This window comes from Arachis stenosperma, chromosome 7 (assembly GCF_014773155.1).
Source record: "Arachis stenosperma cultivar V10309 chromosome 7, arast.V10309.gnm1.PFL2, whole genome shotgun sequence".
Taxonomy (NCBI): domain Eukaryota; kingdom Viridiplantae; phylum Streptophyta; class Magnoliopsida; order Fabales; family Fabaceae; genus Arachis; species Arachis stenosperma.
This window is the reverse complement of record NC_080383.1, coordinates 75,690,434-75,762,522: the sequence shown is the minus strand read 5'-3', so window position 1 is coordinate 75,762,522 and position 72,089 is coordinate 75,690,434. Positions and strand designations below refer to the sequence as shown.

Below are 72,089 nucleotides of genomic sequence, written 5' to 3'. Positions count from 1 at the left end.
TGATGGATGGGGACCACTTGCTTCACTGGATCCACGCCTAACTTGGCAAAGAGCTGCGCCTTACTTGAGTGCCAAAATGGAGCCCAGAAATCACCCCCAGCATTTTCTGCATTTTCTACACGTGGCGCATGTCACGCGTACGCGTCAGTCACGCGTACGCATCGATGGTCTTCTTCGCGTGTCACGTGTACGCGTCTGGTACGCGCACGCGTCGCTGCACAAATCTCCAAATCACGCACATGCATCAGATACGCGCACGCGTCGCTTCTCGCTGATCATCTCCTTTAATTCTTGTGCTCCTTCCATTTGTGCAAGCTTCCTCTCCATCAAATCCAGTCAAATGCTACCTAAAACAAACAAAATTGCACGAGACTCAAAGTAGCATCTATAGTGGCTAAAAGATAATTAATTCTTGATTAAACTCAACAATGTAAATGCGAATTCACTAAAAAAAGATAAGAAAGATGCTCACGCATCAATGGTGTGGAGAAAAATGAAAAAATTAAGAGAGAAAAGAGGCAAGAGAGAAACATTGAAAAGCCAAAAAAAATTTCTGTGTAATTGATTTTTGTTGAATTAGGATTAGTTCTCCTTGCTAAGTTGAGATAGCACTTAATGGTGGCTACGCTTGGGTAGAAATTTAGTGGTTGCTACTAGATGAATTAGATTGTAATTCATTAGTATTGGTGTATATAATCAGTTTGATTATAGTGAAAATTCTATTATAATTGTAGTAGAGACTAAATATAAATTTTATGACACAAAAAAATCGAACCAAAATATATACTTACCTGGTTCTCTTCTTCCCTTTTTTGTTTAGTTATGATTTTAGAGATAGAAAAAAAAATCTCTAGTATAATCTGTGTCTGCAAAAATTGACTAAATATATTTTTTTTAATTAACCTTGATTCAACCTTCTTCTCAATAAATTCATTCTATCATCAACTATTTTAATATAATCATGTTAGTTCTCAAATTTCAATTTTTTTTTCGAACAATATATTATAGGCTTCCATAGTTTACTTTTTTGGGAAAAATTGGATTACTGCAATTTTAATTCCGAGGCTCATGCTAAATCTTTATCATTTTTAATTCATTTCTAATATGTATAATTAATTAAAAAAACCTTTTCTATTATTTCAAAAATTGAGCAAACGGCTAGAAATGATTTAATGCAAATTTTAAATTTTATTTATTAATTTTTATCATCAAAACTAAATCTAAATTATGAAACTAACACCAACAACCTCTTCGGTTTACATTTGAGTTATTTTCATAACATATTTATAATAATTAATTTCTAAAATAATATTAAATTAAATAATTTTACGATTCAAAATATGTTATGATTTCATATGGTAGATATTTAATTTATTTTTTTAATTTTACACAAAATCTTGATTTTTACTATTTTATTAGTGTATGTTTCCGTATCTTATACGGAATAATACATAAAATTATATAAAATTTTTTATTAAAATTTAAATAAAAAATATACATAATAATTATTATTATAAATATTTTATAACTTAAAAATATTAAAAATAATTAATATTTATTTTAGTCAATTTAAATTTATTGAATGGTCATCTTATTTGTCCGCTTAAGCAAGTATTTGGAGTTTGAATCTCGCCTTGTGTGTATCACAATCCATTAATTAGCGACAAACCCTTAATAAATAGAGCATCAATATGTGGTGGATTAATTCTCGACTTGCCAAGTTAGGAAATCCATAAAAAAAAATGTATTTGTCTTTAAAATAGATTAATTTTTCATTAATAGAAATACTTATGAATTTTTGTCTTTGTTGAAATTTACTTGGGACAATTTTATTTATTGCTATCGTATTCATTATTGAAATCAAAACAATATGATCAACATTATTACTTGTTAAAACTTCACATTTTATGAAATAATTTTTAAATTTTTAAATTCATAAACTTATGTCATTACAAAAGTTATTAGATCGATTAATATTTTTTGGTAATATGGTATATCGAAACACCATCGTTGAGTATTAGTTAGTGTGAAAAGAAACCGATAATAACTTTTGTTATTCAATATATAATTTATTCTATTGAAAAATAAATTAATATGGTAATGAAGATTTAGGGGAGCATGAGAAACCCACTTTCCATCCCTCATTCCTATTAAAAAAAAATGTCCCCGTTCTTTTTCCGTCATTGTAAGTTCCTGTTTAATTACCCCTTAGAGAACAAAGATCTCTTCGGGTATCTATGAATATTCTTTGAAAACTTTTAAAAAAAATTAACACAAAAGACATAATATAATAAATCATAAAATAATCAATTCAATATAATTCAACACAATTTATAACATATTCGTTATGAAAAATAACATTTCAAAAGCAGAAAACATAAAAAAATAATCCAACATAATAACATAACATAATTTTTTAGGACGATACTGAGCGACATAGTGACGGACTTGATGAGAGGTAGAGAAAGTGAGTTAGAGAGAGAGGGGATGAGTCTGGAAGAAAAAGAAAAATTTCGAATTGGAGGCAGAAATTAGGATTACTAAATTCAAGAAATGGATTTACGTATGTATAAATTAGGATAAATTAATAATTTTATATTCGCGTATATTTAATAAGTTTCATGGGGCGAGTACTTATGTCCGTTCCCCTATTAGGAGTGACAAACGGGAAAGTCCGCCTTGTCTCGCCAAAAACCCGCCCCGCCTAGTAAGACGGTCCTAAATTTTTTCCCGCTCGCCTAATGGTAGGCTGGCGGGATCTCCTTTTTTTTATAAGCCATTAAATACTAAACATATATATAATTTCACAACAATTTTAATAAATTTATAATTTCTAAATTAAATACTAAACAATTTTTTTCCATAAATCTTGCTAAATTAAATAAAGTACTATATATCTTCTTTTTATTCTTCTTTTATATACACATAAAATTTATTAAGTTATTTCTCTTCTATCTAATAATTTTGTTTCTCTTCTATTTATATTTCTTTCTTTCAATATTTTATTGGTTCTTATTTTTCTAAATTTTATTTTAATTTATGTATTTGTTGTTATTATACCTAATTTTTTTATTTATGTGTAATATAAATTCTTATATATGTTATAGAAATATGATTTGATTCCATTAACTTGCCAAATTTTTTTTGAAAAATCTAAAGCTAAAGCACAAAAATATATTTATAGATATTTTACTTTAATTTTTTAACTAAAAAATATAATATTTTTTGACATATTTGTTGAAATTCAAAGTTAAATATGAATATTAATTTTTGAAATAGAATAAATATATTTTAAATTTTTTACATTTAAAAATAATATTTTATCAATGTTAGAATTATTTAGATGGATAAGTAATAGTGAATATAGAATTATTTAGGATGGATAGAACTAAGTACATCTTTTTATTGAAAATACGAATTTAAAAATATTATATTCAATTCTCAAGTTAACCTCTCATTGAACCATTGTATTTTCAAAAGATTTAAAAAAAATAAAATAGTTTTAGGTGTATAAATTTTGTAAAAATTTAATTAATTTAAGATATTTATTATCGTTGATTAAAAAAGTAAATTGAAATGACAATATAATATTTCTATACTCTTAAAATATTATTTATTTATTTTTCTAGCATTCTTTATCATCCAATGATCACATTAATATAATTTAATTCAATAAAATTATTTATTATCATTTGATTGAATAAAATTTTTATTTTAGCTAAAAATTTTAGGATTTCTCAGCCTCAAAATCATCCATGTTAAATCATTAAAAAATATAACTAAGAGCGCGGAAGCGTCTCTTCATTCGAGAGTATGATTGAGATCAGAGAGCTTGACTCTTGTGGTTCTTTGATCTTCGTCAACCAAAACCTTCTGTATTTTTTATAGGCTTGAGTCACAATTTTACTGTGGGAAAAGAGCTACGAAGGCGAGTTTGATGTGTTGGAGACCAAAATTCTAAAGTCATTATTTATATTTGAATGTGACACTCATTAAACCCTAAAACTCAAATAAAATAGTATCTATGATTTTAATCTCATTTATCCAAATCAAAAGTAATAATGGTTTATTTAATTTAACATTTATGACAATAAATGAGATAACCGTTATATAAGTCATTTAATGTGAAATTACTTAATTTACGATTATAATTAATATATATTATCTATAAATATATTAAGAAATAATAATTTCCTAACAATCTTCTACTTGGGTTATAAATATATATTTTTCTGAGATAACCTCTTATAAATTTTACGCGTAAATTTGAATCTTATTTCTCTTATTACTTTAATAATCTGGTCTATCACATATATTAGTTATGAAATTACCGAAACTTTTATCACATTAGTGTCACAACAAAACTACGATGATTCCATACTAAAATACTCAATCACATAGATCAAATTTGGATGAGAAAATTCAGAAATTACATGCAAAAATAATCTCATGCATGTCTATTTTTAACTTGAATAAAAATTCTATTTTATTCGGTGACAAACTCAGATGAAACTACAACGGCAACATCCGGGCTCATAGCGAAGGCGACTAAGTGATGAGTCTATAGAAGAAGAAGAGAAGAACTTAACAGACTCACAATAAGAGAGAGAGAGAGAGGGAGAGAGAGAGAGAGGAAAATTTATTTAGAGAAAAGAAACTCGGCAGGAGAATGGTGGCGACGGGCTCAACAACGACAGTAACGGGATGAGCAGCGATGATGACATAAGCTGTGAACAGTGATGGACCCAGAAAAATTTAGTAATGGGGACAAAAATATAATAAAATTTAGGTATAGATATTTTTTTTTGCTTTCCACGATATTCAACAAGTTAAGGACTAATCCGTCATGAATTTGAATTCCATTTAATAATCTATAATTGGCCGGCAACGAGTTGCTATACATACGAGACAGAATTCGAACCCTCAATACTTATTTAAGCAGACGACTAAGTTGATCACTTGATCAATCTAAATTGGTTTAAATATATTCAAAATTTAAAATTAGAACTATCTAATACATATTGATAAGAACTAGAAATATACACACAACTATTATTATAATATTTAAAATAATAAAAATATAATTTCATACACAGTATTATATTTAAAATAACAAAAAAATATTTATAAGGATCTTTTTTTATTTTTAACATGATTAAATATTATTTTATATATATATTTAAACAATTATTTTACTTAATTGTCAAATCTACTTATTATAATTTTTATAGTATAAATAACTTTTTTAACCAAAATAATTACAGTATATTAATACATAGATAATATATTTTTTTATCTTAAATAATTTTTAAAAAATTACTAATAATTTAAGTTGTATTTAATTAGAAAACTAAATTTTAATTTAATTATTAATTAATTAACTAATATAATATAATTAATTATCACTAATTTTTTAGTGTATTTATTTATTTTTCATACTAAATCAAATTTAACAATATAATTGTTATTATGTGTTAAGTTTAACAAAATATTTTTTAATATAAAATACAAAAAAATTATTTATATTTTATTTTGAGACAAATATAATATAACAAGTGGTATATATGTATATAAGAAAATTTATGGGGGCAAATACCCCTTCTATATTAAACGTGGGTCCGTCTCTGGCTGTGAAGGAAGATGGGAGTTATGAATAGGTAAGCGGCGATGGACTCAGCAACAACATGATAGGAGCTATGCGGTTTTTTTGTGAAGAAGTCGAGAAGAAGAAGATTCTAGGTGAGGATGATTGAGTTTATCTTGCATGGCTATAGAGTATAGACTGAAGTTATGAATCATGTGTGATGTGAGGCAAATCCTAATTCCTAAAAAGTGTTTATATCTATATATTCGGGACGGGTACACCCTAAATCCGACCATACCCTGTCTTGAGCAAAATCTGCCCCGACTCGGGTCAAGTTATTACCCTTTTCATCTAGGTATGGACGGGTCGGGTACATGCGTATTCGAAAACTTCTACCAAGTCTAACCACGTATTGATACTCCATTTATTAAGGGTTTATCACTAGCCAATGGATTGCTATATACTCAAAGCGAGATTCTAACTCCTAATAGTTGTTTAAATGGACGAGTGAGATGATCACTTAACAAACTCAAATTGATTAAGACAAATACTAATTATTTTTAATATTTTAATATTAAAAATTTTGAGAATTTAATTTTATTTATAACTTTTGATAAAATATTTATAATAATAATTACTATATATATTATTTAATTTTTTAATATAATTTTATGTATTATCCCGTACAAGGTACGGGAACATACACTAGTTACTTGTTAAAACTTCACATTTTATGAAATAATTTTTAAATTTTTAAATTCATAAACTTATGTCATTACAAAAGTTATTAGATCGATTAATATTTTTTGGTAATATGGTATATCGAAACACCATCGTTGAGTATTAGTTAGTGTGAAAAAAAACCGATAATAACTTTTGTTATTCAATATATAATTTATTCTATTGAAAAATAAATTAATATGGTAATGAAGACTAAGGGGAGCATGAGAAACCCACTTTCCATCCCTCATTCCTATTAAAAAAAATGTCCCCATTCTTTTTCCGTCATTGTAAGTTCCTGTTTAATTACCCCTTAGAGAACGAAGATCTCTTCAGGTATCTACGAATATTCTTTGAAAACTTTTAAAAAAATTAACACAAAAAATATAATATAATAAATCATAAAATAATCAATTCAATATAATTCAACACAATTTATAACATATTCGTTATGAAAAATAACATTTCAAAAGCAGAAAACATAAAAAAATAATCCAACATAATAACATAACATAATTTTTTAGGACGATACTGAGCGACATAGTGACGGACTTGATGAGAGGTAGAGAAAGTGAGTTAGAGAGAGAGGGGATGAGTCTGGAAGAAAAAGAAAAAATTCGAATTGAAGGCAGAAATTAGGATTACTAAATTCAAGAAATGGATTTACGTATGTATAAATTAGGATAAATTAATAATTTTATATTCGCGTATATTTAATAAGTTTCATGGGGCGAGTACTTATGTCCGTTCCCCTATTAGGAGTGGCAAACGGGAAAGTCTGCCTTGTCTCGCCAAAAACCCGCCCCACCTAGTAAGACAGTCCTAAATTTTTCCCCGCTCGCCTAATGGTAGGCTGGTGGGATCTCCTTTTTTTTTATAAGCCATTAAATACTAAACATATATATAATTTCACAACAATTTTAATAAATTTATAATTTCTAAAAATATAAAAAAATTATAATTTTTAAATTCACGCACATTAACGTCTTTATAATTATAAATATGTAATAATATAATTATAAATCAATTTTTTTGAAACAAAATAATAAAACCAGCATTGTTCGATCCAAAGCAAAACAAATATTATCCAAAATATAACTTAAAACTTCTTCAATTATCATCTTCATCATTTTGTAGATCAATAACATCAAAGAAATTTGTAAAATAATAGCTCTACCAAAATAAAAGCTTGGCCCAGTGGAAAAGTCTGCCCCGCCCCACCGAAGGCTGCCAAATCCCGTGGATTAGGCGGTGCAGGGTAGGCGGGATTTTTAATTTTGGTGGCCATAAATTTCCAGCCCAACCCGCATTTTTTTGGTGGATTATGCGATCAGCTCGACAGGTTTCGACCCGTTTGCCACCCCTAGTTTCCATCCATTTTCGCATGGCAGGTCGTGAGGATTTTAGGAGTCCCCATCTAGCTCCAAAACGTGAGTAATCCCTGCAAATACCCGTTTCGACTGTTTTTGTGATCATCCTTATTGCTAGCATTCATTGGTTCGTGACGTGGAGCTATTCTAGCCACTCAATAAATTCATAGATAATCAAAGTTTAGGTTATATCATTTTTATAAAGTTACATGTATCCTTGTTATAACAATATTAATAAAAGATAAATGGATAAACACTAAACTATTGTTTGGATATAAGATAAAAAATAAGAGGAAAGAAAATGGAAAGAAAAGTATTTTTTTGTGTTCTGTTTAGATTAAAAAAAATGAATGAAAAGAAAATAGAGGAAAAAATTTCTTTTGCTTGAATGGAAGGAAAAGTAAGAAGAGAAAAAATTATAATAGAGAAAAATTATATTAATGATTTTATATATTATATATAAATTATATTTCAAATGGTAACTCTGTATTTTTATCCATGTTTGCACTTTTGAATTAGTTTTCTTCGCAATTTTGAAGAGAAAAAATTTACGTGAGCTTCATATACACTTTTATGTTTTTTATTCAATTTCTTTGTTGAACCAAATAATGAAAAATTGATTTTTCCATCCATTTTCTTCCCCATCATGTTATTTCTCTACAAATTATTCTAATATAAACAACGCATAAATATGTCACATTTTTTATATATATATATAACAAAAATTAATATCACATATTAGGTTAATTTACGTTGATAAACCAAAGTCACCCTAAAATTACCTGAACCCCCTAAACTCAATAACGTTACCTAGTTGTCTCCATTTAAATCGAATTTAATGAATTCGAAGTAGGGTAATAAGTAATAAATCTAATTTATATTTAATAATTTACCTCTAACTTATGGTAAAAATGTAAAATATGATACAAAAAAAAAACTAAAGCGTCATAAATTTTTTACTAACAAAAAAAATATTTTCTTTCATTTTTTAGACACGTATCTATCTTTTTAAGTTATATATTTTGATTTATATAAATTAATGATAATTAAATGTACAAAAAATACTAATTAATAAAGGAATAAAATTTAAGATAAACATGTCCTGAACAAATTGAAATAAAATAAAGACTTTTAATTATGATCATTAATTATAATTACATATATTTATTTCAAGATTTATACTTCAAAAACACAGTATATTAATATTTTGTATTTTTATTTTTTAATTTTATACTATCGCAAACATTAGTTACTCTCCAATAATGACAATACTTTTAAAAAAATAAACATAACTAAATTATCTTAAAATTATATAATAATTTTCAACATAACAAAAAAATATACAATTACCTAAAATATAATATTTGTGTAGTAACTGAAATTTAATTGTTAATATAAAGAAATATATAATATCATTTCATAATCAAATAAGTGTTTAATCAAAAAATTTAATATTTATATAATAATATGACAAAATAAATTAAGGTTTGAGTTTAATCATAGCAAGCGTTCAAATTTAAATTTTTATAAATTAATTTATTTGTGTTAAGGTGAATTGCGCAATAAAAAATTCATAAAAATTACATATATTGAATTAGACAATAATTTATTTATAAATACAAAAAGTGTATTGAATAAGTAAGAAATTATTTTATTTTAATTTGGTCCATAATTCACATAAGTTGAATTTAGCTCAATATATATGATTTGATTTGATTTGATTTAATTATTAGTTGAAAGTATCTCAATTACCTATTTTATTCATAGATTTATTATTTTAATGACTAATAAATTAATCAAATTAATTAATTAGTACGCACAATAAATTTGGATTAATAAATTAAAAAAATTAAAAATACTAACAGAATATTAAAATAAATAAATTAGAAAATACTACCAAATCAAATTGATATAAATTACAATAAATTATATAATATTTAAATATTTAATCAAATTAATTAGTTGATATAGTTAATTTATCGTAATAACTTATAGTTAATGAGTTAAAAGAAATAAATCGAAAAATATTCTCAGAAGCATGCTACGTCAGGTTCATCGATCCTTAAGTACAAAAATTTGGTTTTTATATAATAGAATAGATAAATTTAAATGCGTAATATTATTCTTATTAAAATTATCTAATTATATTTATGCAACTTAAACTTTTAGAGAAGATTATTAATGACATCTTATTGGTCAAAAAACTTATTAATGACTCTAGAGTCTAGATAACTTGATGTGAATTTTTTTTTTTTTACATTAACTTTAGATAAAAAAATTAGTTCTGACATATAATTGAAAACTTAAAATGCAATTAATAAATTTTTTTTATCTATAATTATTAATGAGATATAATCTAGATATAATGAGAAATAAATCATATAAATAGAAATTTTTCATAATAGATAGAGTTAAATTTAAGGATAACGATGTTTTTTAATTAATTTTTTTGATTTATTCAATTACAATAATAATAATAATAATAATAATAATAATAATAATAATAATAATAATAATATATATTTGTCTAACTTAATTTAATTTTCTCGTAGACAATTTCTAATATATTTTATATTCATCTACATTTAAAAAAAAAAAAGAAATGAAGGATATATAATCTTTAACACGGTGCTCTCTTAGGTATTTAGAAATCTGAAAAAAAAAAGTCTTGAAAAATCAAATAGCCACCCAACTTTTCTTGCCCTCAATTCTATGACCTCACTCCCAAAAATCCAGGAGAGTAGAATATTGCTTGACTTGCTTTCGAATGCAATAAAGAAGAACATGCAACTTCCATCTCGTCACCGTTATTCTACCTACCCAGTTACTACTGTTGTCGTGTCAGTTCTGCCACCGTGTGCATTGCTATGTGTCATCTAATTTAATGAATTTAATTAAAATAAATAATAAATTATTTATTTTATTTTAGATTTCATAAATGAAAAAACTAATTCACTGATATAATGAATTATAATTAACGTAGTCTAATTAATTAAGTAATATAAATTTTAATAAATTATATTAATATTTAAATATTCAATCAAATCAATTAGTTAATATAATTAAGTTATTGTAATAAATTGTATTTAATGAGTTAAAATAATTAAATCAAAAAACACTCTCTGGAGCATGCTACGTTAGCTCCATCATTAAGAGCAGAAACTCAATTTTTATATAATAGAATAAATAAATAGAAAAAATAAGTAAGTTATATAACAAAAAAATATATAATGATTTATAAACATAATTAAATAATTTACCCGAAAAAGAATAAACATAATTAAATAATTTTAAAATATATAATGATTTATAAAATAACAAAAAAATGTACAATTGCCTAAAATATATTATTTTTGTATAGCAATTGAAATTTAATTGTCAATATAAAAATATATATAATATCCTATCATAAACAAATAAGTATTTAATCAAAGAATTTAATATTTATATAATATAAAAAATAAATTAAAATTTGAGTTTAATCATAGTAAACGCTCAAGTTTAAATTTTTATAAATCAAATTTTATCATTTTTTTCTCGAAGTAACTTATACGATGAAAAATTACTAACGCATTATTGATACTCAAATAATAGAAATAATATATTAATAAATAAAAAATATTATTAAAAGTTAAATATACAGATAAAAAATTATAACTTGCAAAAATATCTCTAAAATTTTTTATATAAATATTAAAAGTCATGTATTTATATAAATTAAATTATATTAAATTGTAAGATATTTAGATATTTAATTAAATTTAAAAATAAATAGTATGCCAATTCAAATAATTTAGATTGAAGATAAAAAAAATATATAATCAAATTATATCATATAACATAACATTTCTATAAGTTTTTTTATAAGAGATTTAATACAAAAATATTTATCATCATCTGTTTAACGTAACAAATTATATTTAGGTGAATTGTTCCAAAAAATACCTTTTTTGAATTATTTATTATTAATATCAGGTCAATTTCATAACATTCAATAATAACATAAATGATTATATTTGAACCATAGAGTTAACCTAAAATAAAATATAGAAATTTATGAGAACAAAATATTAAGACAAAAAATGATTAGAAGCGTAAAAATAGAAAAAATATCAAATTTAAATAATGTCAAAAAGAATCTAATATATAAAGATGTGAATTGTAAAAATAGAGGGATACATATATAAAGAAGAATAGCATGCATGCATAAACATTTTTTCACTATATCATAATTTGCTCCAGTTATACGATGAATTCAGCGACAGACAGCAGCTCCAAAAGTTTGCATCGGTGCATCTCAAACACATGACCTGATTTCTTAAGCTGCAAGTATGCCGAGCACATTGCCGTCCAATTCCATCAGCAACGGTAATGCCTAAATTGAGACATTTTTAAGTTATAAACAAATAATCAACGAAACACTATTCATCCATACCTTTTCATTTATCCATAAAAGAAATTTTATATAAAAAAGAAGAGTTAAAATAGCAAGAGTAATACAAATGATGATTCTTATCATTTTGTTTGGCCGTCTATATATAGAAGACCAAAAAATTATCATTATCTAACAAAATTAATTTGTATTTATTGCATTTAATTTGAATAAGTAAGAAATTATCATATTTTAGTTTAGTATTTAATTCACATGATTTGAATTTGACTTAATACATATAATTTAATTTGATTTAATTATTAGTTAAAAATATCTCAATTACTTATTTTATTTATAGATTTATTATTTTAATTATTAATAATTTAATCAAATCAATTAATTAATATACATAATTTATACCTAATTTGATTTAATAAATTAAAAAATACTACCAGAATATTAAAAGAAATAAATTAGGAAATATTATTAAAACAAATTGATATAAATTATAATTATTATGTAATATTTAAATATCTAATCAAATCAATTAGTTGATATAATTAATCTTATAATAAATTGTATTTAATGAGTTAAAAGAAATAAATCGAGAAACATTCGCATAAGCATGCCACGTTAGCTCCATCATTAAGTGTAGACATCCGATTTTTATATAATAAAATAGAATAGACGTTAATTCATATATAGTATATAAATAAATTTAATTAGAATAAATAACAATCTATTTATTTTATTTTAGTCTTTATGAATGAAAAGGCTAATTCACTAATATAACGAATTATAATTAATGTAGTATAATTAATTAAGTAATATAAATTATAACAAATTATATTTAGAAAAGAAATATTTAAATAATCAAATCAATTAGTTGATATAATTAATTCAGTACAATAAATTGTATTAAATGAGTTAAAACAATTAAATCGGGTAACACTCTCCGAAGCATGCCACGTCAGCTTATCTGATTTTTATATAATAAAATAGATAGATTACACTTTAATTGGTCATTATCTTAACTATAGTTGGGTTATTTTAGAATTTATTATTTGAGATGGGTAATGGTACAATTTCTTAAAATATTAAAACTTCAATAACATGTAAGTTATTCTTTATTATGTGTTACACTTTAATTGGTCATTATCTTAACCATAGTTGGGTTATTTTATAATTTATTATTTGAGATAAGTAATGGTATAATTTCTTAAAATATTAAAATTTTACTCCCGTTGATTGAAGCACATTTTTACTCCTCCATTTTTTCTTTATCATATAACTTCGGTCCTTCCAAACATCGCCATCGTGGTGGTGACAAAAAACAGCGCCGACGTCGTTGCGATCTACTGTCCTCTCACGCAATCTCTTTTTTCAATGCATCGTCCCGACGTCGTTAAATTTCATGGACTGTAACTTCTCCGTTCTTCTCCATATAGCTAACACCAACGTCATCGCTATCTCCTGTCCTCTCACTCGAACTCTCTTTCTGCCATGAATCACTTCTTACCAACATAATTAATAGTTAGTTTACTTATTAAATTTTTTTTCATTAAAAAATATATTTTTATTTAATTACATGATGAAATATATATTCATATATAAAATATAATATAATAAAATAAATCTATTTAGAATACTTAAAAATATAATTAAAATCATAAACATATAAATATAATAATAAATTTGTACTCTACATAAGTAAATATATTTTTTATTATACATAAATTATTTAAAAAATAAAAATATTATTAAAATTAATAATACAAATTTAAAATTATCAAATTCAACTTTTTTATCGTATTTTTATAGTATTTTTATTCTTTTAATTTTTAATTTATTAGTACTTTATTTATTATTTAATTAATTAAATTATTTTTATAAAAAATTATTTTTTGTATTATCTTAAAGAAGAGACCAATATAACAGTTTAAAAAAAATCTAAAAATGATATTTTAAATAAAAATATTTAATTAAAATTTTTAAATACAAAAATAAATAATATAAATATTTAAGAAATAAATATGAAATACATGCTTAAAATAAATAAAACAGATAAAATGAGAGTACTCATGAAAAATAAAGAATTATTTTTGTCTGTTTTATTTATTTTAGACATGTATTTCATATTTATATCTTAAATATCTATACAATTTACTTTTGTATTTAAAAATTTTAATATTAACTTTTTTTTATTTAAAATATTATTTTTACATTATTTTTTAAACTGTTATATTAATCTCTTTTTTAAGATAATACAAAAAATAATTTCTCATACAAATAATTTGTTTAATAATTAATTAAATAATAAAATACTAATAAATTAAAAATTAAAAGAATAAAAATATTATAAAAAATACTTGTAAGAAAGTTGAATTTTATCATTTTAAATTTGTGTTATTAATTTTAATATTTTAAATAATTTATGTATGATAAAAGATATGTTTACTTATTTAGAGTACAAATTTTATTATTATATTTGTATATTTCTAATTTTAATTATACTTTTAAGTACTCTGAGTAAAATTATTTTATTATATTATATTTTACATATGAATATATGTTCTATCATGTAATTAAATAAAGATATATTTTTTAATAAAAAATTTAATAACCAAATTAATCATTAATTATGTGGATAAGGATCGAGTGAGAGGACGGCAAAGTTACGACGGAAGTTTAACGACATCGTCAAGGCAATAATGCACCGAAGAAAGAGAAATTGCGTGAGAGGGGCATTAGATGACGATCGACGATGGTTGGAAGGACCAAAACTACGTGATGAAGAAAAAATGGAAGAGTGAAAATGTGCTTCAATCAATGGGAATGGAATTTTGATATTTTAAAAAATTATATCATTACCCATCTTAAATAATAAATTATAAAATAATCCAATTATAGTTAAGATAATGACCAATTAAAATATGACACCTCATAAAAAATAACTTACATATTATTTTAAAAAGAGTTAAATAGAATTCACCTATATATATATATATAATTTTACTCTCTAAAATAAATTTCAAACTTTAAAAATCTAAATCCATATACATACATATAATTATATATATATATATAATTTTACTCTCTAAAATAAATTTCAAACTTTAAAAATCTAAATCCATATACATACATATAATTGTTACACATGCCACTTTTAACTATTAATCAATGACACCTAATGAAGCATTAGCCACCACAAATTATCCAGTCATTCCTATCAGCCTTATCACTTTCATTTCTTTGCTTTTATCACCGAATTGAACTTGGAAAAAAGAAGAAAGAAAGGTTGAGAGAGAGAATGTGAGCTTCCATGAAAATCAAGAGTTTCCAATGAATTACAATCTTTTGAGATTCGTAACTCCAATAAAAAATTTAATCCAATAAAAATGTTTGTATTTTTCTTTTTTACGTGTTAGTGTTACTTTTGTTCAGTAGAAGTTGACGATGACGTAAATCTCCTTTTCGAATTCGGCCAATTGGAGTTCTAGGAGGCACACACGATTTCTGACACTTTTCTCTTCAACAGCTCGATCAAAAATTTTTTTTGAAACTTTCGTTGATTTTGATTTCTTACAGAGGTAGAGAGTTTGTTTTTAAAGTTAAATGTTTTAATTTAAGAATGCGTAATGTAACACCCTAACTACCAAAGCTCACGCTTCCGGCTGCGCAACTCTGATAGCTCGGACATTACGATGACACTTATACTATTTAATACTAGAATATGAGCCTGTTTAAAACTTTAAACCGCAAATACCGTTCCCAAAAAAAAATACTTTCGTTCGATAACGTACATCCAAGGAAACCATACAACTTACATAAACTCATAAAGAGTACATCCATATATATACATACATATACAAATAATCTTACAGACATTAACCAATACAATTCCTATCCCTCTTATAAAATATATCAAGATAAAGGCGAGGGTACAAAAATAATAATCTAAAACAATACAGAGCATCTCAATAACAAATGATTAAACTCTTCATAACTTCTGCACCCAAATCCTGAAAGGGGAAAAATGTAAGAGGTGAGAACATCATCCTCGAAAGGGTTCTCAGTAGAGGGTTTTTGGGAAATTACTGTAATAGGATACATGAAGATAAACCGTACCAGTGATTAATAACCGTCTTATGCCTCTTTTCAAAAACAACGGTTTACAATAAAAGTAAAGTCAGAAATCTTTTCTGAAAGAAGAACCGCTCAATTCTCATAAACTCAAAAGCCTTTCAAAACGGTTTATCTATGCGAAACCAAAATAGCCTTTCATATTTTATTCCAAACCAGAAACACAAAATCGAAATCAACCATCAGTTCATCTCATTCCAACCACGGCCTCAGGCCCAAACAATCCAACCACGGCCCTAGGCCCAAACAATCCAACAGAGTTCCAGTAGCAAACACAGATAGGAAGATGCAAGCACAAACAAACAGTTATTGCAAGTAGAACAATTAGCAATTAATCACATAGGCAAAACAAGTACAATATGCACACCCAAACAATGTCACATAGATGCATATGATGCATGCCTGTCCCTAGTGGCTGATGATATCATCTGTCGGTTATAGAGCCAACCCACAAGTCCTGGTAGCTAACCATTGGACTGTCCCTCTGTCGCGCATCCCCAACTCGAGTTATACTCATCATAAATTTGATCATAAACATGATCCATATCCATCACCCTCACTGGTGAATATTTCGGGGGCGAGCTCATCCGGGGCTTTCACAGTGCCCGGCCACACTTACGACATAGGGTCAACAGAGTATCAAGTCTCAACCTGGAGCACATGGTGGCTAGCCACTGCTACTACCCAGGGAAACCCGTATCTCAGATAGTGGAAGTGCAACATTCACATTTATCAATGATTCAGCATAAACATGCATTCAATCTCATCCATGGATCACCATCCATCTCAGCCATCCGGCTCACGGTTCATTCCAGAACCAGCCAATATTCATATCATACACAGCCATTCCGGCTCACGGTTCAATCCAGAACCAATCAATATATAAACATACACAGCCAATCCGGCTCTCAACAAGACAGCACTTCCACATTCAAAATCATCAAATTCATGAAATCGGCATTTAAGCCATAAATCATTTTCTCAATTCATTTCACTTTGAAATCAAGTTTCGACTCTTTTTAGCCTTGGCTTTTAGAAATCTCGCTTCTCAAATCATCTCAGGCTCATAAGCCAAATTTACTCAAAGTGAGTTCCCTTTTTAAAACAGAGCCACTCTCGGCATTCTCTTTCCAAAACTTCCAAAACCATGACAAGTTAAGGATTTATTTCAAAGCATTCAAAATCACCCATCCGACAATGGGATTTTATAACAAAAGTTTCTCGGCAGAGTCCCAAGTCTTTAGGGGAGAATAACATAACTCATTTCGCCAAGTTCATTTTAAATTCATTAAAAACCTTGGCTTCCTGATTTGAGTAGTAAAATAGGATCTAAGCCAACCCGAGTCATGTAATCAATTGCTCTTTTCAAAGCCGTTTTCTTTACTTAAACAAAATCGGCTTCAATTCCATAATTAAATCTGAAGCGTTTTAAATTGCTAAGAGAATCATTTTCGTTGTGTTAATTTAGAGTTCAAAGGGTACTTCGAAGCTTATTTAAAACGTCAAAATAATAAGGTTCATCAATCAAAATCCAAATCCTTTTCAAAATCACGAAAACTCTTCCAAAAGGGCAATCTTTATGTTTAATAGAGAAAGCATAAAACCGTTTTACCTTTTTAAAACAGCCTCAAGGCAAAATTCTCTTTCGAATGACTTGTACCCAAAAACATACTATGCTTCTTAGGAAAATAAGAAGAAACTACGATTCCCTTTTCAATAATTCTTTCAAAGCGTAGCTTCATCGCTTTCATAATTGTTTTAAGTAAAGATAATAAGAGAAGCCCTAAATTCACAATCCTCCAAATAATTAGGAAAGGCACTGAACTCAAAATTTCCCGAATAACGTTTCAATTGAAAACTCGGATTTTATAAAAATTTCGGCAGCATCTCCCCTAAAACTTGGACTTTGCCACCCGGTTCGGGTCCCAACTAAACCGTTCCACAATCCTTTTCAACAGCTCAAAACCAGAAATCAATTCAAAAGCAAGCTAAATCCAACAGTTGCCTCAGTGGCATATCTCAAGGAAACCATTTCAAAATCTACACAATATCAACCGATTTAACTCATTTCCAAAGCTTAAAAGAATCGGTTCAGAAATAAAGCATTTGTCCAAAACCAAGTCAATTAAAATAAACCAGGCTGAATTCAAAAGTGCATTCAACTTCTCAAATCATCAAAATAATTAACTCAAAACAAATCAATCCTCAACGGATTAAACTTAGATTTCAAATCTTTAAAGAATCGACTTCAAACATTACAATTCACAAAGCCGCACAATAATTCAGCCAAACCAACATCCATAATCATTCGAGTCAATCAAATAATACATAAGGCAGATACAATCACCAAATACATAATATCTCACATCAGTATCCATATGTAATAATTCCAATACATAAAACATAGTTTTTGGAAAGCGCCCCTACCTCAAAACGCAAATTCCATAACCCAAATGCTTCATCAAGTCCTTTCCGTCTCAAACCAAACTGACGGCCACCAAAACCTCAGCTCCAAACCACTTTCGCAACAGTCTCAACAACTCTAATCGCAACATACAACAACCGAACTCAATCTCAGCAATTAACGCCACAACCTCAGCGTATGATAACAGAACGGTAACTAAAGGGCTTTCAAATCGAAACGCTTACCGAACCGAAGAAGGAGCGACTGAACCGAAACCGCGGCGGTCTCTGAACCGGTTCGGTGGCAACCTGGCAGTCAGCCCCAAGCAGCAGCGGCAATCTGAACCACACGCAGTGACGATGAAGTTCCAGGAAACTCAACAGAAGGGAAACTTAACTTAAAAGTCTTACCGGCAGTGGAGCTCGGTGGCGACAGCGGCGTTCCCGACGGTTGAGGCTCGACCAGAAGCTCCGGCGGTGATCCCGGAAGTCACAGAACCACTCCCGGAGGCCAGAATTACAGAGGTGCAGCTCCCTCCTCCGGCAGCGACACTTGCGGCGGTGGTTGGTGCAGTAGCTCGACAGCAAACGCCCACTGGCCCCTCTACCTCGGGGTTCTGCCTCCCTTCTCCAAACCTCCAAGAGAAGCACCAGCACCAAACAAAGCTCGACGGTGGTAGTGGAGTGGCTGACCTCAATACGGCGACGCTGGCGGTGAGCAGACCGGCGACTGAACAAGCAGGATTGGCGACGGCACGGCTGGAGGTTACGGCGACGCTGGCGACATGGAGGGGTCCCGACGCGGTGGTTGGGCCTCCGCTCGGCCTCAGATCCTGCTCCTCCTCCTCTGCGCGTTTGACTCCTTCCCTCTCCTCCATTGTTGACGGTGACTGGTCGGCGAGGACGAGCTCCTCTAACTCGCGCGACAACTGCCCCCTCTCAAACCCTCTCCTGCGCGAACAGTGGCGACGCAGGGAGCTTCGACGATGGCAAATTGGTGGCGACATAGTGGTGCAACGGTGAGGGAGCTTGGCGACGGTGACCCTGGCAGCATGGACTGCTGCGGCGGCGCGGCGCAGTGAGGCGCGATGACGGCGATGAGCTCCCTCCTCCCCTCATCGCTGTAGCTCAGTCTCCCTTCCCTTCCTTGATTCTGTTCTCTTCGTCCGTGGAAGAAGGGAAATCATAGGTGTTGCTCCGTGGGTGAAAGGGAAGATAGGTGGGGTTTCAGCTGCTGGGATGGAGGCCTCAGGGTTTCGTTCATTTTTTGAAAACTAGGGTTAAGGGCATTTTTGTAATTTTACTTAAAAATAGGTATAATATAGTAATTGAAACTCAAATTAAATCCAACACTATTTGTACATAGAAAATACTATTTGCTCATCAAGTTTACAAATTATTTTCAATAAAATGCCCAAATCTAAAAATTAGAAATGGTATACTTAATTTCTTCATTTTCCAAAATAGCAGTAATAATATTTAAAATATTATTTATCTAATCATATAAGATCCTTATTATTTCATAACTATCAACTTTATACTTTAAATATAGAAAATAATCCAATAATTATAAAATTGGATAATAATCATAACTTATATCAAATCCAATAAATCAAAACTCGCCTTAATTATCCTTAATAAAATAATCTTTGAAATTAAGGCTATAAATAACTATATGATTTGAGACTTGATCATAATAAGATTTTTCAAATATTCTGGGTCTTACATTCTACCCACCTTATAAAATTTTCGTCCTCGAAAATTGATACAAAATGAAAGAAATTCCATAACAGTTCACCCTTGAACACATTTAAGGAAGAAGCAAAAATATCTCAAAATATAATCATATATAGGATTTTCAAATACTTTGATTGTCATAAGCTTAAGGATGTAAAGGTAGGAGTCTGATTGCAAAGCAAACGTTACAGGGTAGGCTCAATGCAAAAGTTAACATGGGTCAATCATGTGATAGAAGGGCAAGGCATCAAAGGCTATTAAACAGGATGGAGTTAAAACGACGTGCTCGACTTCCGCACACTAATCTCATATCAACCTCAAAGTTTCAACTTCCCAACTCCATCAAGCACTTTACAAACCCCAATTTCGATCATTAGCCTGACAACCACAAATCCGTTCGCAAGGAACAAAACGCCCACAATTCATACGTTGCACACCTACCGCTTCAACTTCCGTATACACATCACGTCTTAAAGAACTAACGTATCGCGTTACTACGTCTACAAGTCGCACGTGATATCAAAACAATTCTCGAGTCTACTCAGAAGGATACAAGATTTAAAAGGAGAGTCAAATGTCAAGGATAGTACTCAAAGATTTGAGAGAATGTATCCAATTCCAAACAAACAAGGACACTCAAGCAATGAAGTTTGCTAGACTCAATTCAATTGACAGCTTCAAGATAACCCTTGGATCAAGGAAATCCAATAGGATCAATAAGAAGGAGAATCAGCGCATTGGTTTGAAACAATTTCAAGCTGAGTCGAAGAAGTATGGGGTTTACAGAAGAGAATATCTCAAACCCAAGGCAAAGCTCACGGAATTTAAGAGCATGATTAAAAATACTTCCAATACATTGTTCATAAAAGAATCGAAAACTTGCAGAAAAATCACTTCGCAGTTTAGAAGAAAATTAAGTAATAAACATTCTTCAAGGGAGTAACAAAAGCATAAATGTGGCCTTGCTCTAAATCACTTTCGCGTTGAAGTAGATTATGTAGAGTTTTAAAACAAAATGCACACAAGTTTGGCTAAGAGCCAAAATATTTCCTCAAGTATCTTAGAAAGATAGTCAGTGCACATACTCAGCCAAAAGTAGTTCAGAAGGCTTGGAAGAAAAATCAAATGCTTGTTCAAAATTTTCCAAAGTCCATATTCAAACAAGCGTGTATGACATTTATAGCAAGGACAAAAGATGAGTTAAACTCTTTTTAGAAAGGAAATTCCGAAGTAAAAATTTGCTTACAATTTGGTAAAGGAAATAAGTGGTGCGTTACAAACGAACCGGTTTCCACTAAACAAGGAAACTTTTCAAAACCTCATTTAAAATAGCGCATGCCAACTTTAAGAACAATTTCATCAAAATCGAATAATGGTTTCACTCTCAATCAAGTAACAGGGAATAGATTCAGTTTAGAATTTCTTTAAAGAGAATTCAAAACTTCTTTAAAAGTTCAAAACAAGACTCCAAAAGTATAGTTCAAATCACCATTTCAAAAGGATATTCAAGGATATTAGGATGTACTTGAAAAGGAGTCAAGCCATACAAGAAAGGATCTTAAACCAAAGTAGTTCAAACAAGATTCACTAGGCATGAGTCATCAAACAAGCTTTCAATTGATCCAAAAGAATATAAAAGTCATAAGGAAAAGACAACTCAATTATTAGTAATTTCTCAAGGATAAATCTTTAACTAAAAACTTTTGTAAAGATAATGAGAGGATATATAAATGATGCACTATTTGGACACGAATCAAACTAACTCACATGAGAATGAGATTCACAAGATTGGATAAACCAAGATCAATGGTAATGCTCACAAGATGTAAGAAATTAGTTAAAAACAAAATCAAGTATGACATTCATAGAGATGATAGGTTTAACAAAGAATTTAGTCCGTTCATAAGAAGAAAGCTATGAGTCCAACATTTTCAAAAGAACAACAGTGGCATAAACCATGTAGTATGCTAAATCAAACTCAATTCAAAATGAATTAAGTAAAGCTTATCAAACGAAAATCAATCGGGATAAAAGTGAAAAATCTTTCCCTTCCAGAATTTTGAAAAATATCCAAATTCATAATCGAATGAAGATGTGCATTAGAACTATGGTAAATTTACTAGAAAGTCAAATTGTAATTTAAAGTAGATGCAGTTCTGTAAACCAGTAAAAGTACAGGCGAAGTATTAGAAACAAATAGTTGTTAAACTGTATAAGAAATATTCAAAGTTTCATATATAGATAAGTATGTATCTATTCAACAGCAATTTCCATAAAATCTCAAAATTGGCTGTGATCACTGTCAAATAAGAGAAAAACTGAATCAACAAGTTCTCTAAGAATGAAATCAGAACCCGGAGTTAAAGTCACAGCACATCAAGATAAGTTCAAAGCTATATCAAGGAATATTGGAATCAGGAAGGACTCAAACAGAGAAAGAAAGATGCAACAAGGATTCCAAACAAGCACGTGCAATTGAGATCAAACAAGAATGCATATGAATAAAAAAAATAGAGTGGAAACATCAAATTACTTTTCGAAAGGAGTAGCAAACAAGAACTTCAAATTAGGATATGAACGAACAGGTCGACTCGAATAGAATTTCAAGACACACAACTGAGCAGCCTCGAGAAATAGTTTCTAGCGTTCCCAAAACCCGCGATTCGCTTTACTCAACACTCGTATACCATCTATGATAACCCATTAGTGCTCTCATATACATAACTCACTAGTATTAAGCCGGCCAAACTTAATACCAAGAATTATGCGATGCAAGACTAACAGTGTTAATCGATAGACCGTCATGTGCATAAAGCCCTATTTCTCGTCATTCGACAAGACCTATTACATGACAAACGCTCAGAGTATGCAACTGAAGCATAGTCGGTCCATTCCTCAGGCTCTACAGGAAGGACTGCTCTGATACCATAATGTAACACCCTAACTACCAAAGCACACGCTTCCGGCTGCGCAACTCTGATAGCTCGGACATTACGATGACACTTATACTATTTAATACTAGAATATGAGCCTGTTTAAAACTTTAAACCGCAAATACCGTTCCCAAAAAAAAATACTTTCGTTCGATAACGTACATCCAAGGAAACCATACAACTTACATAAACTCATAAAGAGTACATCCATATATATACATACATATACAAATAATCTTACAGACATTAACCAATACAATTCCTATCCCTCTTATAAAATATATCAAGATAAAGGCGAGGGTACAAAAATAATAATCTAAAACAATACAGAGCATCTCAATAACAAATGATTAAACTCTTCATAACTTCTGCACCCAAATCCTGAAAGGGGAAAAATGTAAGAGGTGAGAACATCATCCTCGAAAGGGTTCTCAGTAGAGGGTTTTTGGGAAATTACTGTAATAGGATACATGAAGATAAACCGTACCAGTGATTAATAACCGTCTTATGCCTCTTTTCAAAAACAACGGTTTACAATAAAAGTAAAGTCAGAAATCTTTTCTGAAAGAAGAACCGCTCAATTCTCATAAACTCAAAAGCCTTTCAAAACGGTTTATCTATGCGAAACCAAAATAGCCTTTCATATTTTATTCCAAACCAGAAACACAAAATCGAAATCAACCATCAGTTCATCTCATTCCAACCACGGCCTCAGGCCCAAACAATCCAACCACGGCCCTAGGCCCAAACAATCCAACAGAGTTCCAGTAGCAAACACAGATAGGAAGATGCAAGCACAAACAAACAGTTATTGCAAGTAGAACAATTAGCAATTAATCACATAGGCAAAACAAGTACAATATGCACACCCAAACAATGTCACATAGATGCATATGATGCATGCCTGTCCCTAGTGGCTGATGATATCATCTGTCGGTTATAGAGCCAACCCACAAGTCCTGGTAGCTAACCATTGGACTGTCCCTCTGTCGCGCATCCCCAACTCGAGTTATACTCATCATAAATTTGATCATAAACATGATCCATATCCATCACCCTCACTGGTGAATATTTCGGGGGCGAGCTCATCCGGGGCTTTCACAGTGCCCGGCCACACTTACGACATAGGGTCAACAGAGTATCAAGTCTCAACCTGGAGCACATGGTGGCTAGCCACTGCTACTACCCAGGGAAACCCGTATCTCAGATAGTGGAAGTGCAACATTCACATTTATCAATGATTCAGCATAAACATGCATTCAATCTCATCCATGGATCACCATCCATCTCAGCCATCCGGCTCACGGTTCATTCCAGAACCAGCCAATATTCATATCATACACAGCCATTCCGGCTCACGGTTCAATCCAGAACCAATCAATATGTATAAACATACACAGCCAATCCGGCTCTCAACAAGACAGCACTTCCACATTCAAAATCATCAAATTCATGAAATCGGCATTTAAGCCATAAATCATTTTCTCAATTCATTTCACTTTGAAATCAAGTTTCGACTCTTTTTAGCCTTGGCTTTTAGAAATCTCGCTTCTCAAATCATCTCAGGCTCATAAGCCAAATTTACTCAAAGTGAGTTCCCTTTTTAAAACAGAGCCACTCTCGGCATTCTCTTTCCAAAACTTCCAAAACCATGACAAGTTAAGGATTTATTTCAAAGCATTCAAAATCACCCATCCGACAATGGGATTTTATAACAAAAGTTTCTCGGCAGAGTCCCAAGTCTTTAGGGGAGAATAACATAACTCATTTCGCCAAGTTCATTTTAAATTCATTAAAAACCTTGGCTTCCTGATTTGAGTAGTAAAATAGGATCTAAGCCAATCCGAGTCATGTAATCAATTGCTCTTTTCAAAGCCGTTTTCTTTACTTAAACAAAATCGGCTTCAATTCCATAATTAAATCTGAAGCGTTTTAAATTGCTAAGAGAATCATTTTCGTTGTGTTAATTTAGAGTTCAAAGGGTACTTCGAAGCTTATTTAAAACGTCAAAATAATAAGGTTCATCAATCAAAATCCAAATCCTTTTCAAAATCACGAAAACTCTTCCAAAAGGGCAATCTTTATGTTTAATAGAGAAAGCAAAAACCGTTTTACCTTTTTAAAACAGCCTCAAGGCAAAATTCTCTTTCGAATGACTTGTACCCAAAAACATACTATGCTTCTTAGGAAAATAAGAAGAAACTACGATTCCCTTTTCAATAATTCTTTCAAAGCGTAGCTTCATCGCTTTCATAATTGTTTTAAGTAAAGATAATAAGAGAAGCCCTAAATTCACAATCCTCCAAATAATTAGGAAAGGCACTGAACTCAAAATTTCCCGAATAACGTTTCAATTGAAAACTCGGATTTTATAAAAATTTCGGCAGCATCTCCCCTAAAACTTGGACTTTGCCACCCGGTTCGGGTCCCAACTAAACCGTTCCACAATCCTTTTCAACAGCTCAAAACCAGAAATCAATTCAAAAGCAAGCTAAATCCAACAGTTGCCTCAGTGGCATATCTCAAGGAAACCATTTCAAAATCTACACAATATCAACCGATTTAACTCATTTCCAAAGCTTAAAAGAATCGGTTCAGAAATAAAGCATTTGTCCAAAACCAAGTCAATTAAAATAAACCAGGCTGAATTCAAAAGTGCATTCAACTTCTCAAATCATCAAAATAATTAACTCAAAACAAATCAATCCTCAACGGATTAAACTTAGATTTCAAATCTTTAAAGAATCGACTTCAAACATTACAATTCACAAAGCCGCACAATAATTCAGCCAAACCAACATCCATAATCATTCGAGTCAATCAAATAATACATAAGGCAGATACAATCACCAAATACATAATATCTCACATCAGTATCCATATGTAATAATTCCAATACATAAAACATAGTTTTTGGAAAGCGCCCCTACCTCAAAACGCAAATTCCATAACCCAAATGCTTCATCAAGTCCTTTCCGTCTCAAACCAAACTGACGGCCACCAAAACCTCAGCTCCAAACCACTTTCGCAACAGTCTCAACAACTCTAATCGCAACATACAACAACCGAACTCAATCTCAGCAATTAACGCCACAACCTCAGCGTATGATAACAGAACGGTAACTAAAGGGCTTTCAAATCGAAACGCTTACCGAACCGAAGAAGGAGCGACTGAACCGAAACCGCGGCGGTCTCTGAACCGGTTCGGTGGCAACCTGGCAGTCAGCCCCAAGCAGCAGCGGCAATCTAAACCACACGCAGTGACGATGAAGTTCCAGGAAACTCAACAGAAGGGAAACTTAACTTAAAAGTCTTACCGGCAGTGGAGCTCGGTGGCGACAGCGGCGTTCCCGACGGTTGAGGCTCGACCAGAAGCTCCGGCGGTGATCCCGGAAGTCACAGAACCACTCCCGGAGGCCAGAATTACAGAGGTGCAGCTCCCTCCTCCGGCAGCGACACTTGCGGCGGTGGTTGGTGCAGCAGCTCGACAACAAACGCCCACTGGCCCCTCTACCTCGGGGTTCTGCCTCCCTTCTCCAAACCTCCAAGAGAAGCACCAGCACCAAACAAAGCTCGACGGTGGTAGTGGAGTGGCTGACCTCAATACGGCGACGCTGGCGGTGAGCAGACCGGCGACTGAACAAGCAGGATTGGCGACGGCACGGCTGGAGGTTACGGCGACGCTGGCGACATGGAGGGGTCCCGACGCGGTGGTTGGGCCTCCGCTCGGCCTCATGTCCTGCTCCTCCTCCTCCGCGCGTTTGACTCCTTCCCTCTCCTCCATTGTTGACGGTGACTGGTCGGCGAGGACGAGCTCCTCTAACTCGCGCGACAACTGCCCCCCTCTCAAACCCTCTCCTGCGCGAACAGTGGCGACGCAGGGAGCTTCGACGATGGCAAATTGGTGGCGACATAGTGGTGCGACGGTGAGGGAGCTTGGCGACGGTGACCCTGGCAGCATGGACTGCTGCGGCGGCGCGGCGCAGTGAGGCGCGATGACGGCGATGAGCTCCCTCCTCCCCTCATCGCTGCAGCTCAGTCTCCCTTCCCTTCCTTGATTCTGTTCTTTTCGTCCGTGGAAGAAGGGAAATCATAGGTGTTGCTCCGTGGGTGAAAGGGAAGATAGGTGGGGTTTCAGCTGCTGGGATGGAGGCCTCAGGGTTTCGTTCATTTTTTGAAAACTAGGGTTAAGGGCATTTTTGTAATTTTACTTAAAAATAGGTATAATATAGTAATTGAAACTCAAATTAAATCCAACACTATTTGTACATAGAAAATACTATTTGCTCATCAAGTTCACAAATTATTTTCAATAAAATGCCCAAATCTAAAAATTAGAAATGGTATACTTAATTTTTTCATTTTCCAAAATAGCAGTAATAATATTTAAAATATTATTTATCTAATCATATAAGATCCTTATTATTTCATAACTATCAACTTTATACTTTAAATATAGAAAATAATCCAATAATTATAAAATTGGATAATAATCATAACTTATATCAAATCCAATAAATCAAAACTCGCCTTAATTATCCTTAATAAAATAATCTTTGAAATTAAGGCTATAAATAACTATATGATTTGAGACTTGATCATAATAAGACTTTTCAAATATTCTGGGTCTTACACGTAAAAAGTTTATTGAATAATTACAAATAATTTATGAGAGTCTAGTATTACTAATTGATGTGAATTTGTTGAATTGTGGTTACAAATGGTGTTTAATTGGTGTTGTTTGTTAAACTGAGATATGAATTGAGTTTGGATTGAGGCTGTGAATGTTGCTGAAATTTCTAGTCAAGTTAATTTCTTAGTTTGATTGATGATTTGAGATTTGTTTGATAATAGTAAGTATTGTTGCAATGATCTAGGAATTGTTGAGAGAATGAAGGAGCCCGTAAGGGTGGTAAATTCGAATGTTAAGGGAGGTCCTGTTTAAGTTTTTATAAAGATATAAAAAAGGTGATTTTGATTTGAAAATCCGACTTATAAGCTTATTTTGAGAAATGTTTCTATGTTGAAAAAAGAATAGGTTTACATATTTACACATATCGAGAAAATGATTTTATATTGAAAAGTTTGATTTATATTTCTAAAGTAAGGAATGACTTGGATTTAAAACTGTTGGAAAGAGTTTGAGAAAGCATTGGTTGATTTATTGACAAATAGAGACTTGAGAATAATTTGATATTAAAACTAGTTAGCTTTCAAATTTATAAATGTTTTGATAATAGATATGGTTTGTTGGATTTATGAATGATTTTTTTGAGAATTGAAAATGATTTGGTAGGGACCCTGAAAGGTGGCATAGTCCGAATTTTAGACGAAGTGTTGCCAAAATTTTTATAAAATTTGAAAGACTTTGTTTGAAATACTATTTTAAAAGATTTGGTTTTAAAAATTTAAATTATTTGAGATTTATTTAGTTAAGAAAAGATTTATTCTATTTTGAATTTGATTTAGAAAGAAAAGTATAATATTTTAAATCCAATCTTTTGAGGAGAGATTTTGTTTTAAGTTATGAAATGAATTGGGTTTGTTAAGAAGAAAGAAAGGGAAAAGAGAACATGGCACATGTGAATATGAAATGATTAAAAGGTCACGAGAGGGTGACAGAAAATAAATGATTATGGTGCCGATGTGAAAATGTTAAGCCGTGGGTTTTATATATAAATGATTGTGCGTAGATTGATGATCGAATTTTTTGATGGTATAGAATTTCACAATAAGTTCTCGTTAAAAGTATAGCTTCTAAACCAACAAGAATCCTTTCATACAAACATTTGGTTGTCATAAGTAACAAACCCCTATAAAAATAAACTGAAGTATTCAAATCTCGGGTCATCTCTCAAGGAATTACAGGAAAGTGTACTTATAATTGGTTATGAGATTGTATCTTTTGGGATTTTTAAGATAAGAAACAAGATATATAAATTGCAAGAATTAAACTAGTAACTAATAAAGCTCTTGACAAGGTATGAAAACTAGAAGTCCCATTCTTATTATCCTCATCAATTGGGATGACAAATGTCCATTAGATAACTCTAAGAGTCACTAATTACTCAACCAAAGCCAAGAAGAGAAAAATCTACTCTAACATCCTTCCAATCATTTTATCAAATACTTGGAAGGCATAAAATAAAAGCATAAAAAAGTAATAAGAGAATATAAAACCTAAAACTAACAATTGCAAAATCAATGATAACAAATAATAGAAGAAGCAACAAACATGAAATACCTCAAATTGCAATAAAAGGGAAATCGAATCTAACATGAGAATTCATAAACCAAAATGGTAATATGAAGTAATCAACAAGAAAAATAAATAAACTAGAATACTAGAACAAATAAAAGTAGAAGAGAAACTAAATTAAAACAAAATAGAATTCTGAAATTAAAAGGAATAAAACTAAGACCTAAAACCTAGAGAGTCTCCTCTCTCTTTAGAAAACTACATTTAAACCTAAAATTATGTGAATGAGAAGTGAATGATTGATTCCCCCACTCTACAGCCTCTAATCTATGTTTTCGGGCTTGAAACTGGGCCAAAATAGCCCAGAAATTGTTGGGGGCGATTTCTGATACGTACAGCACGTGGCTCCGTCACGCGTACACGTCGCCCACGCGTACGCGTCGCTTGTCTACCGCACTATCCATGCGTATGCGTCATCCACGGGTACGTGTCGCCTAACAGCAAGGCAATTATGGCAAATTGCATATCATTTCGAAGCCCCGGGTGTTAGCTTTCCAACGCAACTGGAACCGCCTCATTCGGACCTCTATAGCTCAAGTTATGATCGATTTAATATGAAGAGGTCAGACTTGACAGCTTTGCGATTCCTTCAATTTCTTGTATTCCTTCCACTTTTGCATGCTACCTTTCCATCCTCTAAGCCATTCCTGCCCGATAAATCCTGAAATAACTTAACACACATATCAAGGCATCGAATGATAATAAGAGAGGATTAAAATTAGCAAAATTAGGGCCAAAGAAGCATGTTTTCAATCATAGTACAAATTTGGAAGGAAAAATGTAAAACATGCCATTTCTATGAATAAGTGTGAGAAAAATGGGTAAAATCTACTAAATTAAGCACAAGATAAACCTTAAAAATGGGGTTTATCAGAGACGCTCATGTGTATGGAATGACTTCTAGGAGAAAGTAGCACATGCTTCAGCTAGAGAATCAGCGCCTGCAAGTACTTTGCAGAGGTCATGTTCGGCATACTTCAGCAGGAGAATCAGCGCCTGCAAGAAGTGAAAACTTGCAGAGGTTATGCTGTTGGAATGCCTTATCTGACTTGCGAGTCGGATTGCGTCGGGTGCGGGTCGAAACCGACAAATGTGCTCATTACCTGCGTTAGGGATATACATGCATCATGTTGTTTGCATATTTGCATTTGGTTGTGTTTGCTTATATTATTTCTCCGTGATTGTTTTGTTTGACTTGTTTGTGTGTTGGTTTGGATCTTTTACTTGTGCTATTAGTTCACGGATGTATTGAGGTGAAATGTCATGGTTGAAAAATAATAAATGGCTGAAAGATGGTTAATATAACTAATTTTGTAATTAAAATCTGTTTTGAATTTATAAATTTAAAGAAAAGTATTTAATTATCTAAAAGTATTTTCAGGGATTCGATAAAAATAGTTTTATTGAGTAAAGTTAATTATTTGTATTTTAGATTTTATTTTATCTAGAGGGATAGACATTGTATTCGAGTTTTATATTGGATTTACTTGTATAGTATTTATTATTATTAATAATTATGTGATTATTATTACTTGGTGATATTTGATATACGATTTTGATAAATAAAAAAAAAAATTTCTAGAATTTTCTTAAAACTGAAATGCGATATCAACGTAAAGACTCAATATTAAATAGTTAATAAAGAAAACAGGTCAGTAACGCCTTACTTTTGGTACGATCATGACGTATTGAAAGTTAGATCGTTACAAAATTTGATCTCTAAATTTTTTTTTATTTTTCAAAATAATTTGGTCATTCAAAATATAAAATTTTAAAAAAAATTGACTTAACATAAAATGATCAAATTTTAAAAATAAAAAGATATTTAAAATTTTTTAAAATAAATATTTAATATCTATTTTTTTGTCATATTTTTAAATTTTTCAAAAACTTATTTATTATTAACATCTTTTAAAATTATTTTTATCAGTGATATAAATTTTTTAAAATTATTTTAATAGTTTACTCTTCACTAAATTATTGTACCTGCGTACTTTTTATCCTCTCCATCTTCTTTATATCTAAATTCGATAAATGTTTTAAATGCATATCAAATTATTAGATGGTATACATTAATTGTATTTATTTAATTTGGATTGTACCTAACTTGCTAATAAAGGAACCACAGAAATTTATTATAAAGTTGTTCATGAAAATATCCTTATTTAATATAACTAATTTAAAATGTAACTATCTATATTATTAATTGTGTTTAATATTGTGTAGTGAGTAAAAAACAAAATATTTAATAAATATTACATTAAATCAAGATAACTTCTTTAAAATAGTTGATATTGTGAACTAGAAAGAGTTGTCTGGTTTGTATAATTTCTTTTAAACTATCTTCATTTATTTTAATTTCCATAATATATATTTAGTGGGTGCTTATTAATTAGAAAAAAATTATTGGATGTGGCTTAATTATGATTACTTATTTTAGATATTGAAGATAAAATTAAGTCAAATAATTAAAAGTTGGGATGTTTTAAATATTTCTAAAATTAAACTTTAAGGGAAAAACTATATTTCATCTAAATTTCTTTCAGTATTGTTAGGTGACCAACATTTGTTAGCCAATAATGAGGCTATTTTTCTAAATGTAGTTATGCAACTAACTTTAATTTCTTATTTTTCAATGATTAGATAGATTTACTATCACTCTCTTTTCCTCTCTTCTCATAACAAATAATTCATGGCGTTTTTTCTTTCATCTAACAGTAGAATCAATTCAATTAATTTTTGTATGTTGTTATAAGTTTGAGTTATAAGATTCAGAATATTGTTTATCCACTTACTTAATGGCTTAAGTCATTCAGTTGGGATTAACTAACTAAAAAGTTAAAAGTAATGCTACACATTTAAATTTTTTTATAAATTAAGCCTAATTAAATTAAACAATAAAATTTAAAATAATATTAATAATAATTAATTGTTATTATGTTAGACTAATTTAGTTATATTTAATTAACGAAAAAATTTGAATGTGTAACATTATTCAAAAGTTAAAGTCCTCAATTTTAAGATTTATAAATAAGATTTGAATTTAAAAAATTATATGAATAAAAAAATATAATTATTTTGAAAAAAAAGTTTTGTCAGATAACCAATGAAATATTTGTACAATTTGTATAATGGACTACCACTTTAATATTATGTTATGATACCACTTATCCCAAAAACTTACACAGATAAAAAAAGATAACACTAATAATTATATCTCTAAACCTTTATTGTATATATTATACAAATATTCCATTAACTCCTTATAAAAATAAGTGCCGATATCACAATTAATTATACATACTTAAGATGAAAACGGTTGTACAGTGTCTAAAATGTGAATGACTATTTAAAATGATAAATACTTTACAAAATATTTATTTAGTTTATCTAAAAAAACCTCTAAAATAACATATCTAAGTAGAAATTAATAAGCAAATTATGCTCGTTCTTTATATAGTAAATGTAAATATATATGTATACATGAACACAAGTATATTTGGTTTTGAATTTTGATTAATGATCTCATCTCAAAGAAGTTTAAGGATTATGCAATAAAGAAAGAAACATATTGAAATAATCTTGAAAAAACTATTAAAAGTACCACAAAATTTATGAACGTTGATAAAAAATACTTATAAACTAAGAAAATTAACGTTATACTTATAGAAAATGAATTTTATAGGATAAAATATCCAAATCCTAATTTTTTTGTTGACTTTTTTGTTAAAATTTGAATACTTTTGTCGTACGAAACTCATCTTTTATAAATATAACGTTAATTTCTTTAATTTATGGGTACTTTTGTCAATATTTATAAACTTGATAGATAATTTTTGATAATTTTTTCAATAATCTTAACCAACACACAGATAGAACCCTTGTTCTTCTCCCAATTGTATTTATCATTGGTTAAGGTACTCCCAAGTTAAAGGCATAAAGAAAATGAGAAGCCTCAGACTCAATGGTGTCTAATTGTTCCTTCACAAGGTGCATGTAAACAACCCAATCACCATTCACAAGAGGACTTGGCATTGGCATCACATAGCCAGCATCTCCACCCCAAGGAAAATGATAAGAACCAGACATAGCCTTTCCACACCCAAAATCCAATCTAAAGTAACTCTTTAGTATTAATTATTACAATTTTATCCTTTTGATTGAAATTGTCAAGGACAAATTTTTTGAAAGTCTAATAGAAAAAATTCATTAGTAACTTAAGTCGCTAAGAATAAGTTTTTTAGATGTCTAGTAAAAAATCAGTATCCAATTATCCTTTTAACTTAATCTTTTCGTTTTCATGGTGTTTTTTGTTCTTTTTTTTTATTATTCTAATAGGAAAACATTATCCAAATATCATTTTATTTTAATCTTTTCATTTTCGTGGTATCTTTGGTTCCTTTTTTTTTATCACTCTAGATAAGGCTCCGGTGAAAACTCCAGCTGAGGCGAAGGTAGATGTTGAGGAACATCTGAGTGTGGCTTAGCAAGAGAAAATTCATACGGTGAATTAAAATCCAAAGAAAATAGTAAGGAGCGAACAAGACAGGATCGGTTAGAGTCTTCATCTGACGCGATTACGAGTCTCGCCTCAGATGATTGTATCTCCACTACATGGTCTCCGCAAGGGAATAACTCCAGCAAGACAACGTACTTCAGCATCGATTGTATCTGTAAGAACAGTTAAACAAAGGGAATGAAAATCTACGAATTTTTCAGCAGGGTACCAATGGAGGAAAACAGATCGTATATTAGACCTAGGGTAAATTTCTATATTAGAAGAGTAACAGATATACTAGTTTGACTTTAGGGTTATAGTCTCAGTTTGTTTATATCTAAGGTTATAGTCTACTAGAACAAGCAAGCAGTAATAACAAGAAAGTATAGACAAGTCACATAGCACAATAATAGAGAATAAACATAAAACACAACCATAGAGAATATGCGATAAATAATATGATGCATGTTTGTTTTAAGCAGGCCATGAGCTCATTTTGCGTAAGTGTCGGTTGACTACTAGCAATTTGACATTACCTGAGATCAGACCTAGATATGACTTTCATTGTACCTATTAAACATACATATCAAGATGGACAAAATTATAACGAATCTAGCCCGACATTTAACAACTGGTGCAAAGGTTGATGTCATGATATTCATATAATGAGAAACAATATGCATTTAAATATCACTCAATAATTTTAAGAATTCTACCCTTATCATTTAAGCGTTAAGCTCGTAAGATCTATAACTTGTATTTTTTTTATGGATTTGTTAGTGAGCACGAGTTAACTTAGTGAAATGTCTCCAGTCCAGCAAAAAGGTTCTTTATCGCTCCTAGAGGGAGATAAACTTCCACCACAAAAATTACAATGGTTTTGTCTCCTTCTCTAAATACGAACTTCCTACTTAGGTTCACAATTCAGGTTCATCTTCTTCTCTTAATTTATGACTTTTTTGTTAATTCACTATAAATAGATGCTTGTAAATCTAATATAGTAGTAATATATTGTAAATTTATGGTAGATGCTGGTTTTTGTTTTTGATTGGTTTATTATTATTATTTGAGCATATTATTTTTTTGTTTATTAGGTAATAATTTTTTTAAAAAGAAGGATAATTTAGAGAGAGAATGATAGTAATAACAGTAAAAGAAAGGTAATTTAAAATTTTTAGATAATTTTTAAAAATTTGGATAATTTTATGGTACGAACTCTATTTTTTATAGATATAACTTCAATTTTATTATTTCATAAATAAATTTGTAATAGTAGTTTAGTGGGAAAAAAAAATACTAGTTTTATCTAATTTTATACGCACATGAGTAAATGCCTATTTCGAGTTAAAAACATTCGCGTTAAGACAGGGATCTCGGTCTCGGTCACAATCATCGATCCAATGTTAGCAACGCGCCTTCGCTAATTTGAACCCACCTAGTCACCTACTCTTCGCGATATATGAGCGCGTCCCAACGTAGCAATGATCCGCGCGTAGGAAAAAGATACCCCAAGCGTGTGCCTGAAATATGAATTCCATTCCTTCCCTCTCCCTCCTTCCTCATCATACTTCACTGTTAGTTCAAATTTCAAAATCCACTCCTCACTCTTCCCTTCTCTCTCTCTCACACACTCTCTTGCTTCCTTCCTTATCAATTTACACTCTATTTAAAAAAAAAAAAATAATTAGAGAAAAATAGAGAAAAGGAACGTTATAATTACTGGTTCTTCTGAATGATATGCGCTGGTTAGGTCTGATTCTGAGGTTCGTGTTCCGATCCTTCTACCGCGCCACCATGGGTAGCTTCTTTTCTTGCTTTAGAGGCCGTGACAATCGTCACCTTCCCACTACTGCCACCGCCGCCTCCACCGCAGCGCTTTCTCGTCAGTCCAAAACCAACGTAATCAGTCCTAACCTTTTTTTTTTTAATTAAAAAAACACTTATTTTTGTCTTCTATATTGTTAATTGTTATGAATGTATTGGAATTTTTTGAAAATATCTTATTGTTGTCGGAGGATTTGCAAATGGTTGAAAATTGTTGACATACTTAAGCTGAAATTTGAATAATTAATTTGTCAGAGATTTTGGTAAAGCTGTTTGATTTTCAATGAATTTTAATGCTGGGTTAATACTTTAGTTTGGTCTCTAGGTTTATGCACGAGTCCCCCTTTTAGTCCTTGTAGCAGGTTAAATGAGTTAAAAAGATCAAGGGATCAAGTTGACTAATGTTTTTTATTCATAGGAACTATTTGGACTCATTAACACCAGACCAAAGTAAGCATTAACTCTTTTAATTTTGCTTTTGATCAAGGTTCTAATTTTGTTGTGTGTAAACCAGGATGCTGTGGTCTCTCGAAATCGGCTGTCTACTTTGTTTCTCTCTGAAGGTAATTAATTCTTTTGTTTCTGTTTTTTAATGATACTTTTATGGCTTTTATTTTTTCTATTTTCTTGAATTGATGTTTACCATTATAAGCATATGGCCTCTTATTTCAATGTGTACTCTGCTCTTAATTTTTTGAAAAGTAAGAGAAGAATCTGCTTGCAATGAGGGGAAGAGTTTTGGTGCAGGAGCTCAGATTCATGACAAGGGACATAAGGATGAGGTGTGCATTTTTGTTGTTTTTATTATTCTAAATGCAATGGTTGTTCTATGACAGTTCTTACATGTTTAGCAGTATGGATTATGGAATAAGGAATATATATTGGCATGTAGTTTATTTTTCATACAATAGGAAATGCTTCAAGATAAGTCGCTGAAGCTGTTAGCTGGTGTATGCTTTTTCTTTCTACTAAGCTTGCAATTAGAGTTATTTCTGGTTTCTGGACAATGGAGAGCATGTTTCATAGATGAAATGATTAGTGAAAAACTAAATGTGGGAAACAACTAGTAGCAGTTAGTCTCATATTTGAAAACAATTGACAATAGCCACAATTAGGACTTCAAGCTTGCTGCTTCTTCTTTTTTTTTTTTAATAAAAAAGAATAAATTTAAAAACAAAAATTGATTGTGTCTCTGTTTATAGGGAGGAACTTAGATCCTAGAACTCTTGGAATACTCTCATTTTATGTTTAACTGTACCCTATTTTCCTGTTGTTTCATATTTTATATTCTAAGAGGATTTTATATTGGATTGTTTATTTTGAATGAAATGTCACAACCTTGGAATCTACAGTTGTTGACTTGTAGTTTAGCAGGGTAACCTGTATAGTTTGAGATCACCAAAAATGGTGGTATCATAACTGATTAGGCCTCGCTCACTCCAAAAGCTAGCTCAAAAAGTGAGGGATGTTCCTCATTTATAAACATTCTAGAGAAGTATCCTTGATAGATGTAGGACTTGCAATAGTGGCATATATGAAAATGGTCTTTCAAGATAACGACCTCTATCACATTTGAGCCTTTTGTCATTTTTAATTCTAGCAACTGCAATTTCTATGAAGTGTTTAGTATTTTCAAGATATAATGGATGGAAAGAACTGCAATATTGTTAGCCCCCAAACCTTTCTCAATTGTAGATTTTCTTCTGTTAATGTTTTTCTACTATTTTTAGAGGATAAATTTCTCTACAATAGTGCGTAAGCCTTGTTCTACTAGATAACAAATTTGTAGATAGCATGTAAGCTGGTTCATTGCATACTTATCACATTTGTAGATAGTCAAGTGTATGCAGTCTTGGGCATAGAAACCTTGGTAGTATAATGATTGAAGTTTATGTTCTCATTACTATTTGTAGAAATTTTGAAAAACACTTAGAGCGCTATTTAATTTTTGGCTCTCTCTTAAGATTGGTGCTTGTAGATAAAATTTTTTTCGTATAATTACATGAACCCTTTTTCGACAGGCCATGTTTCTCAAAGCATCTGAGAAGCTGAAAGTATCACCTTCCTGTGGCAAAGATTCTGAGCCTTCAAGGTTTCATTCTTGGCATCCCAACACGTCAGCCGATAAAGTTCGGCCAGATAATCAACCATTCAACCCCCCAACTCCCAAGAAATGTTCTGAAGATTGGGGGAAAAGAACAGATTCTTTAGAGCAAACACCAAGCAGGTTGTTCATCTATTTATATTTTGAATTTTTTTATGCTCACGTCTTATAGTGAATGTGGAATAACCACATTTTTGTCTATTTCATAGGAGATCGATATTTTCTGTTTTTTAATCTTGAGAACAGCAGGAGCTTACTTTACATTTACTATGTAGTAAAGGATTTTCTCTGAATGTCAAAATTATACATTTGATTTCCAAAATTAAGAGTGTATTCGGATAAAGAATTTAAAAAGAGAGAATGCATTTTTTGAGAGTATTTTAAATCCTTTAATTAGAAATTATTTGTTCTGATATTAATAAAATGAATTTTACAAATCAGAAGCACTTCTATGGGGTCTTTTGTTTAGTTCACAACAAAGAATTTAGAATACCCCCATAAGATAGGGAATTTCTCCAATTTCCTTCCTTGTTTTCTTCTTTTAAAACTTGATGGATAGTAAAAAACTTGATGGTGAATCTTATGATAACTATGAATATGCTGGCTATGACAACACTTAAAAAGTATAGTTTAAATTAAGGTCATACTTTTATATTATCTGGTAGCATTTTTAATTTAATCACACTTTTTTTTTTTAAATTTAAAAGGTTGAAGGTCTTCAACAGAGGTGTTGCCAAAATTACATGTAATTGAATTATGGCATTTTAGTTACATATCATTTTAAATTCTTCAAAATTTTAGAATGCTCTATTGAAGAAACACACCAAGATTTTTCTCGAAAGTTAATTTCCTTTCTTTTGCAGCTGTATCTCCAATACACAAAATACTAGACGTGACTCTCTTGATTCTAGTGAAGGAAGTAAGACAGGGAACCTTCATGCTTCAGGTATGACTAAGAAAACAACTTCTTGAATGTGAAACAAGTGTGTACATTTTGAATGTGAAACTGAATCATCAACCTATGGTACATTTGATTGTGGTGTATGGCATATTGATGAAAACAGAACCCCCAAATAAGGAGGGTGAATATAAATTATCACCTTATCCCATCCCTTTGAAGCTACCTGATGAAATGCAAACACCAGGAACTGTCTTTGAGACAGCTCAGTCGCAATTTCGGTATCCCAAGCAGGCATTGAATGAAAAATCAAAGAAAGTCTTGAATGAAAATGAATCAAAGGTGGAAGAAAGCTTGTCTTCATGGCTGAAGCCGGCGTCAGTAATTCTAGAGGAGAGAAACAGGAGAATGGAAATGGCGAATAGTCATATTCGCAAAGCTCCATCTGATAGGCCTATCATTGGAATGGTTGCTGCGCATTGGACCGAAGACGAGGAATCTCATTTCCCTCCTCCTAAGTGGTGGGATGGTAATGGGATCCCAAACTCAACCAATAAGTACAAGGAAGTATGACTTATATTATCAACATTTTTTTCTTTTTCCTATTTGAGTTTTAAAGCTTGATATTGCTCCTGATTTTGCTGATTTTTCACTATTCAGGATCAGAAAGTGAACTGGCATGCAACGCCATTTGAAGAAAGGTTGGAGAAAGCCTTGTCCGAGGAGAGTTCCATATCTCAAAGGTATGTTTATTGGTGAAAATTCAGTGCTGTCAACTTAATGTGAAGTTAATAACTGTGAGCCATTAAATAATTTGAATAATTTGACTAAATTTTCATCTAACGGCTCTCAGTTGTCAATTTCACATCAAGTTGGTTACACCTGAGTTTCCACCCTGCTTATTCAGTTATGCTAACGTCGAATTTATTATGAGAAAAGTCAATTTATGCCTTGCTTAAATCATTGACAAAAATTCTTATGTAGTTGAAAATAGTTGATTATAATGTTATTTGGATTTGCAGGAAAGATTTTTGTGTAAAACCAATTGCTTTTAATGAGAATGAAGAAAATGACACAGCAGTGTCTCAGTTTCAGTCATCACCGCATCCCCAATCCGTTGTGTCATTCTAATAATTTAGAGTTGTCAATCAAATAGTGTTCTATTCTTGCGTTTGGCATTTGAGGAATGGAAACTGAATATACCTGGTTCAACATGTTGATTGGTTGGAACAAGCAATTGGTTATACAAATTTTTATAGTAACATGAAATTGTCAAGCAGTGTGCCTCCTCTGCTTGCATTGTACATAAGTCATGAGAATTATTGCGTTATATAATGGTTATTTGAAATTTGCTAATGGTGGCATAGAAATCAAATTTATTAAAATACTAATAAATGTTTAATCAACACAGAAATTTAAGAAATCTAAAATTAATAAAATAACGTAACTTTGTAAAAATAGAATACAAAAATATTAGAAAATAAATTTATAATTGACCAAAAACAAATAACAAAAATAAAGTTTTAAAATTATTTTAGATTAATCAATACTCTTGAATTTGAAAATAGATTCTCTCAATTTTTTTTTTCAATTATTTGTTTAAGTGTGATGTTTTACTTTACACTCTTTAAGTGAAAATAAGAAAAAACATATGAAAAAAGATATTAAATTATCAAATAATCGAAAAAAAAAGTGAGAGGATTCACTCTCTTTGAATATTTGCGACAATCCTTAAGTCAAACTTTAATTAGCTTAACAATATGTATACATTTTATAGGATTATTTTACTTGATTTTTGTTAATCTCGACAAAGTGTCAAAATTAAACTTATATCAAGATCTCAATTCTGAGAATAGATACGACTCTTCTTATTTGACTCGGAAATTACTTAGCATTTATATTAAAGCAAACTGTATCAAAATACTTGTGACAAATTTTAACAAATAAATGTTAGGAAATTATTTAGTTTCCTAATTTATTTGTGGGCAATACATATATCAATTATAATCACAAATGATACTATTTCAAATTAAATGACTTATATAATGATGATTTCATTTATTGTTATTTAAATAAGTCATTGTTACTTTTGATTTGGAATTAAATGAGAATAAAACCGGATATTATCTTTTGTTCCTTAGATAATTATCTTTTGGATTTTAAATATATTATCTTTTGGGCTTTAGATATTATTTTATTTGGGCTTTAAGGTTTAATGGGTGCCATGCTTAAATATAAATAGGCCTTCAGGGTTTCGGTCTCCAATATACCAAAGCCGCCTTTGTTGCTCTTTCCCCATCAAAAGAGTTGCAGTTCAGCCGCCTACGAATACAGAAGGTTTTGGTTGAGGAAGATCGAAAGAACCACAAGATTCAAACTCTTCCAATTGTATGATTCATGTTTATGAATTCAGGTACGCTTCCGCATTTAGTATTTCCCTTCTTAATGATTTAACATAGATGATCTTTTGGGTTAAGAAATTTTGAAAAAAATTTCAACGATAAAAGCATAATCGTAATAAAATTTAAAATAGAAAGAAGGTAAAACTTGGAAATAAAATACTTAAAGAAAAAGGAATTAAAAATAAAATAACGTAACGATATGAAAGTAAAACAAATGGGAAGTTGAAAAACAAACCAGAACTTTAAATAACAAAAGCAAATAAAATTGAAGTTTAAAAGAAATTAAAATACTTGAAAAGAAAGGAAAAGCAATAAAATAAATTAAAAGTAAACGAAAAATAAAAAAATAAGTGAAAAGTTTACTCTAAATACTCACATGTACTTGCACTTACACCCTATAGTCAATGTGAATTGAGTTATACCATCAATAATATAATGTCAAATTACTACATTTACAATTTATTTTTATATTTATATTTTATAAAAAACCCATTGCTCAGTTAGCACAATAATAAATTAATCAATTATGCCTTTTTAATTTACGTGGCAATTTTAAAATATCAAAATTCACTATGTTTAACTAAGAAAAAACAAATTAATATAATTTGGTTGTTTATAAGGATGGAGAGGTGTTGGGTTAAGAGAAGAAAATTAATGAAAGGTAGAAGAGCTACTTCTACGAATTATTTAATGAAGGACAGAAGACTTTTCCGAACCTTGGTCGATTATGCACAAGGGAAGAAGATCAAAACTTTGGCTACTATCGAAGTATTTGGGACTTTGAGGTAAAAGAGGCTCTAAAGTAGATGAAAATGGCAGGAAGTAGGACCTGAAAATATTCCGATTGAGGTTTGGAAGGGCTTTGAAGGGAAAGGAATCAACTGGTTAACCAAACTTTTTAATGAGATTTTAAGGTCAAAGAAGATGCCTGATGAGTGGAGAAAAAACACCTTGGTACCTATCTACAAGAATAAGAGAGATATACAAAGTTGCGAAAACTATAGAGGGATCAAACTCATGAGCCATATCATGAAGTTATGGGAAAGGGTGATAGAACGAAGGTTGAGAAAAGAGACACAAGTAACAGAGAACCAATTTAGATTTATGCCAGGCAGATCCACAACCGAAGCGATATACTTGTTAAGAAGAATGATGGAAAGATATCGTAGTAATAAAACGAATCTATATGGTGTTTATTGATTTGGAAAAAGCGTACGATAGGGTGCCAAGGGAGGTCTTATGGAAGGTTTTAGAAAAGAGGAGAGTAAGGATCTCATATATTCATGTAATTAAAGACATGTATAATGGCCACAACAAGTGTGAAGACTCAAGGTGGTGTATGACAGAGAAATTTTCTATTGGTATAGGATTACACTAGGGATCATCCTTAAGCCCATATCTTTTCACATTAGTCTTGAAGTACTCATAGAGCACATCCAAGAGCTTGTGCCATGATGCATGCTTTTTGTCGATGATATCATTCTTATGAGAGAATCAAGGGAATGCCTAAATAAGAAGTTGGACTTATGGATGGAAGCTCTAGAAGTGTATGGTATGCGCATAAGCCATAGCAAGATGGAATATATGGAATGTAAGTTCAGTATGAGAGGTAAAACCCTAATATAGAGGTGAAGATTTGAGAAAATATCCTACCAAAAGTTAAAAGTTTTAAGTATTTTGGGTGTATGGATAATGGAGAGATTGAACAGGATATAAATCATAGGATCTAGGCAGGTTGGTTAAAATGGCGGAGTGCATCTGGTCTTATATGTGACAAAAAAAGTGTCTTTAAAACTTAAAAGTAAATTCTATCGATAAAATAAGGAATGTTGGAGTAGCATCCATTGTGTCAGGTAGTTTGGACATGTGAGAAGAAGACTGACAGAACACCCAGTCAGAGGGTGGATGAGATGAAAGATGGATAAAGAGTGAAAAGTAGAGAAAGACGTAAGAATGTATGAGGTTGTTAAACGAGATCTACATGTAACTTAGTGAGACAAGACTTTGTTATTGTTATTATTGTTGTTAGTTGTTTTTAAAAAAAAATAAGATGATACAAATTAGCATCAAACATTATAAATATCAGTTTGTTATTTTTTTTCTTTTTACTTACATCACAGTATACATTTATTAAATCTTAACATTATATACTTATATTATGTTAATATACAGTAGACAAAAATATATTATATGTTTGTAAAGAAACATATAAATATTAGTTGCACCATGAAAATTGAATTCAATGATTTAACTAAAAAATTAGTTAAATAGTATTGACTATGCAAATTATTTGTCTAAAAAATATTGAGTGCTTTTTTAAAATTATATAATTAAAAAAATTTACAAAATCATAATAAAAATATTATAAATTAATAAAAATTATATATAACTTTTTAATCGAATAATTAATACTGAAATTATAAAATTATGCAATAATAAATACTTTTGATAAGTGCTTCTTAATATATTAAATTATATAGTTTAATAAACAAAAGACTAATTATTTATAGTTATATTTTAAGTTATTATAAAAAGAAAAATAAAAGAATGATACAAATTTTTGTTTTTAACTTGTGAAGTCTTAAATTTTTATTACTAGTTATGTTAGTTATATTTTAATATCTTTAAACAAATATTTTTAGTTATATTTTAATATTTTTATACAAATTATATAATCTTAAAATTTACTTTTAATTGGTACCAATAAATTTTTTTGAATTGAAATTCAATCTATCTTAAATGTTAATAAATGGTACAAATTTTATTTAATTTTCCTAAAGATCTGAATAAAAAGACAATTGTAAATAAATTATTAAAGAGAGAGCAAAAATTAAATTATGCTATGATATTAATCACTTTTAAGCCTAAAAGAAATCACATTGGCTTTTTCGAAAATTGTAGTCTTTGTTAAAGTTTATTAGCCTTAGTTCAAACTTGATATATAGTATATATGGGATCCTTTCTAAGATTGTTTAGTCACTTTAGAAAAAAAAATTAGTTTATACTAATAAATTATTGAATAGTTATGATTTTACCAGATTAAAATATTTATATAAAATAATTAAAAGGATTAAAAAGAGATTTTTTCACCTTTCTCATAGAATGCAACGTCCATACATATGAGTTGGCATAAAGTAGATCTTATTTGTTAATAAATAGTTATTGATATATACAAGATTTATTCCGTAAAATTAATAAATTTAAAATTGACATATCTTTCTTAATTAATTAATGAAGCACAAAAGGAAAGTAAAAAAAAAAAAAAGTCAAGAATAAATATAATAGAGTACAATTGAGTACTCATGATTTTAAACATGTCAACTTGTTTTTAAAATTTCCATAGGTGAAAAATTATATACATTATAAGTTAACGAAAATTAAGTGATGGTGTCAACATCTAGATACACAGCAAAAAATTATAATTTAAAAACAAATTGAAAAATAACTCATTATTGATAGCCAAAAACATTGAAACATAAAAGACAAAATTAAAAAAATTAGAACATATATAACAATCATAAAAATTTTTATTATAAAATTATATTATTTTATAATTTAAAAATAATATATATATCTCTCTTTCATATTTATTTTATTTATTGTAAAAATAATTAATAATATATAAAAAATAAATTATCTTTTAAAATATAAATTATTATGTAAAAGAAATTTTAATCCATTATATCATAAATATATATCAATTCACGTATCCAAAATATTTATGATAGTTCGATTAATAAAAGGATTAATTTTAATTTTTTTATCTAAATAAATAAACTAATACGTAATTTAATTACAAAAATAATATATATATATATATATATATATATATATATATTATTTTTTAGTTAATACTTAACCAATATTCACCTATAATTACCAATGAATTATATCTAAAATAACATAATTTTTCTATGCTCATCTAGAGATTACGAGTTCAAGATTTTTTATCTTTAAAAAATAAACACATTCATCTATAATTTATCTTGACTTCTTATATGTTGTATCAGTATCACTATGAAAAGAAAGTAGAAAAAATGGTAGTGATACATAGAATGATTAAAAACAATGAAGGCAATGAACAGAAAAGAATCTTAGTTTAATAAGTTGCATACCACATTAACATGGTGGTGGTGCAACATTCGAACTTCCTTGGCAGCTTGTTGGAGTCGGCTGTTGCAAGCCACTGCTCCTTATTTGGTCGTACTGTTCACGCACAAATTCTCAAGACTCACCACACCCCTCTCCCTTCCTTCCTTTGCAACCATCTAGTCAACATGTACTCCAAACTCGACCATCTTACCTCTGCCCAACACGTTCTCTCTCTCACCAACACTCGCACCGTCGTCACTTGGACTTCCCTCATTTCCGGCTGCGTTCGCAATGCCCGTTTTGTCTCTGCCCTCCACCACTTCTCTAACATGCGCCGTGAGTGCATTCACCCCAACGACTTCACTTTCCCGTGTATCTTTAAGGCTTTGTCTTCGCTGCAGATGCCTGTTACCGGGAAACAGGTTCACGCCCTTGCGTTAAAGAGTGGCATGATTTATGATGTCTTTGTTGGGTGCAGTGCCTTTGATATGTACAGTAAAACTGGTCTCCTAATTGATGCTCGCAAGATGTTCGATGAAATGCCTGACAGAAATTTGGCCACATGGAATGCTTATATTTCCAATGCATTGCTTGATGGAAAGTCCTTGGATGCAATAGGTGCATTCAAGGAGTTACTTTGCTTGAATGGAGAGCCGAATTCGATCACATTCTGTGCATTTCTTAATGCGTGTTCTGACATGTCAAATTTGGAGCTCGGGCGTCAGTTGCATGCTTTTGTAATTCGTGGTGGATACAGGGAGGATGTCTCTGTTTCGAATGGGCTTGTTGATTTCTATGGAAAGCGTGGGGATATCATATCTGCTGAAATGGTTTTTAGCAGAATTGGGTGGAAGAATGTTGTTTCTTGGTGTTCTATGCTTGCTGCTCTTGTGAAAAACCATGAGGAAGAGAGGGCTTGCATGGTCTTCATGCGAGCTAGGGAAGAAGGCGTTGAACCAACGGATTTCATGATATCAAGTGTGATTAGTGCTTGTGCTGAGCTTGGAGGGCTTGAATTGGGTAGGACAGTACATGCACTCTGTGTCAAAGCATGCGTCGAGGAGAATATATTTGTTGGGAGTACACTTGTTGACATGTATGGAAAATGTGGAAGCATCGAGAATGCAGAGCAAGTCTTTGGTGAAATGCCTGTGAGGAACTTGGTAACTTGGAATGCACTGATTGGTGGATATGCGCACCAAGGTGATGTAGACATGGCTTTGCATCTATTTGAGGAGATGACATTGGGTAACTGTGGTATAACACCAAGTTATGTGACATTAGTTTCTATATTATCAGCTTGTAGTAGAGCTGGGGCAGTGGAGAGAGGGATGCAGATATTTGAGTCGATGAGAGTGAACTATGGAATTGAACCAGGCTCTGAGCATTATGCGTGTGTTGTGGACCTTTTAGGAAGATCTGGTTTTGTTGAGCGCGCATATGAACTTATAAAAAGAATGCCAATTCATCCCACTATTTCAGTCTGGGGAGCTCTACTTGGGGCTTGTAGGATGCATGGGAAAACAAAGTTAGGAAAAATTGCAGCAGAGAAATTATTTGAGCTTGATCCTGATGATTCTGGCAACCATGTAATACTATCTAACATGCTTGCATCTGCTGGCAGGTAATTGTTTAAGACCATCTTGGCAAGTCTTTCTTCCTTTAATCACTATATTGAAGAAGTTTTAGTGGAAAATTAATAATTTCACTTCAAATTGATCTAACATTACAATTGCATAATGCAGATGGGAAGATGCTACTCTTATCAGGAAGGAAATGAAAGAGATAGGTATTAAAAAAAACGTTGGCTATAGTTGGATTGCTGTCAAGAACAGAGTTCATGTTTTTCAAGCAAAGGATAATTTTCATGAAAAGAACTCTGAGATTCAAGCAACGCTAGATAAGCTAAAAGAGGAGATGAAAAAAGCTGGGTATGTTCCTGACACCAATTTATCACTTTTTGACTTAGAAGAAGAAGAAAAGGCTTTAGAAGTTTGGTATCACAGTGAAAAGATTGCTCTTGCTTTTGGTCTCATAGCTCTGCCTCTTGGAGTTACCATACGGATTACAAAAAATCTTAGGATTTGTACAGATTGTCATAGTGCCATTAAGTTCATCTCAAGAATTGTTGGTAGAGAAATTATTGTGCGAGACAATAATCGTTTTCATAGGTTTAAGGATGGTTGGTGCTCTTGTAAAGATTATTGGTGATAGTTTTCATACTGTGTCGACAGAATACTAATTGGAAATATAAAAAACAAGGGAGAAAAAGAAACGTAAGCCTAGAGGGGTGCTAATTATAAAAGTGAAAAAATAGATTTAATCACTTTAACTTTGTATAATATATAAAATTAAAATAAACAGTACAATTAGGTATTCTTTAATTATGTAACTTTTTTTATAACTCTTGCTTCTAATTTTCTATGTATAGTTATGTGATTATTAACCTTATTTTTATAGAAGTTTATCTCTTAATCAATCGAGACATTAATAGTTGGTTTATTAGTTGGTTTATTTTGTTAGACGGAGTATATTTTTGAAAAATTATTCTGTCATGGTAACCTTTTAAGATTTATTCTATTGAAAAATTAAATTTTTTAAAAGCCAATTGGTAATTTATTATCTTTGTATGGAGGGTTTTTCATCTATATAAATTATTTAGAAAACAATTTTATTCAAAATTATTAAAGGATTAGAAATATAAAATTTTAGATAAAGTAAAAAAATATGTACAATATACATATATATTAGAAATATCTATATGTACTCAAGACAAAAGAGATATTTACAATATTTTTTTTATTTATAAATTATAAACATTATAAAAATAAATTTTAATTTTGATAAATTATCAATATAAAAAAATTTTACAAATACATTCAATTATATATTATTATGTTAAAAAAAGCTTTACTTTTTATTTTCATTATGTGAATAATTATACAAAAGAATAAATATAATAAAATAATCGTATAAAAACTTTTATATTGCCTATGCATTAAGTTAAACTAAAAAAATTAACTGATTATAGATGCTCTTAAATTATAAAAATTATACTTCTCAGGTTTAAGGGTAAATGTTATTTTTATTTTTATATAAGGATCAATGAAAATATATTAATAATAAAAAATTACACTATAATCAAATAAAGCATAAAATGAACAATAAGTACATAATAATAGTTTAAACTAATTAAATAAGTAACAAATAATTTTAATTATAAAATACACTTCTGTTACACATTCAAATCTTTTTAGCAACTAAGTCTAAATAAGTTGGCCCAAATTCAATAAAAACTACTTTCATTACAAGCAGTATGTACAGTGTACACACGTGCGTTTTACTAACGTAAATATATCTTTTTTCGTATTCGCGTTCCTTCTTCTTCTACGCTTTCTTCCTTCTTCTTTTTCGTATTCCTCTTTTTTTTGCGTGTTTTCTCGCTATTATCGTTCTTTTATTACTGCTGTTGTTGCTGCGTTTTTTCTTTTCTTTATTTCCACCAATTGATTTTTTATTTTATTTTATTCATCTCAAGAGAATGAAACAAGAAGAATTACAAGAAAATAAAATAAGAAGAAGAAGATAAAGAAGAAACAGCAAAATATGAGGAGGAGAAAGAGAAAGAGTCTTAAATTATATAGAAATATCAGAATAAAAATACACTGAAATTTCTTAACAAATAGACTTAAATTTCTTAATTTTTACAACGAAATTTTACTAGAAAAGTTCAAAAATATCTTCTTTAATGCTGTATTTTTCTTCTTTTTTTCTTTATTTCTTTATTTTTTTAGTTAAATGAATGCAGGTTTATTCCGTTCCTAGTAATTTTACAGTATATGTGTTTCTTTTTCTTCTTTGTTTGATTTTTTTTTGTTTTTATTTTTGTTAAGATAGTAAACCAAGAAAAAACTTAAAGAAGAAGAAGAGGAGGAAGAGAAAAAGTTTTGAATTATACAAAACTTATCATAAATAAAATGCATCGAAATTTATTAACAAATACATATAAATTTCTTAGTTTTTACACCGAAACTTTACTACAAAAATATAAAAATGTCTTTTTTTAATGTTGTATTTTTTTTCTTTGTTTTCCTCTTATTTCTTTCTTTCTTTTAGTTGAATAAATGTAGTTTTATCCTCTTTCTAGTAATTTTACAGCATTATATGTTTTTTCTTTTTCTTTGTTTGATTTTTTTGTTTTTATTCTTGTTAAGAGAGTAAAACAAGAAAAAATTTGAGAAGGTAAAATAAGAAAGGGTTGGACCTCTCATTATTGTGCTGAGTTTTAAATTATATAAAACTTATCAGAATTAAAATACATAAATTTTTTTTAACAAATACACATAAATTTCTTAGGTTTTACACCGAAATTATTTAATAATTATGACACGCAAATTCAGTTAAAAAATATGCACACAAACAAAACTAAATCATGAACAAAACCACATCTAAATTAATTTTGAATTAGACAACGTCATTAATACGACAAGAATTCAACGATAACGATAAAAAAATGATGATGACGATAACGATGATGACGATGATAATATAATGATAATGATGATGATGAAGAAGAAGGAGGAAGAGGAATATGAAATAAAAGAAGAAATTAAATGAAAAAAGGGAAGATGAGTAGGAAAAAGTAGTGATGGTTGTGGTGACTACGATAACTGTAACACCCTACCACACAGAGTCTTATGCTTAAGTCATAAAATTGAGGTAGTGAGATATTACGACCTCTAAAAATAAAAATATACATATAATATAGTTAAAAAAGGTTTATAACTAGGAGCCTTTGAAGAAAAATTTAAAATGAAGGTTGTAACACTCACGTAAACGGAAACTTGTGTATGAAGAAGCGTAAGATATACGTGTATGAATAATACAAAGGGAGTGTCAAAGATATAATTAACAAAGCTTTCGACTCGATTCGCGAAGATAAACTGGCCAGAACATGCAAGTATATATATACATATATATGAAAGAATCCCAAAATGACCCAAAGCAGAGAAATGACATCCTGTTTCTCCGAGTCAACCTCTAAGAGGGACAAACATAAAATACAAGGTGGAGAATCTATATACATACATAAATATAAACAAAGATACGACCATGAGACCCAAGAGTTCTTCGCTTCATCAGCGTCTCTAGAATACAGAGTGGTGCTTCTCAACCTGCATCTGAAAAATAACAAATATTGTATGGAATGAGAATTAGGGGTTCTTAGTATGGTTAAAGTACCCACATATATAATAAATAAGGTCTTGAGAAAGCCGAAAGCGATCCTAGAACCCCGACACTCAGATATGATATAATCTTAAAGGAAATAACTAAACCATAAATTCGGTTATGACGCTCTAAGGTATCCAAGTCACAATATAACTCTAACCCTTGCTTCCACTTTTACCTAACATAACATTCTAAGGTATTTTACCGCTTACTAATAAATCATTGTTAACCAACCGTTACCACTGGTCCAACCAGTCACGGCCTAAGGCCCAAATCAAACCAATCAGGCCTCTGACCCAAATAAACTCAACCCAGCTTCTGGCCCAAATAAACTCAACTCGGCCTTTGGCCCCTTTTCAAAACAATTCATCATTATTATCAGTCCACGACCAAAGTACCCAAAATAGAAAGACAATCACAAATACAAGGAAATACAAGGCAAACATATTTAAAGAACAGTTACAGCAAGTATCACAATTATCAGTTATACAAAATTTATTAGATAGGCAAACCAAAACATGTATGCACACCCAAACAAAGCAAACAAATGCAACTTAAAGCATGCCTGTCCTACTGGCCGTGAGCTCACATGTCGGTTAAATCACCAGAACCCGACACATCTGGTAACTAACCTAGACATTTGTCTTTAGGTTGCGCATCTCCAGGAGGATCATAAACGAAGGAGAGTGCATTTCCACATCAAAGGAGTGTGCCTTTTCACCTTCTCCTGGAGGATATACGAAGAAGAGTGCCTTTCCATATCGAAAGAGTGTTCCTTTTCACCTTGCAACTAGAGAAGAATGTGGGTAGAATAATACGAAGGAGAGTGCCTTTCCACTTTTCTCACACCCTCATCACGACAAGAGAGGGAACTTCTGTCCTCAACTTGCCATCCGAATACATTTTTAAGTTAACGAGCAAGCGGGATGGCACCCAAATCTTGTCCTCTCGACCAATCCGACCACACACAGTTACTCAAACCTAACATACTATGCACTAAAATCATCAACACAACATATCCTTACCATCACCACAATAACCTTCACAACCTACCATTTCTTACGCTTAACAATCCCATAGACATCATCAAGTTTAACATTCACTAACCCAATATACATATATACACACATTCATATCATTATATAAATCTCCATCAACTCATCACTTAATACACCATCATGAAAAATAATAATCAACATCAAAGTTGCTAGTCATCAAACATACTCATACGTTCCAACCTATCCTAGGGTCATCTAACCTAAATTTTCACAAGACATTATATATTAAATACAAGAAACCTAAACTATACCTTGGCCAATTTTCTGATAACCCGGAACACATCAAGCATTTTTGAACCACAAGCTCCATAACTCCAGCCTCCTCACCAACGATACCCAGCCTCCAAAGCTAATCCTTTAGCTTTTAATATCTCAAATTAACTCCAACTGATAACCAATTTCAATCTAACATCACGATTATCACTATAATCAATATAGAGTTTACTAAATTAACATCTCACAAAGGGTTGGAGGGTTCTTACCTGACCTACAGCTCAAATAAGTTAAATCTGACAATACTCGCAGGTTAATTTAAACCTAAATACCGAAATTACACCAAAAGTTCAACATAATACCTATTGGATTTCGAAATTAGGGGAGAAGAAATTGAAACTGGAAAGTAAATTTCTTACCAAATTAGTTACTAGTTTTTGTAGAGAATTTCGAGACAAACGCGTGGTCGCTGACGGCTCGTCAATTGGAACTCTAGATAAAAAATTATGTAGATTTAATTATCAAGTGAGGATTTTGTGGATTTTGGAAGGTGTTCTTCCCTTTTGCTGCCCTTGCAGCGTGTTTGGCTTGTATAGAGAGTAAATGAGCTGAAGCTCATTGACTTTTATATATTGGGTTGGGCCTTGGGTTCAATACGGGTCCAGTTTGTCCGGTTTGGTCTGTTCGGTCTGTTCGGTCTAATTTTGGACCAAATTCTTTAAAATTAGTATCAAAATTTTCATTTTAATTAACTCTATCATATTAAACTATAAAATTATATTTTCTAATTTTTTAATTAATAATTAATTTATTAACTAATTATTCACAAATTACTTGGGATTCACAATAACAAAAAAAAAAGAATAATTGAGATGTTAGTAAGAAGAAGAAAAGAAATAGTAGAAAGAGGAGAGAAGGAGAAAAATACCAAAAAAGAGAAAGATAAGAAAATAAAAGAGGAAAAAGAAGAAAAAAAAAAAGAAGGGAGAAGGAGGAGAAAGAAATAGAAAAAGAAAAAAGAAGTAAAGGGAGAATAAGAAGAGGAATGATTTAAAAAACAGTTTTAATAATTTGGTTAGACTTAATTAAATATTTTATTTAAATATAAAATTTTATTCATATTTTATTGCATCGAAGTCTTTATATACATATTGCACAGGAGAGACTGGAGACTTATGGTGTGTTTGTTTGAGGTGAAAATGGGAGGAAGGAAAAGGAAGGGAAAGAAATGGGAAGGAAAATAGTTATTTTCCTTTATTTGGTTGATGAGAGAAATGGGAGAGGAAAGAAAATGGATGGAAAAATTTTGGTGGGATCCACCAATTTTTTTTTCTTCCAACAATGGAGAGAAAATGGAGAGAAAACTAATTCTCTCTCTCCTTTCAATATTATCCCTTTACTTTTTTCAATATATTTTATAATATAAAGGTAAAATTGTCTTTTTATAACATTTCTTTCCTTCTTATTTTTCTTTCATCCAAACACATCTAAGAAAAAAAAATCCACTCAATTTCTTTCCCTTCCTTTCTTTCCTTTCTATTTCTTTCCTCTCTATTTCTTTCCTTCCAACCAAACATAGCCTTAGTACACAAAAGAAATCAATTCTTCAAGGCAAAAGCACCTGAGAACCAAAGCCAATACAGGAATCGCTTCCCCTTAAGCCATCAGCAAGCTCTGTATCAATTATAATTGCTCTTTAGGAGTTGGTGCAGGTGCTCCATAATAGGAAAACTCCACAACATCCACATCACACCAAACACCACTTAGCATATTGTCGAACATTTGGCATGCAAAAATATAAACAACACAAAAATAGCATTAACAAGTATTCTTTGCAACACCAATTTCAGCACCAATGACATGAAAAATAAGCAGCATTTCGTAGTGACTCAGCAAAGTATCAGTTAATCAATCCAAATAAATTGAAATTCAAACTCAAAGAAGCTTTTCACAGCATGTTTAACTATGTAAAAACTAACATTAATTCTAATAAAAAAAATCCTAATTCTAACCTAAACTCAACTAACAATAGCAAATAATCTTAACCAAATCAAATTAACACTAGAATCAATATATAACTAATCCTAAATTAACTAAAACATAGAAGAAAAGGTGATCTGAGAACCTGAGTCGAAGAACAGAGTAAGAGCATAGGAGAGAGGGATGCAGTGGCAGTGACCAGCCGCTGCTGCGTCTGAACTCGCTGGAACTGGAGTGGCTCTGTTCTGATTCTGCGACTGGAAATGAGGGAGGCAGGGGCGAGCTAGAGAGTCACAGTGCAAGGTTGTAAGGAGGAGAAGAAGATGGTCGCGGCGGCGCTGGATGGGAGCCAGTAGCGAGACAAAGAAGGCAGAAGACAGGGAAAGAAAGAGAAAAGGGTTTTCGCGGGGTTGTTCGGCGAAGGTGGAAGAAGAAGAAGAAAGAAGGGGGGAAGAAGAAGAAGATGATGGTGGTGGTTCTGTGGTTCTGACGGAGACATTGGGGGTGATGATCAATGGTGTCGCTGCGTTGGTGGTCGAAGAGAAGCCAGGGTTGGAGAGCTGACTCCAGAGCTTTGAACTTGGTCGAGTGAGTGACGGGGGCGCTTAGGGCTTTTGGCTCTCTTGGTCGAGTGAGTGAGTGATGTCGTGTACGGAGGAAAGCCACAGTGAATAATCAACGGCTATATTACGTGATAATTATAAGATTTTTACTCAATTTAATTCATATTATTGGTTTATAATCCTAATCCCAATTTGAGATCTAAAAAGTGTGATTCTCTGCCTTCACTAGCTCCATCAGATTAATCACCACTTGTTCATAATCTCCATTCTACTATAAGATTTTTTCAAGTTCACCTTCACCTTTAGCTTCTGCCCTCTCTTCCTCTTCTTCTCCCCAAATTTCATCATAGCGAGCTCTCCTCTCCCCTCGACAGCACCACGTCCCGTGGTAGGCGACCAGCGCGAAAGTGCGTGGAAGAAGGCAGCACAAACTGTCAAATTTTGGATCTTCCCTAATAAACTGTTTTAGATAATCGATCATCACATGGTTCTCAACATTTCCAAGGTCATCGAAAAGGAGAGAAGGTAGCTTAGTGACGGAGAGGAGGCCAGCAACACGGTATTGGCGGCTGGTGAGAAAGGACTTGGGAGGGAGGAGGGGGATGGGAGTATGTATGGCGACGAGGTTTGGTGCTCTCATTGATGAGAGAAGGATCAATTTTGGGGGTGACAAGGTGATAATGGATGGGATGGAGATCAAAGGAGGAGAGATAGGAGAAAAACAGGACATAGAACTCCAATTGTAAGAAAGTTGTAGTGTCCATTCGAGCCAAGAATTTTATGTTGAGAAATTGTTGTTGTTGTTGTAGCGGCAGCACCAGCACCTGTGAGGTAGCTGTAAGGATTAAGAGAATAAGAAGAGACTTCGTGAGAGGCAGAGGCACAGTAACACCAATGTATTAAACCTCTCTCAATACTTAAAACGATATCGTTTTAGTTGTATTTAGGGCCAGAAAAGAAACAACGACATTTACAAATTCAGCGTGATCTCCGTCCAACTACGTCATCAATCTGTCGTCAGAAAATATTTCAGACACGATCGTTGTTAAGTTCAAAGACAAACTTGAAAAAATTTTAGGTTCAGGGACAAGTTCAAGCCTCGATTACAAATTTAGGGATCACTTTGAGAATTAACTCATTTTATTCATGACAATAGATATAGTTGTTTAAGTTGTAATAATTGTTGTTGTAATAATTGGAATATAAAATGTATGTATGTATATATGTATGACAAAAGAAAAAGTACCTTCTATTTTCGGCTTTGTTTATTTAAAGGCTCTTATAATATGTAAATAAGTAATATAATGAATACAAGTAATATTTTACCATTAATAATATTATGACTTAAACATAATATTCTAATAATAAAAGTGTTACAATTTTTTTTCAAGAGTTTTTCATTCATTCTGATTTATTTACACTCTTCATATTTTATAAAAGTTAGATAGGAGTGGATTGTTTTAATTTTTTTAATTATTTAATAAAATATGATTTTTAATTATTTAATATTTTTTATAGATCACAAATTAATTTTAATTCTTTCGCAGTCAAATTTATCAGTATTATAATCTTTAATAGTCAATTTAAAATTTTTAATACTTTAGTCGGGACAAAACATTTGTACCATAGCCCTTGCTGGTGCAACATTTTTTTTTGTCATACAAACACCACTGCCTAGAATTTAAACCTGGCTTTGTTGGAGGCAAACATCTTTCCCACTACATCACATGCCTCAGCCGCTTACTCGTGCAACTTAACTCCTCAGCTTTCCGCATCCTCAAAATCTTCCTAATCTAATTTATGTTCCTGACCCCTAGAGCCAGAAGGACTTGAACTAACTTCTTCCAAGTGTGCTTGCTGCATTGTGCGTTTTAGATTCATTAGCTCCATTTACATCAGTATCAACTCCCCAAGTCAAAATATCATCATCCAAAACCAACATTTCCTCAACACTTCCATGCCTTCTAAATTCTCCCACTAACCATTCGTTGCTATCATCAATATCTTTTATGACAATGGGATCCCAACGATTCGAATACCAGAAATGCTAGTTGAGCTCCTGGTTATATTAACAAATACCCAGTCTTGTAGCGTTTGATGCCCGGGCTCACTTCTTTCCTTAGAAACAGATCTATTGCATTAGTTACAAATAAGAAAGTTAGTTTGAAAAGCACCAAAGGTGTTACTAAGAGTCAATTTCAATAATCTAATACATAGTAAATGAATTCACCAAATAGATTGCGTACCAATTTGCGTGTCCCGCGTACTAATTTATTTGCGTACCTGCTGGATGTCATATGTATATTCCATATAAAATATTTTACATATAGTGTACTGAATAACTGTTCTCATACCAGAATGGATTGCGTTCTATGTAACTATGATCTGATAGCAATATTTTGTATTGTAAACTTGGGGCGGATGATCCACGCGACTCTCACCATGCAGCTGCAACACAAATAACGAGTAACATTACTAAAAGAGAAATGCTAGATGACCAACATAATTTATTGTTTTTAGTCCTCATTTTTTACCATCAACCCAATTCCTTTAGTCTAGTAATCTAATAATATACTTTTAGCACATATTTTTAAACATTAATGGCTGATGGCAAAAAACAATAAATTCTGCTAGTTCTCTAGCTATGAAGCACAAACACTTCGTTGAATTACCGTGTCCGCCTGTCGGACACATTTCGGACATGACACTCACCAACACTCGTCCGATACGCGTGTCTGTCCAAACCGTGTCTTAATAAAAAATAAAAAATTTTTTACCGAACGCCTAAATACTATTACGTGTCAGCGTGTCCAGTCTTATTATTAACATAAATTTAAATATAGTATATATTATTATTTATTAAAATAAAAAATATTTTAAATACTTGATATAATTAAAATAAGACATTAAAAATAATTAAAAAAATTAATTTATATTTTAATATCAATAAAATATCAAAATATCATTACGATTTATTTAAAAAATACTTTATATTTTATATGTGTATGCGTGTCCCTGTGTCTTATAAAATTTTAAAATTCACATGTCAGTATGTTCCGTATCGTGTTGTGTCCCGTGTTAGTGTGCATCATAGTTCTCTAGTATTCCTCTGAGAAATATGTCATGAAACTAAATCTATCAATAAATATAGCTTTCTTACAAGAAAAGTATTAGGCTCTTGATTTAGTTGCCTCCTTTGTTCCAAAGGCACCCTTGGCTCTCTTACAAGGATCTCACTCAAGTAAAACTTTATATGCCTCCTCTTCTGTTTCACTCAGCTTGTCAATTGCCTTATAAAAGTCCCACCACCACTTTTAAATTGAACTCAATCCTTGGGTTGCTATAGTAAAATGCCGGAGTTAGAAACTGAGCAACTGCATAAAATGGATGAACTTTTAATTCTCATCTTAAATCAGTGATATAGAAAATGTCCTGGGGCTTTTTGAATAGATTCCTCAGCCTTTTCCATTGGCATTGCTTCATGTGCGAAATCAATTACAGGTATTTTTTCATGACGAACAAGCCAAAGGACATGAATAAGAGGTTTCACAGCTTTAAGAAAATAAACAACATCATCCCAACATCATTCCGGAAAATTGATAGACCATCCCTTATACAATAGATAACATCATAACACTGATTATTAAGTCGTTTAATCCAATACATTTTAGATGATCTGCATCACAAAATCTTGGAGCCATTTTATTCATAGAGCAGAACTGATTATCTGAGCAGAATTTTTCAGCAATGTAAGAAAGATTCATGTTCTTTTAGTAGCTTCTAAAGAAAGTAAATAGTTAGCCAGTTAGTGAAAACTTTTCATTCATAGCCTGAAGTTGTAATAACAACCTACAAACAGTAACGTGCTATTAGCAAGTGTAGAAGTGTACAAAAAGTAAATGTATAAATTTTTATGCTAAAAAGATCTGATGCTGCTTAGAGGAAAATCAGAATAAAACACCGAAATCCCCACATGAGCATTGTCCATTCACAAATTTATGAAGCCGCTTACTGTCTTTGATAATGATTTCTCTACCAGTCAGTGTTGATACATACTTAACAAAATCATGGCTATCTCTGCACATTAAGGTACTCTTCACTACTCGTATCGGCGAGGAACTCGGCAAGTTCTCCAATCCGAATGTAATCGCCAGCTTCTCACTGTGATAAATGGAAGTTGATGTTATTTTTTCTTCTTCTTCCTTGTCTTCTTCACTTTTCTCCATAGTTTCTAGCATCTCATATCCAAGATTCTTTGCTTTGAAAATTAAAACCTCCAATGATTCATAAACTAGAGAACTCTGAGGGAATTCCTTGTCATTCGGTTTAAATGAATATACTGTTTCTTTGATGCTGATCCAACTCCAATCATTTAATTTTCCAACTTTTTCCTGCTTCATTATCTTCTTCACCCTAGAAGCATCCTCAAATCTCTCTACAGAATGGTACATATCCAATAACAACAAATATGTTTCGGTATCTTTCGGTTTATGATTTAGTAACTGCTCGGCAGCTTGAAACCCCAACTCCTGATTACCGTGGCTTCGGCAACCTGCTACCAAGTTTGACAAGATATACTCGCTAGGCTCGAAATCCATTTTCTTAATCATATTGAAAGCTTCGTCTAGACGTCCAAACTTCACAAACAAATCAACAAGGCAAACATAATGGTCCATCACAGGCATGATTTTGTACTCCTTCTGCATAATCTCAAAATAAGTGAGTGCCGCATTGATCATGCCAGCATGGCGACAAGCAGATAAAACCCCAACAAAAGTGACTGCGTTAGGTCTAACTCCTGTTAGTTTCATGTCCTCAAAAAGCTCCAACGCTTGCTGAGACCAACCATGCTGTGAAAAAGCTGTAATCATGGAAGTCCATGATATCATAGTCCTAGTAGACATCTCTAGAAATGCTTTGCTTGCCCTCTCAATGCTTCCACATTTATTGTACATATTAATCAGTGAACTCCCCACTACCACTTCCGATAGGAACCCAATTTTGATGGCCTGAGCATGAATCTGTTCCCCCTGCTCTAAAGCCACCATCCTACTACAGACACATAAGGCACTTGAGAAGGTAAACAGGTCCGGCTTCATGCCAAACCGATGCAACTCAGAGAAAAGTTTGAGTGCTTCAATTCCATAGTGGCAAGCAGAAATATTATCCTTTGTGAGCTCCATCATTTGTGCATGCCCAGCAATCATTGCATTCCATGAAACCAAACTAACATCATCCATTCCGCTAAACAAAATTTGTGCCTCATCAATGCAACCACACTTGAGATACAAATACAATAAAGAATTCCTTATACGCAGATTCGACTGGTATCCTAATTTAGCACACAGCGAATGAACTTGAGTCCCGAGTTCTAATAATGGAATCTCACAACACTGGCTCAAGACACTGGATAAAGTTAACTCATTAGGCTGTGTGTCCTCAGAAAGCATATCAACGAAAAGTCTTAAACCCATCATGGGGTCACCATTGTCCCCACAAGCAGAAATAGCAGCAGTCCAAGAAACAACATTCTTTTCCTTGATTCTCCTAAATGCACTGAGAGCTAATTTCAATTTGCCACATTTGGAGTATAAACTACAAAGTGCATTGCAAATGCTAGTGTCAAAATCAATCTGGTATTTGATTATGTAAGCATGGAACTGATTCCCTAACTTAACTGATCGCATTGATGTACAAGCGCTTACAGCTACGGCAAGTGTGTAATTGGAAGGATAACTCCCTGCATACAACATCTCTTGGAACACATAAATAGCATTCTCTGGCTGCATTTTCTGCACATAACCCACCATCAATGTAGTCCAACCCACCACATTTCTCCTTGGCATTTTGTCGAATACTTTGCGTGCGGCTTCCATGCGACCACATTTAGCATAAACATTGACCAGAAATGACATCAAGAAAACATCTTGGTGCGCTCCGGTTTTAATGGCATGACCATGAATAACTTGTGCATCCAGGAAAGATGTCCTGTCTAAGCATTCTTGCAACAGGGGAAAATAGAAAGATGAGTCCAGCTCTGTCATTTGTTTTGTCAACGAGATCGTTTCACGAAAATCAAGATTCTTGGGATCCAAATCCGTGAAGTAGTTGCTTTTCTGCAAAGAAATGCTCTGACTCTGAAAGCATAAATAAAATGCATGTTAATTACGAATCAAGTGAAAGCAAGCAATAGAATTAGTTTGGTTAATTAGGCTAAAGCTCTCTTTAGGACTTGAATTATAACTTTGATCAAGAAGTTTGATTTTCATGAACTAGAAATGATTTCTTTCTTAAATAATGTGTGTGGAAGTTAAATGCTTTTGCTACCCAGTATTAACTAATTGGATGTCAATGTAACAATCCATAGAAGTTGAAATAAAAAAACAACACATCCAAGTCTTTTTATTACCGAAGTCTAACTAAGTTAAATAATAAGACTTATAATAATGCTAGAAAAAAAATTTGAATATATAGTATTATTCAAAAAAGAATCAGGTTAGTTGGTCGGTAAGTTAGTTAAAATAGTTATTCAGATAGTTACATGAATTCACTAATTAGATAGCGGACCGCGTACTAATTCTCACGTAATTCATCTGTGTACCAGAACTATCGTATGCATATTTTTTGCATAAAATATTTTAAATATGACGTATCATGTAACTATGGTTATTCATATTATCCAAAATAATTAATACAAAGCCAAAGAAAATGGTAAATAAACTTTGTTGATATAAGAATGAAAGAGATGTATTGAATAAGGAAGTGAAAGAGAGGGGAGGGGGTACCTTTTCTATGGGAAGGGAGGTTGGTGGGTGTGTTTTGAATTGTGGTTGGAGCTTAAGAGTTGTAATGAGAGCAGCAGAAGCACAAGGAAATGATGCCATAAAAAGATAACGTGAATTGAATTGATTATGGAGGAAGGAAAGAGGAATTGAGTAGTGTTGAGTGTTGACATGATTAAGTTAATTGATTGGGTTGGATTGGTGTTGCTTGGATGAAAATTGAGGTAAGGGTCTAAGGGAAGGGAACGGATATATTAGATATCCAGTTTCATTTCAGCCATTGGCTGGCGACTAGAAAAAGACATCAGGTAATGACAATATTCTTAGAAGCACTTTAATTTATTTTATAAAATCCATCACTCTTTTGTGTTGTTTATATAAAGTATCATTTACTTGTAAAAATAAGAATAAATGCTTCAGATTAGTTTTTCAAAATGTATATACTATATAGAAAAAAATTTTACACATTAATTAATTGAGAAATGTTACTCTTATTTGATGATATCACATTTTTTTTTACAAATTCATACAAACATACAATAAAAAAATTCATGCCAGAAATTACATTATAAAAAATGAAAATAATATTATCATTTCTCTAATTAATTTAATATGATAGTTTTAAAAAAAATAATTTAGCCTTTCAGTTTATAACTTTATATTGACTAATTTTTTTTCGATAAAATTAAGGGACCAAGACCCAAAAGAATAAACACTAACTACTGTCTAAAGGATAGAAAACTAATTTCTTTTCTTTTCCCACTATCTATGACCCTCACGAGATCACTTGGTGGAGAATCTAAAAAGATAAAAGCTGATTGCTTCTCTAGGCTCCTTTTGGCAAGCCAATCAGTGCATTCGTTGTCTTCACGGAGAGTGTGATTGAAAGCAAGCTCCCATGGTCTATTTATCATGTCCTGTATATTTTTTAAAAGGGCATTGATCTTCTGCGATTAAAATTTCCGGTTCAAAATGTTATAGGCCTCAGTTGAATCCACTTCCACGGTAAGTCTTCTCATGCCTAATTCCCACGCCATTCTCATCCCATGGTAGGCTCCCCACAATTCTGCTTTCAAAATCGAACAACATCCCAGGTTAGATTAAAATCCCGCCAACCACTCTTCCTCGTGAGTTCTGAGGATACCTCCACAACCTGCTTTTGTCCCGCTGTCTCCTACAACTCCATCAGTATTCACTTTTATCCATCTCTTGGGAGGTATAATCCAATGATATACTGTTGAGACTGTGATCTTCTCCCTTTCATCCCCTGCTGTTTTTTTATAAGCTTCCTTAAAATTTTGGGCTGTGTTCCTAATCACTACATTGGTGTTCTTGGGTCTTATGAACGATGGTGAGAATATCTCTTGATTTTTTCACTTCCAAATCAACCAGTTAGCTACAAAAAAACTCATCCTTCTAATCCAACAGGGAGTGTTTCCCAAGATCATTTTTAAGATTGAAATTGATCCACCCTTCTAAGTCTAAACCAAAGAAGACCGCAACCGTAGCTGGGTTTAAGAGTTGAGTCCAAATTCTTGAGGCTCTCAGACAATCCCTCAAAACATGGAGTGATATTTCAGGTTGTCCAGTACAGCAATGGCAATTTGGATTTGTTCTTAGTATTCTGGCTCTTCTACTTGCTGTCAGAATTTGTTATACCCACAAAGGAAAAAAAAAGGAAACAGAAGTGCATAGTCACGTGGGGGACACATGCCCCCACTTAAACCCCTTCCCCTTTCTTATTCTCTCGAGCCTTCCCTGATCCCTCCCTCTCTCTTTTATTTTCATTTCCTTCATACAAATCAAAACCAAACCCTCTCTTTTCCTTCATCTCCTCTTCCATTCCATCTTCTTCATTTCAAAATCTTTATCCAACCACAACACACCAGATTTCATTTTACCCTTTTATTTTATTTCTATTTTAATATATCATCTATATCCAAAGTAAATTTTTATTTTTCACAATCCCAAATCAAGAAGTTCATACCAAATGAGTAAAGGAAGCATTCAACTTATGAGTTTCTATTGTTATTGAGGCTTCGAAGTAACTCTTTGACTCAATAATTAGCTATATCTCCAATTTTTAGCATCCCCATACTTGTGGGTATAGCAAAATCCAAAATTAAGGTTATTAGGATTAGGATATTTGGGGCTTTTGTCAAAGTGAGTAAGAATGTGTTAATTGACTACATTAGTAACTAACAAATATCATTATTGTCATATTTCTAGAGTTGTAGAGTGATTGGACATCATGTGGTAGCTCAGTGGCATGCTCAGAGTTGCTTCCGGTTTCTTAGAATCAAGTAGTGAGTGGATATTATATCTGTAATTATTTTTAAATATATTATTATCAATATTTTTGTTGAATCATTAATTTTGGAGTTTGAAAATATTTTATTATTGTGATTTTTGAATTTTTGAAATAAATATTGATTTGTGAAACTTACAATTTTATAAAAATACACATGAGACGATATTTATATATTTTGTAAAGCATACATGTTTTCTTATTTGACTTTATTGAATTTTAGTTAAATTTTAGTATGCATTCTTATATATATTTTTTATTTAATATGAAAATTTAGTAATATGTTATAATTATTAGAGATTTGTTATAAATGATTTGGTTTGGATTGGTTTAGGAGACTCTGACTAGAAAACCGTTGTTAACGGCGGTTATGACGTTAACTTAGATGCATCTAACTCAGACCTCAACTAGCAGAGGCGTTGCTAGTCCAACGTGTAGGCCACACGTTGGATCTGTTATACCGTACGGGCACACTAGAGGAAAGGGCTACCCTTAGAGGTGGAGCCGCCCTAGGTGTATAATATTTGATTTGATTTGACTTCTGGAATGAGAACTCCCATTTCAGTTCATCCGCTTAACTACTTATTTATTTGTTTGCATAATTAATTAATATAAATTTCTCATCTTTGAAAGAAAATATAATTTTCAAGGTAAACTCTGTATTGTCTCGTGTGAGTTACAGATGTAATGTTTGTTCACTGAGTTGCAAAACCCACCCTATTATATTCCTATATTTTTCAGATACAAGAGTCATTCCAGGTTCCATTCCACCTGTCCCTCAGTAGATCTTAGTCATTTTGGTGAGTCCTTCTTCTTTCCAAGGGCTAAGTAATTATGTAATAGAACCTTTGCTCAAAATTTAGATTATGTCAATGCTCCATATGTCACAGGTAGGATCCTCGTGTAGGTTATTTTATCTTGAATCTTGAACTGTTTAGGTAGTAATTATGATTTGGTGATGTAAGACTTGTGGTTTTAACTATATAATCTAGTTATCAACTTGATATATATATATATATATATATATATATTGTGTATTCTGGATATATTTGGTTGTGGATATGATTGGAGTATGTTGTTGTTGTTGTCTTTGGAAATGGATGTTTATTGTTGATACAGGGAGTTAATATTTATGTGGGTAAGGTCCTAGAAACAGAGGAGATTCTGTCTGTTTTTCTGAAAATTTGGTCGTTTTGCTTGCTGAGGAACTTGTCCCTTGAGCACCAGTCATGGCTGGATTCGGGCCATGACAAAGTGGTATCAGAGCCTTAGATTTTCCTGTGTAATATGGAGCAAGTGTTCTTTAGTAAGGTCACAATTGTGCAAAGGGAAGCTGGCCCATTTTCACAAAGTGTGATGTTACTAGAGGCCTATAGGAAGTTGTCATCAATCCTTTGTTCTCATGATTCTTTCTATCTGTCCTATTCTCTTTGAACTCCATATACATATGTCGTTGGTGATTCAATCGCCTTACTTACTCGATAGGTGGAAGATGCCACCTAAGAAAAGACGTGGTGGAGCTGTTGGTGCTCCTGATACTGCTGAATCCAATAGGGCAGTTCTTCACCACTTGGAGCACTTCGACAAAGGCCAAGGAGCCAAAGAATAGCTGATAGGCGCGAAGGAGAGTTACATCGCGAGAGAGTTCAAGAGAACCCTGCAGTAAGAGAGACCCAACCGAACTTAGCAGCTGAATTAAGGGGAATAAATCAAACCCTTAATGTGGTATTACAGGTTCTAACAAATCAAAATAGAGACGGAGTAGGAATTCCTAATATGCCAAATCCTCAGCCTCAGAGTTCATCAGATGTTTGGAGATCAAGAGCCGCCAATTGAAAAGTATTTGAAATTGAATTCGTCCACTTTCAATGAAGATTCATTGGATGAAGATCCACAATAATATCTAGAGGATGCAAAGAAAGCTATTCGAGCTCTCAAGTACACCAAGGAATGGGCTGTTGAGTTAATATCCTACAACTTGCGTGGTTCAGCAAGATATTGGTATGAGTCTCTTCTTGAGAGCAAAGAAGCAGCTGAACTTCCTCCTCCTTCTTGGGAAGAGTTCACTGAAGAGTTTCTCGCTCGATGTTATCCAGATAACAAGCAAGCAGAAGATGCAATTGTCTTTGAAAGATTAAGGCAAGAGAATATGACAGTGACTGAGTATGCTAAGGAGTTTACTAGACTTTCTAAGAGTGCTCCGTACTTGGTGAATTCAGAAGAGATGAAAGTTCGTCATTTCGTTCGTGGATTGGCAGAACCTATGTTCACTACTTTTATGCCTGAAGTCGGACGCATGTCTTTTAAGGATGTCCTAAACCCTGCTTATGGAATTGAAGCTGGGATAGCGGAGAAAAATACTTTTAAGGATGTTGGTAAGAAGCCCAAGATGAAGGGACAATTTTCTGGTGGATCTAGTTCAGGAGGATTTCAGTCTTATCGTGGTCAGACTAATCAGCAAGGTTATTCAGGTTATCGAGCTCATCCTCAAACATATTTCGGTGGGGTTGCTTCTTCTGGATCTGTTCCTATGAGTGTTTCAAGTCCAAGACCTTTTGTTGGGGGCACCCCTCAATCTAGTGGACAAGGTTCTAATCAGACAAGACCAACTAAATCTTACTGCCAGCAGTGTGGAATCTACCATTCCGGTATATTTTTCAAGGCTACTGGTACATGTTTTGGTTGTGGTCATCTGGTCATCTTAGGAGGGATTGTCCAAATCCTAGAGGGGGCTTTGCTCAAGGTATTGCACATCCTACAACACTAATGCCATCATCTTCAGCTATGTCTATTGAAAATTCTTCTGGTCCTAGTGGCAGAGGAGCTGGTGACAGGGGTCAGACTTATAACAGAGGAATGAGCCAAAAAGGAAGAGGTCAGACATGTGTGTATGCTTTAACACGTCAAGATGCTCAAGCTTCTAATGCTGTGGTGGCAGGTACTTTACAAGTTTGTTCTTTAGATGCTCAAGTGTTATTTGATACGGGTTCTCATTATTCATATGTATCTCCACATCTTGCATCTCGTTTCGATAAACAACCTGAACTGTTATCCCACCCATTTCATGTTGGCACTCCACTTGGAGTCTCTACGGTGGTTCAAGTCGTGTTTCGGTCTTGTGTTGTTAGAATTAATACGGTTGAAACCTTAGCTGATTTGATCCTTTTAGAACCAATAGAAGATATTGATGTCATCCTAGGCTTGGATTGGTTAGCAGCTTGTCATGCTGATGTGGTTGTTATTCCAAAACTGTGAAGTTTGACATACCGGGTATCTCACCTTTTGTTTTTAAGGGTGATGACTATCCCACTTTAGCTAGCATCATCTTATCTATGAGTGCTATGCAATTGATGGATAAAGGAAACCAAGGATTTCCGGCAATTGTTAGAGATGTTGATGCCGAAGTGCCTAGTCTTGATCAGGTTCCTATTGTTAGAAAATTCCCTGACGTGTTTCTTGATGAGCTATCGGGGATGCCACCTGACCGTGAAGTTGAATTTTCCATAGAATTGGCTCCGGGAGTCCAACCTATGTCCATTCCTCCCTATCGTATGGCTCCAACTGAGTTACGAGAATTAAAAGTTCAATTGAAAGATATGCTAGAGAAAGGATTCATTCGTCCTAGCACTTCTCCATGGGGAGCTCCTGTGCTATTCGTAAAAAAGAAGGATGAAACGATGCGACTATGTGTAGATTATCATCAGCTCAATTAGATAACTATTCACAACAAGTATCCATTGCCAAGGATTGATGATTTGTTTGATCTATTTCAAGGAGCTACCTGTTTTTCAAAAATTGACTTGCGTTCAAGGTATCATCAATTGAAGATAAAAGAGGAAGACATTCCAAAAACTGCTTTTCGTACTAGCTATGGGCACTCTGAGTTCTTACTAATGTCCTTTGGTCTGACGAATGCGCCTGCAGCTTTCATGGAGTTAATGAATCGAGTCTTCAAACCTTTCTTAGATCGCTTTGTTATCATTTTCATCGATGATATCTTGGTGTATTCGAAAAGTGCTACGGAGCATGAGTATCATTTGAGGATTGTGTTACAAACCTTAAGGGATCACAAGTTTTATGCTAAGTTTTCTAAATGTGAGTTTTGGATTGATCAAGTGACATTTTTAGGGCATGTGGTGTCAAAAGATGGAATCGTGGTGGATCCAAAGAAGGTTGAAGCCGTTCAGAAGTGGCCTAGGCCTACTACAGTGACAGAAATTTGTAGCCTTCTAGGGTTGGCCGGCTACTATCGGCGATTCATCAAGGACTTCTCGAGAATTTCGGCACCATTAACCAAGTTAACTCAGAAGAATGTGAAATTTCAATGGTCAGAAGCTTGTGAGAAAATTTTCCAGACACTTAAGGCTTGTCTAACCTCAGCACCAGTTCTTGTTTTACCTTCTGGGTCTGGGAGATTCTCAGTCTTTTGTGATGCATCTCAGATAGGACTGGGTTGTGTATTGATGCAGCATGGCCGCGTTATTGCCTATGCCTCGCGACAACTCAAGAAGCATGAGCAGAATTATCCAACTCATAATCTGGAAATGGCAGCGGTCGTCTTTGCTTTAAAGATTTGGAGACACTACCTTTATGGTGAGACCTATGAGATCTATACAGATCACAAGAGTTTGAAGTATATATTTCAACAGAAGGATTTAAATTTGAGGCAACGGAGATGGATGGAGTTGCTAAAAGATTATGATTGTATTATTTTGTATCATCCTGGAAAGGCAAATGTTGTAGCAGATGCCCTTAGTAGAAAATCTAATCACTCTTGCAAGGAGACCAATTGTTGAAGAAGTCCATCAATTGGAGGCCGGTGAAATTCAATTTGACCTTGGAGAATCAGGAGTTTTCTTAGCACATGTTCGAGCCCACTCTTCCCTAATGGAACAGATCAAGGCTGCACAATGTGATGACCCGAAACTAAGGAAGCTTATAGAAGATGTTCGCAATGGGAGGAACTCAAACTTTTCTCTTAATCAAGATGTTTTGCGTTGTGGTCAACGCTATTGTGTGCCAGATAACCATGACTTGAAGAAAGCTATTTTGGAGGAGGCTCACAATTCTAAGTATACCGTTCATCTAGGCTCCAATAAGATGTATCAAGATTTGAAACAATTGTTTTGGTGGGAAGGCATGAAGAAAGACATAGGAGTTTTTGTTTCTCATTGCTTAACCTGCCAACAAGTTAAAGCTGAACATCAAAGACCTGCTGGGTTATTGCAACAAATTGAGATACCTGAATGGAAGTGGGAAAGGATTACGATGGATTTTGTAACAGGTTTACCTCGTAGTTTTAAAGGTTTTTATTCAATTTGGGTAATTGTGGATAGAATGACGAAGTCAGGTCACTTTTTTCCGGTGAAAACAACTTTCAGTGCATCTCAGTATGCTCAACTTTATGTTGATGAGATAGTTAAACTACATGGAGTTCCAGTGTCCATTATTTCAGATTGCGGGTCCCAGTTTACCTCTCATTTTTGGAAATCTTTTAAAAAAGTGTTAGGAACTCGTCTGGATCTTTGCACAGCTTTTCACCCTCAAATCGATGGACAATCAGAGAGGACAATCCAAACATTGGAAGACATGTTAAGGTGTTGTGTTCTAGATTTTGGTGGAAATTGGGATAGCTATCTACCTTTGATCGAGTTCTCTTATAACAATAGTTATCAAGCCAGCATTTAAATGGCACCATTTGAGGCTCTTTATGGGAGAAGATGCAGGTCACCTATTGGGTGGTTTGAAGTTGGTGAGGTTAAGCTTTTGGGGCCAAATTTGGTACAAGATGCAGTTGAGAAGATTCGCATAATAAGAGAACGTTTATTAGCAGCTCAGCTCAGAGTAGGCAGAAGGCTTATGTTGATAATAGAAGGCGTAACTTAGAGTTTTCAGTAGGTGATCAGGTATTTCTTCGAGTGTTGCCTATGAAAGGAGTGATGAGGTTTGGGAAAAGAGGCAAGCTTAATCCTCGTTACATTGGTCCATTTGAGATTTTGGACAGAATAGGTGCAGTTGCTTATCGCTTGGCACTACCGTCTGAATTGTCTATGATTCATCCAGTTTTTCACGTATCAATGTTGCGCAAATACCTTCCCGACCCATCTCATGTGCTTGCACCACAAGCCATAGAGCTAAAGGAGGATTTATCATTTAAAGAGGAACCAGTGGCTATAGTTGATCGCCAAGTAAAGAAACTACGTTCTAAAGAGATAGCATCTGTGAAAGTTGTTTGGAAGAATCATTCGATAGAAGAAGCAACTTGGGAAGTGGAGGATGGCATACGCAATAAATATCCGTATTTATTTGAGTCTGAAGGTAATAATCACATCTATTGTAGTATATGAGTTCAAAATTCAGGGACCGAATTTCTTAAGGGGGAGGGAATGTTATACCCACAAAGGAAAAAAAAAGGAAACAGAAGTGCATAGTCACGTGGGGGACACATGCCCCCACTTAAACCCCTTCCCCCTTCTTATTCTCTCGAGCCTTCCCTGATCCCTCCCTCTTTTATTTTCATTTCCTTCATACAAATCAAAACCAAACCCTCTCTTTTCCTTCATCTCCTCTTCCATTCCATCTTCTTCATTTCAAAATCTTCATCCAACCACAACACACCAGATTTTATTTTATCCTTTTATTTTATCTCTATTTTAATATATCATCTATATCCAAAGTAAATTTTTATTTTTCACAACCCCAAACCAAGAAGTTCATACTAATGAGTAAAGGAAGCATTCAACTTCTGAGTTTCTATTGTTATTGAGGCTTCAAGGTAACTCTTTGACTCAATAATTAGCTATATCTCCAATTTTTAGCATCTCCATACTTGTGGGTATAGTAAAATCCAAAATTAGGGTTATTAGGATTAGAAAATTTAGGGCTTTTGTCAATATGAGTAAGAATGTGTTAATTGACTACATTAGTAGCTCACAAATATCATTATTGTCATATTTCTAGAGTTGTAGAGTGATTGGACATCATGTGGTAGCTCAGTGGCTCGCTCAGAGTTGCTTCTGGTTCCTTAGAATCAAGTAGTGAGTGGATATTATATCTGTAATTGTTTTTAAATATATTATTATCAATATTTTTGTTGAATCATTAATTTCGAAGTTTGAAAATATTTTATTATTGTGATTTTTAAATTTTTGAAATAAATATTTATTTGTGAAACTTACAATTGATGCCAGGGCATCTAGGCCAGTTTCACAGACCTTTTCTTTACTGTTTTAGGGTAGTTTCATGCATTTTCTTAGTAAATAAGGCAAGTTTTGGATGAAAATATACTTACACCTTGATTCAAGCAACTATTGTGAATTTTACATGATTTCATGAGGATTTTGCAAGGATTGAATGACAAATTGATGATGCATAATCTTATGACTTGGGCTAGAGCTTTGATGCACTTTATTTGCTTGATTTCATGACAAAGGAAGCAAGGAAAAACCACGTTAGTAGCCACGTTAATATAATTAACATGACCACTAATGTGGAATGGGAATGAGCTTGCAACGTTAATGAGAAAGGTGGTCGACAATAACGCCAAAGCCATCATAAACCCACGTTAATTGCCACGTTAACTACATTAACGTGGTAGTTAACATGGAGATAAAGAGAGATCCAACGTTAGTGGTAAACGTGAACACCACTAACGCTACAAAATGGTAATTGGCCACGTTAAGAGTCACGTTAACTTAGTTAACGTGAACTCTAACGTGGAAGGGAAGACAGTGCCAACGTTAGTGACACTCACCTTTGTCACTAACGTTGGATCAAGCTAGCATTGCCCACGTTAGTGGTCACGTTAAAACCACTAACGTGAAAGTTAACGTGGAGCTGAGATTGATGAGCCAACGTTAGTGACACTCACCTTTGTCACTAACGTTGGAGATGGCATTCACTACCACGATAGTGGCCACGTTAACCTAGTTAATGTGAACTCTAACGTGGGAAAGAGGGCATTTGAAGCGTTAGTGACAAAGATAAGTGTCACTAACGCTCTCGAAGATAGGCATGCCCACGTTAAGAGTCACGTTAGTTATACTAACGTGAACTCTAACGTATGGAAAGAGGGGGCACAAGGCAACGTTATTGGAAAAGGTGATTCCGAATAACGCTTGCGAAGGATCATAAGGCAACGTTAGTGGTCACGTTAGTGCCACTAACGTTGAAGTTAACGTGGACTATATGAGGTTGGAACGTTAGTGAAAAAGGTGATTGTCATTAACATTCTCGAACCCACATTCTCACTTAACGTTAACATCACTAACGCCCATGCCTAACTCACACTTTTCTGCAAGCTGAGCCCACTAAAGATTATAATTGCTTCAACTCAAGATCTAAGGCCCACATCCAAGACTCGAAGAACTCACTAGAAGATCAAGAAGAGTAGTATATATAGGAGTAGTTTTGAACTATAGAGAAGCTTGGCACTTTGGAGAACTACCCTCTGTATATTTACTTTTCTGCATTTTCTAGTTAAGCATGTATTCTTTTCTGCCATTTTCCATTTCCAGAGCTATGAACAACTAAACCCCTTTCATTGGGTTAGGGAGCTCTGTTGTAATTTGATGGATCAATTATAGTTTTCATTCTTCTTCTTCTTTCTTCTCTTTTG

The 72,089-nt window shown here is 32.2% G+C and overlaps 3 protein-coding genes across 4 annotated transcripts; 2 read left to right on the top strand and 1 right to left on the bottom strand.

Moving 5' to 3' along the window:
- Nucleotides 1-35,581: 35,581 nt before the first annotated feature.
- Nucleotides 35,582-40,268, top strand: LOC130940728 (protein JASON-like). 2 transcript variants are annotated; one of them, XM_057868957.1, is made up of 8 exons: nucleotides 35,582-35,918; nucleotides 36,358-36,406; nucleotides 36,546-36,625; nucleotides 37,865-38,070; nucleotides 38,811-38,893; nucleotides 39,093-39,412; nucleotides 39,506-39,588; nucleotides 39,868-40,268. In XM_057868957.1, the coding sequence occupies exons 1-8, from the start codon at nucleotides 35,757-35,759 to the stop codon at nucleotides 39,974-39,976; spliced, it is 1,092 nt and encodes a 363-aa protein (XP_057724940.1). In that variant the 5' UTR covers nucleotides 35,582-35,756; the 3' UTR covers nucleotides 39,977-40,268. The 2 variants fall into 2 exon arrangements, with proteins under 2 accessions (XP_057724940.1, XP_057724939.1); XM_057868956.1 differs by having other exon boundaries at nucleotides 35,583-35,918; nucleotides 39,012-39,412; nucleotides 39,868-40,267.
- Nucleotides 40,269-45,371: 5,103 nt separating this feature from the next.
- LOC130939950 (pentatricopeptide repeat-containing protein At4g14850-like) lies at nucleotides 45,372-47,624 on the top strand. The gene is made up of 2 exons (XM_057868011.1): nucleotides 45,372-46,963; nucleotides 47,085-47,624. Exons 1-2 carry the CDS (start codon nucleotides 45,372-45,374, stop codon nucleotides 47,548-47,550), a joined length of 2,058 nt encoding a protein of 685 aa, XP_057723994.1. The 3' UTR covers nucleotides 47,551-47,624.
- Nucleotides 47,625-58,111: 10,487 nt separating this feature from the next.
- Nucleotides 58,112-61,395, bottom strand: LOC130940676 (pentatricopeptide repeat-containing protein At3g24000, mitochondrial-like). Its single transcript, XM_057868892.1, has 2 exons — nucleotides 61,168-61,395; nucleotides 58,112-60,519 (listed from the first exon to the last, which is right to left on the bottom strand). The coding sequence occupies exons 1-2, from the start codon at nucleotides 61,264-61,266 to the stop codon at nucleotides 58,330-58,332; spliced, it is 2,289 nt and encodes a 762-aa protein (XP_057724875.1). The 5' UTR covers nucleotides 61,267-61,395; the 3' UTR covers nucleotides 58,112-58,329.
- Between the last annotated feature and the right edge of the window lie 10,694 nt (nucleotides 61,396-72,089).

Bases quoted from the DNA above. Each gene is read 5' to 3' on its own strand.
- LOC130940728 (XM_057868956.1), top strand. From the start codon at position 35,757: ATGCGCTGGTTAGGTCTGATTCTGAGGTTCGTGTTCCGATCCTTCTAC. The intron at 35,919-36,357 runs GTAATCAGTCCT...TGTGTAAACCAG, and splicing joins CTCGTCAGTCCAAAACCAAC to GATGCTGTGGTCTCTCGAAA. The intron at 38,894-39,011 runs GTATGACTAAGA...TGATGAAAACAG, and splicing joins AGGGAACCTTCATGCTTCAG to AACCCCCAAATAAGGAGGGT.
- LOC130939950 (XM_057868011.1), top strand. From the start codon at position 45,372: ATGGTGGTGGTGCAACATTCGAACTTCCTTGGCAGCTTGTTGGAGTCG. The intron at 46,964-47,084 runs GTAATTGTTTAA...TGCATAATGCAG, and splicing joins ATGCTTGCATCTGCTGGCAG to ATGGGAAGATGCTACTCTTA.
- LOC130940676 (XM_057868892.1), bottom strand. From the start codon at position 61,266: ATGGCATCATTTCCTTGTGCTTCTGCTGCTCTCATTACAACTCTTAAG. The intron at 60,520-61,167 runs GTACCCCCTCCC...TTATGCTTTCAG, and splicing joins CCTCCCTTCCCATAGAAAAG to AGTCAGAGCATTTCTTTGCA.